Source organism: Haplochromis burtoni, unplaced genomic scaffold (genome assembly GCF_018398535.1).
Source record: "Haplochromis burtoni strain Fernald_Lab_line unplaced genomic scaffold, NCSU_Asbu1 Contig_204, whole genome shotgun sequence".
Lineage (NCBI taxonomy): Eukaryota > Metazoa > Chordata > Actinopteri > Cichliformes > Cichlidae > Haplochromis > Haplochromis burtoni.
In genome coordinates this window covers 371,244-435,762 of record NW_024582565.1, presented here as the reverse complement: position 1 = coordinate 435,762, position 64,519 = coordinate 371,244, and the positions used below count along the sequence as shown (strand labels likewise).

At 41.3% G+C, this 64,519-nt stretch overlaps 3 protein-coding genes across 9 annotated transcripts in view; 2 read left to right on the top strand and 1 right to left on the bottom strand.

The window, feature by feature from the left end:
* The first annotated feature begins 3,855 nt into the window (after positions 1–3,855).
* On the top strand, positions 3,856–37,416 carry si:dkey-246i14.3 (ephrin A4). Of its 2 annotated transcripts, XM_005936077.2 has the most exons (5): positions 3,856–4,399; positions 24,312–24,610; positions 29,891–29,959; positions 35,135–35,161; positions 35,756–37,416. In XM_005936077.2, the coding sequence occupies exons 1-5, from the start codon at positions 4,275–4,277 to the stop codon at positions 35,836–35,838; spliced, it is 603 nt and encodes a 200-aa protein (XP_005936139.1). In that variant the 5' UTR covers positions 3,856–4,274; the 3' UTR covers positions 35,839–37,416. The 2 variants fall into 2 exon arrangements, with proteins under 2 accessions (XP_005936139.1, XP_005936140.1); XM_005936078.2 differs by lacking the exon at positions 35,135–35,161.
* A 12,322-nt stretch (positions 37,417–49,738) lies between these two features.
* flad1 (flavin adenine dinucleotide synthetase 1) lies at positions 49,739–58,083 on the bottom strand. Of its 2 annotated transcripts, none has more exons than XM_042226275.1 (11): positions 57,832–58,083; positions 56,384–56,476; positions 55,844–56,012; positions 54,956–55,333; positions 54,157–54,270; positions 53,611–53,824; positions 53,106–53,253; positions 52,633–52,731; positions 52,298–52,487; positions 50,194–50,267; positions 49,739–50,107 (listed from the first exon to the last, which is right to left on the bottom strand). In XM_042226275.1, exons 2-11 carry the CDS (start codon positions 56,389–56,391, stop codon positions 49,972–49,974), a joined length of 1,530 nt encoding a protein of 509 aa, XP_042082209.1. In that variant the 5' UTR covers positions 56,392–56,476; positions 57,832–58,083; the 3' UTR covers positions 49,739–49,971. The 2 variants fall into 2 exon arrangements, with proteins under 2 accessions (XP_042082209.1, XP_005936136.1); XM_005936074.3 differs by having other exon boundaries at positions 53,611–53,878; positions 57,832–58,082.
* A 1,602-nt stretch (positions 58,084–59,685) lies between these two features.
* shc1 (SHC (Src homology 2 domain containing) transforming protein 1) overlaps positions 59,686–64,519 on the top strand; it is a 19,544-nt gene continuing 14,710 nt past the window's right edge. The window contains exons 1-2 of one of the 5 annotated variants that reach the window (XM_042226272.1): positions 59,686–59,911; positions 64,395–64,439. In XM_042226272.1, coding sequence (XP_042082206.1) covers positions 64,428–64,439 — 12 coding nt within the window. In that variant the 5' untranslated portion in view covers positions 59,686–59,911; positions 64,395–64,427. Of the gene's footprint in view, positions 59,912–63,823; positions 64,440–64,472 lie in introns of those variants that run through there. The other 4 variants (XM_014338012.2, XM_014338011.2, XM_005936073.3 and 1 more) reach the window with 4 other exon arrangements.

Genomic DNA, 64,519 nt, shown 5'->3' with positions numbered 1-64,519 from the left:
GTGTGTGTGTGTGTGTGTGTGTGTGTGTGTGTGTGTGTGTGTGTGTGTGTGTGTGTGTGTGTGTATAGGGTAGTTGATTACAGCTCTGGTGAGCTTGGTGTCAGTCTGTATACGTAGAGATAACAGGATTAAGAGGCTACTGACACTACTGTACAAAAGCAATGGAGGGAGGAGAGGGAGTGATGCTAGGAGGGGAAGGGTTGCAAGAAAACTGGTGGGGGAAGAAATAAACGAAAAGGAACTTAAAGGGACGTTCCCATCAAATTCCTTTGCCATATGCCAATTGGAGAATTAGGGCTAGAGTTCAGTAGAATTTACAGTATATCCCGCTTCCAAGGAGTCTTGTAATTTTTTAAAAATGGTCTAAAGCAATACTTTTTCAGGCTTTCTGGAGGTCGTTCAAAGTTTTGGGCGGATTGTTTTGTTAAATCACTCAACACTGACGTACGAATGATTCTAGCATAAAAAAGTCACCTAACTCAAGGGATTAACCAGGGTTGTGTCGGCACATAAGAAACAACCTAGCAAAGAACCAATTTTAAACTGCATCTTAGGGGACTTTGTTATTGGCAGCCTGTCGTAAAAAGGTGTAATTTGTTCCAATTTCTTTTAGTTGAATCTATGAAAATTGTCAAATTAACACAATCTGACAGGCATAAATAGTGGCAAAAAGGTGGCATGCCTACGGTAAAAGGAAAAGAAAAACTATGAACAGAAAAGCCATATCTGAAAGTCATGTGCTTACAAAAATAGGGGGGGAAACTGAAGTCTCAGTAATGGTCTCAGTGTAAGACGGGGTTTGTTAAGAAGCTTTTTATAAGGAAGGTAAACAGGAAGACAAGGCCAAACGACACAAGAACATGACTGAAAATCAGTGGCAACAGGTCTGATGGAGTGATTAATCCATATTTGACGGTATAGGTTAAATCATCATCCATATGTACAGAGAAGGTCACCAGAGGTGATGGTTTGGGCCTCCATGTTCAGAAGATGATGGACTTCTGAACACAGAAAAGTACCATCAGCTTTTGACCCACCATGAATTACTATAGGGAAATAGTAATTGGTTGGTACTATTGGTACTAAAAGGAAACTTTTAGTACAGTACAAGCATCTTTAAAAAAAAAACCCTGACCCACACACACACACAATGGAGCACTATCAGTCATTGATTGGCCTCCTTAGAGCCCAGACTTCAAAATTATTGAAGCAGTTTGGGATCATTTTGCCAGAGAATAGAAATTAAATCAGCCAACATCCAAAGAAGAGCTTTGAATATCCTTAAATGAGCCTGGAAAACTTTTCCTGAAGACTACTTAAAGAAATTACGAGAAAACTTCCCTAAGTTTCAGGTTGTGCTGAGGTTTTCAAGTTTTTTGGGGGGTTTTTTTGCCTTATATGCTGTATTTGCATGCATGTTTGCACAAGTTTCAATAAATCACTCCTTTTCCTGTTATCCTAGCAAAATATCCAGAAATTTGTGGCTCCACACTTTTGCACAGTGCTATATAAAATTACAGACACGGGGGGCGAACAATCACAGATTTTTCCATATTAAGCACGCGTGGTCACTCAAGGGTTAATAAGAGTTATTAAAAGTCATGAAATCCTAGTCAAACATGCTGGCTTTTTTTCATCAAAACACCAAACAAATTAATATCTGTTGAAAGAGTGGTTTGTTTAAAAATAAACAGTGAATTCATTCTGGAAACTTGATTTGGCCTCAATAAGACTTTACCATCTTTCCCTTTGTTTTTCACCTAGTGTATCTATGAATGCATGTGAGGAAAAATGCTAATCACATCTAAATAGATTCTCCTAACACAAACAGCGCTGCAAACATGCACATAAACGATTAAAAATGACACTTACCCCAAACACTGGCAGAAATCTTTCACGCAAAAGGCCTTACTGAACTGGTTTTTAACAAACTTGAAACCTTCCTGCTGTACTGTATACAACTTTGTATAAACATACTGCAATATTATGATTTCCTGCTCAATGTTCAGTCAGTTTTGGTTATTTCCAGAGTTCTTTTAATTTTGTGTTGCTGGGATGTTCTTCCAGTTTTTAGCAGGGAGAGATACTTATACTCCAATCTGATCGGCACTGATTTGAGTGTAAATTGGGTTTAGGAATCTTAAGTAAATAAGAGTGTTATTTCAGCTACAGGGTTACCCGATATATGAAGAACTAGTGTATAACAGAGAATGTTTGCTGAAGTAAACTGTGCCAAGAGACAGGAAAAAAATATATTTGGCCAGTAATGAGAAGATCAATGAAAGTGAAGATTGAGACAGATGATGGATAGAGACTGGGGTAAAAAGAAGTAAAGGATTTTGGTAAGAGTGCTGATAATGATGAATAGCAGACAGACAGAACATGAGACAAATATTAAATAGGAAAGAAGGGAGGAAGAAAAGCAAGATTTAAGGAAGACGAGGACACAAAGTTGTTGCCAGAAGTTCTTTTCCTGCCTGTTGAGTTACAAGAAGGATTAGTAGTAGCAGAATTAATCAGCTATGCAATCAACATGTCTCTTAAATTAGTGTATCATAACTCTCGATTTTAATTGGTGGTCCCATGAGGTAAATGAGACCATTTTTCTCTCCAATCTAATCCAAGTAAAAGGAGGGAGTGGGCCAATTTATAGTGTGCAAAAGAAGAGTAAGCTGCAGGGCTTCTTAAACTCTTATGTTCAGAAGACATTCCCAAATTGAAAATTAGAAAGATTTTTTCAGAGAAAGAGTGGAAGAATAAAATGAATTTTCACAAAGTATTATTAACCTCTGGCACTAGTGCAAAATTTGTGAGGAACTGTCTGGTCCTATAGATCAATCAAACAGAGAGAGAGAAAGAGAGAGACCCCCACAGAGTGAGTTACTCCTCTGTGGTCCTCCACGTTTGCTGAGGGAGCGCTGGCTCACCAGGGACAAATTAGCCGCACAGGAGCACTGAGGCATCATGGGAAATTAATGATCAGGACCTCCAGGAAGTGAGCTAATGAGTCCTAGTGCCACACACACACACAGAGACAGGCACACACATGGTAGAAGACACAGAAAGCAAGACAAGAAAAAAGGAACTAGCCAAATGTGCACACAGCTATCAATGTAACTTTGGATGAGTGATAGCACTGAACCAACAGCTGAGTTAGTGTGACCCACACAGGCTGCGCACACACACACACACACACACACACACACACACACACACACACACACACACACACATTTGGAAAATCAGATAATTAGAGAGGACCACCAGTGGCTTTCGCCCATGGAGGCGTTGTGATTACTGTCGCTACACCCTCCCCTGGGGTGTTTGACAACAACCAGAGAATTAATACTTATCACAGCATACACACACACACACAAACACCATCCAGCCAAGAGTGGTTGAACTAAATGTAGCTCTTGCAGACACCAGTTACGGAGATGCTGTGGCTCCCTGCTGTTATCCTGTGTTGGGTACTTGAATGCACCACTTCACCATACAGTGTTGGCCTACTTGGGGCTGTACAATAAGGACTGAAAAGAAATTTCAGGAGAGGACAAAGGACGCTTTCTTTTTGTATCAGTCAGCTGCTTACCTTTGAGCAGACACCCAACAACAAAAGTGGTGTTTGCTGCTGAGTAATGAGACTGAATAAGTGAAACTATTCAGTCCACTAAGAAGAACCCAGGTTTTCCTGAAAAACTGGAACAGTGACAATCTGTCTCCCCACACCAGTGGGCGCACCTCCCAAGGATTTAACTTTGCACTGCAGTACAATAACATGGCCACACCCTTGTTGAGTGATTGGCCTAAAGTTTCCCCGGCACCGCCCTCGGCCCAGCGCATCCGCCCTTCCAGCGTTCCGTAGCCTGTTGCTGCCAAACCATCTGACAGTTTAAATTTATATTCTGCCCTATTACTGTACTCCAATCCCCAAGCTTTAAAGTCAGTCTTTTTTTTTTTAAGTCATTACAGTGACTAGAGCTCACTCTTAAACCACGATGCGCAGTGTGGAGACGCGCTCAGCAACGTTTCTCTGTGGTGGTGCACACCTTCTTTGCAGCCTGTAATTGTTAACTTTTTTTTGTGAGGGACATCACTTCACGTTGTTGCATCATGGGAAGCTGCAGCAGCAGTTGACGCTAAAGTGTGAGTTTGTTCATGAGTTGCTGAAGCTCCTGAAGAAAGTTGTTCGCGGAGCTCCTTTGCGTCGGGTCTCGTCACCTGATTTTGCGCACCACTCCCAGCCGGTGCAGAACCTTTCCGCAGCGGCCAGGATGGGCACCTTGCTGTGGACACTCGGAACTCCGCCTGCTTGGAAAGCTACGATTGTCTTCTTCAATATAATATCAGCTGTTGTGGCCAAAAGGCACACCGTGTTTTGGAACTCTACAAACACAAGGTGAGGAGGGGGAGTCTGTGCGCGTAATGACGCTTCTCTTGGTACAAAACGAGAAGGCTGTTTTATTTTCATCACTAGTGACCAAATAAATGTTCACTGTTAAGGGGTCCAGATTTGGTTTAATCTACCAGTTTAGGTGAGAATAAACATAGCTAGTCTGAACTTGCACTTTCATGCCATTGCACAACATCTTTAATGATGCCTTGTGAATGACTCAGGCTTTAGTTGTTTAAAAGAATCTCAGCTATGTACCAGCTCACGTCAATGTTTACTTAAATGCAGTAGGGAGGGAAGCAGGTCAAACCTGCACCAAAAGCTATCAGGCTGTTTCCTTTAAATCAAGTAGTCTCAACTCTGTGAGTACAGTGGAACCCTCGGTCCACTTGAGAGAGACCTGAGTGATCTCACCTCCTTGCCGCAGCCAGTTATCTTTATCATATTGACCACACTCTAACCGTGGCTTTCACCTGTCTGCTGCTTCTTGGAGTTAGTGATTATGCTACTTATAGAAAGGCAGAAGTAAGGGTTTCTTCCTAAGTGTTTGTTCTGAATAGTGCCCTAGATAGCATTCTCAGGACACAGGTGTATATTAAAGTCTAAAGTGCTGCTGTGCATAAGCGAATATGTAGTCAGGTAAGGGGAAGCTGTGTGTGTGTAATGGGTTGATTGGGGCCATTAGCCAGGCAGAGTGTGGCTCACCTGCTGATCCAGGTGTTCCAGTGCTTGCTAATTGAAGGTTTGAGGTGGGAGACCTGCAGGGCCTGACGGGCTACTGCCCACCAGAACACATTCGCGACTCTCTTACACGTTTTTCTAGACTCTTGCTCTCTCAGAGGCCAGAGTCCCCAAACGCTCTTTCAGATGAACGACCTTTTTACTTAGCCGTTGGCCACAGAGACTGCTCTGTCAGTAACTGTTTTATCTTTATGATTTTACATTTGTAGATGCTCAAAATCTGACAGAAATGTGACTCCTGGGACTATTAATTTCCCCAAGAGCTCCTTTGTCTAGGGGGCAGGCTCTTGTAGTGGAGGTTATACCCGGTGTGTGCATGTGGGGGAAAACTCAGTCATGTAATTGGGATCTGACAGAAATGTGGTGGACAGAAACACTGAGGATTAGGAAGCACCTTCTTGTTCTCTAGAGATTCAGGGATGAATGGTCACAGCCTGTGGCATGGCCACACAGTCTGCTGCAACACCACGCAATCACAATGCCATCAGCATCACGGTGGAGAGTAACCCACTGTGGCAGAGAATCACTCTCATCAGCAACACCACCCAATCACAAAGCTATCAGTGGTGCCGTGATGCTGCACCAAGTCCAGAATCCCCTGGGTTTACCACAAGGATTTTCCTCTCCTCTCCTCTCCTCTCCTCTCCTCTCTCTTCATTACCTCCCTTGTTACAGCCTTCTCCTTTCATCTTTTGTCTGCACTCCCTCACTCCTCCTTCTCCTCTTTATGTCTCACAACTCCCTCCAGCCCAGTGATGGATATTGGCTGTGTGATTAGTTGAGCTTCAGTCATTTTCCCATACCATATTTTCTATTAGCTGCCAGCCAACGAGCCAGCCAAGTTGTCCTGAGGCCTGTAAATGCAGCCAGGTGAGGGGAAGAGGAGCACAGGGACACGAGAGCCGTGATTTTGTTGGATCAACGTAGCAATAAGAGAGCCAAAGACTGCGTCTGACATTCTGAGCACAGACAGTCAGAAAATAACCACGATTGGCTTCCTGCTTTTTTTTTGTCCGCAGTGCTGCAACAGATTACAGTGTAACTGTTATTAATAACTGTGTAAAACCTTTTTTTTTTTTTTTTACATTTTCAGCATAACTTTGTGTTATTTCATCCATTCCCATTCTACATTGCCTTGTTTAACATCTTTCAGCTCACTGTTGTGGCTGAGATTTAGTTTCAGTGCTTTGATTCTTGCTAAAATGGCTCTGGTAAGTCCATCATCTATGGGCTACCTGGGCGACACAAAACCAGCAGCAGGTCAAAGATGGTGACCAGAGGTATACTAAGTAAGAGAAAAGCCTCGTTTTCTTTTGGAGTTGATGAAACGGGACTTAAAGAGAGTTAATCTTGGATCATCATTCTGCATGTTGCCAGACCCATGACTTGAGATACACACTAACATTCCTCTGTAAATGTTGTAAACACTATAGCTTTATAAGCTAAAAACAGTTCATAGTTTTGTGTAGAACTGGCTTTGCTTGATTTATTGGTAAAATATTGATAATAAATTTGACCCCATGCACCAACCTTCTTTGGAAATGTAAGAAATTGTATTTTGCACATTCATGAACTAACAATAAGTGATTGAGTGTATTCATGGCAACATTATTCCTGTCACATGTGAATCTGGGAAAGCATCTAAAGACTAGCTTAAAACAAATGATTAAGCTGCTTATAACAACCGTAGCTGGTGGAAAAACGGACTCTTTTTAATATGAACGACAGGATCCCATCTCTGGCCTTCACCTTTCCCTACAACATCTAGATTTATAGTTTTAATGAAGCAAGGGCAGTGAAGTGGAGACTGTAGGGCTTCACTGCTCTGTTCTTTGCTGGCTAATATGCTTGTAACAAAGGCTCAATGAAACACTTTAACTGGCACACATTTAGCACCCCCTATATTGAAAAATGAAGCTCTGAAATGAAAGTGATAGACTGACTGCGGGGTCGGCGTTGAACATTGCAGAATCGGATACCCCTGCCTCTTTCTTTTGTGGGGCTCCAGTGGTTCGATCGCCCTCTTTTATGATTTTTTATGAACACGGTTTACGATCGCTCTCCATTTTATAACCGTGTCTCTCTCAGAGCAATAGTTCCTTATTAGAAGAGAAATTATTTTTTACTTCCTGGAGCAGTTAAAGGTTAGTATAATAATATAACCCCAGTGCTCAAAGCTTGAGTGTGTGTGTATTTGTGAGTGCTGACAGTTTACCTTAGCTCCCCCCTGAGCCACAAGCTCAGACTGGTTTATTGGTGTATTCAGCTTCTTCTTGTGTTCCACGGAGAGCTTTTAAACCTGTTGGGCCAAACACGTTGACCAGCCTATTTGCAGATACAGCTGTGTCTGCTTTTTGCGCTGCATGCATCCTCATAAATTCGCTCAGGAGCCGTCAGGAAGTTTACTCAAAGCATCAAAACTTTAGGGATTGAATTACACTTCTTGGGGGACAAGAAATGGCTTGAAAGATTGGGCTGCTCATACATCTGTAACGAGAATAAATGTCACCCATACCTGGAGCTTTAATCACCTACTCCATTTTCTGGTTCTTGGCACTCACTTGTACTATTGCTTTCCCTCCTATCTGCCCGGAGAGGATGAAAACTTGTTGCAACAGTTCCCCTGGATCACAGCTCAAGCTTCAGTCTCTGCGTGCCAGCTCCTTTGCTTTCTCCGCACCCCAATTTTTTTGTTTCTGAATTTGCGTAGAGGCAGACAAGCGTAGTTTTAATTGTAAATGACATTAACATTTAAAACCCGCGACAGAAACATCGTAACCAGTTTTCCTTACCTGCATCCTCACTTGCTCAGACTTGAACTCACTCTGAAAGTTTGGACACAAACTTAATCTTTATAAAACATCAGACCAGACCCCTCTGAGCTCTCGCGCTCCCTCTCTTTTTTTTTTTTTCTTTCTTTCTCCCCCCGTCTCTCACCCGCTCACACAAAGACCTAGGGTGAGCTCTAAGCCAGTGAAGCATGTTTAAACGGGGCATGAGGTGATGAATATTTGTATTGGTTTTCTGTATCTTTATTGAAAGCTGCCCTCATAAGTCCTCTGTGTAATCTCTGCTCTGTTTATGCATCATTTCCGTCTGTGTGCACTTGTGAATGATCCAGTTTAAATACCAAAGTAAATCACATTCTGCATACCATAGCTGCACTCACGTACACACACACACGTAACTGATCTGTGGGATTGCACAAACAGACGCATGCAATATACAGTAAAATAAAAGCAGATAAGTTGTAATTGTGTCTTGTCAAGGATGATGATTGCACTTTTAGACTGATTTCTTTCTTCTCCTTATTTTATTCCTTCATCCAGCGATCTGTCTGCATCTATTACCCCTCTGTAGATTGGACATGCAAATGAATACGTTCCTCGGATTGCTTTCTCTTCTCTCTGTGTCTGTCTATGTACTAATCTCTATCTTCCCCTGGTAAATGATTAACATGGAGAACCTGGCTGAACTATAATCAACAAACCCACAGTGAGGTAATTACCACTTTATTCCCGGTCCTGCTAACAAAGCAGTCCCCCTCTCTCTCTCTCTCTCTCTCACACACACACACACACACACACACACACACACACACCCCACACACACACACACACACACACACACACACACACACACTCTCTCTTCCTCGTTCTCTGAATATCACTTCATGTCTCTCTCTCTTTCTCATCTGTCATAGCTGCATCAGTGTCTCTCTCCCTTCTCCGTGTCAGTGCCTATTGTCTGACTTCGCCGCTGCGCTGTGGTCTGTGCAGATATAGAACCGCCTTTGCGAGTGCAATTGTGTGCGTTATCTGTCTTTGTAAATGCGCTTTGTCTGTTTGTTTGTGGTATCGAGTCTATTATCTGGAGGTAAACTGTGGTTGAGTTAACTTCTGTGTACACTCGAGCTTCTTCATCTCTGTCAGAAAACAATGCAAGGCAGTGATTTTTAGTGATTTGAATGCCTGAGAATTGACGTTGGGTGTCGTCGTTGTTGTTGGTTGAAGTTCATTTCACTGGAACAATAGCTCTGTCAGAGGTGTGTGCGTGCCTGTGTGTGTGTCTGTGCGTGCAAGCTTGTGGCTCTTACTGGCTGGTTAGCGTAAAAGGGAAGTCTTTGTTTCCTTGAAGAGATGCAGTGTGATAAGTGTAAGTTCTGGAAAAACAAAACCCAGAAATGCACGAGGATACCCAGCCCCATTAAACCACTCAAGGCTTTGATTCATTTCTGATCTTGCACATAATTCATCTGGGTTGTTTTTCTTTTTGGGGGGGGTTGGAGGCGCTTTTGTCTCTTTTCTTTTCTTTTTTTACTTTTCTCCAAACTTCCCTTCATCTCACAGCAAGTAGTGAAAATGGTTTAACAGGAAAAATCATCTGTTCCGGTCAGCAGTATGTAGCTGTGGGAACATTTACCAACCACTGTGCCTGCCAGCCTCGCATCTAAATAGGTCATTGTTTTGTTTCCACTCGTTAGTTGATTTTAGGTGTGACTAAAGTGTTCGAGGAAAAAGGCATAATATTGTCTGTGGATGCTTGGCTTTTTTTAAGGTGGGGCTTGCATATAAGAGTATTGTGCAACTTTGAAATGCCACATGGCCTAACTATCTCCAGCAAGTCTTTCCAGAAATATTTAGAGGTATCTACCATGCGACACTGCTTCCCTCACCTTTCATGTGTACATCTGTGTGAAATCAGTAATCCTCTATTTCACTGTTTAGTGATATACCTTAGAATGAAACCAGCATAATCGTTGCACGACAAAACTAATCTTTGCATTTGAAGTGAACGCTGAGATACACATGCATAGGAAGACTCGAGCACACTGTGCTGAAAATGAGGTTTGGGGCCTAGCAGTGAGGATGTCTGTATTAAAATGGATCAGATAGTCACAGTGCAGCTTGGAGCAGTCGGAGCAGACATGGTGTACAAGCATGAAAGGACGGCCGCTCTCTCCTCCTGGTCAGGATATTTAGTCAATCGATACCAATTTAACACCCAGATATTATCGCCGGCTTCTTGCATTATCGCTAGACTGCATATGGACCCATCTCTTTCCCAATTTCTCTCCCCACGCTGCCCTGTTTCTCTGTGTACACACATACATCAATATTAGGTTGCATTAAGCTGTAATAAGTTGCATTGTGTGAATGTCTCCAAGTGGGGTGGAACAGCTGTGGAATGAAATGAGGTTCAGTGATGTCTGCAGCTCAGTTGGCACGGTGCAGCCCAGCTTTGGCACAAAATGGCTGCTGTGGCGCATGTGTGTGAAGAGGGTGGTTATGGTGGTTAAGGGCTGTTGGTGAGCACTGAGCAGGAGCGCATTCATTCATTCACGACACACAATGAGATGTCATTGTTGTAAGTGTCAGGCGAGCTGTGTAGTCCTTTGACGTACAAAACGCCAATTAAATTGGCACGCAAGAATTTGTAAACTGTGGGAAACGCCGTCACTCTGAGCTTGACCAAAACAAAGCAATCTGCTCGCTGTTTGGCCCATATGTGCATTTTCGAGTATTTCATTCTCATTTTATTACGCGTGCAGGCAGAAACGCGTCCGCATGTACCTATAGCCTCTCGCTGTACTCTTTCTCTCGGCTCAGAGATCCTGCCAAGAGGCAACTTGGGAATTCCCGCTGACAGAAATTGAATTAGTATTGACCGAGGCAAAGCAAAAGGCTGTAGCTGGAATCAGGATTATTGTACCAGACAAGGTCCTCACTACCAGGAGGGCACTGAGACATGTTTGCCATCATATCTCTATATTCTTTAAAGATGCTTAAGTACATTCACTCCAGAAGTGTTTCTTGATAATTGCTTAGATGTTCACACAGAATCTCCAAGCCAGTTTCCTAGAAATTGCTCCTGCTTTTGTGTGTGAAAGCTGTGCTTTGTGCGTATTTCCGTGCAATGACTCACTTGTTTTGGTCACTAACTGAGAGTCACAGTCATCAGGTGCAGACAGGACAGCCATTTTTCTTGCAAAACTCTAACTTTTTGCCTTGTTAGCGGACAACTTTTGTGTTTTCATCATAAATCTGCGACTTCAGGAGTGCTTCTCTCATGTGTCACGTAACCAGTAGAGGAGTAGAGGTCTATGGGCTTGATGTCTTTTTAAAAGTCTTAATATTCATGTGTTTGATTTTAACGCTGCAGTGTGTCACTGGATTAAAGTAAAGAGCCCCACAAATCTGTCTCAGGTTTAAATTCTCTCTTTCACGCATCACAAAGTGTCTGCGAAGTGGTGCTTTTAAGCTACATTTATTACGATTTGGGGAAATATCATATAAATGTGCTTGATGTAATAATAATAAGGCACTCTGGCGTTCTGTCGTGGGGGGTGTATAATGGAGGATTTAAAATAATTTTCTTTTATATAAAAATGAATTCTGTTACAGAATGTGTGAGGAAAATGCTTAAAAGCACAGAATAGCATAAATTGCCATATTCTGATTACGGGGAATGTTTTGTGCAAGCTGCTAACTCGCAGCTTTTTGATAAGTATTAGCAATTATGTATTCTGGTGGTGTGTGTATAAAGGATTTTTTTTAAAGCTATAGGTGTGGCTGTGTACACTTTATCTACACACAACAAAGAAATCCTTAGATTTAAAAAGATATGTAAAGGGGTGTGAACATGTGTGTGTACTTATGGGGTGTATGTTTCATTTTTGCTCTCTTTTTATAGTTGTTACAGAAAAGTTTCGAGTAACACTTTCAGCTACACATACACAAGTATTCCTATTTCCTAAAGCCGCTTTTTATCCCGTCCTTTGAGATTTCCAGATAGATCACATGACAAATGTTGTGCTGTGTTGATATTATGACTCTTCTGTATTATTAATTTATTTATTTTTAGGAGACTTTTCCATGGTGGAACAAAAACTAATATTATTTTGGTATTGCCTCCCAGAAGTGTGGTAGCACAGCATACTGTGCAGCGCTCCCCCCAGTGATGTAAAACGCGTGCAGAAACATGTCGCTTCTGTTTCTCTTTGCGCTGCCACACACACCACAAATGAATATACACGCTGCCTTGCCTGCTTCATTTTTTTTTTTTCGTCAGCCCCGAGAGATGGTAAAAACATTAGACCTGCAGTGGAGAAAAGTGAGGGATGGAGAGTGCGTTAAGGAGACGATGGTAGTGAAAGAGTCAACAGATTTCAACTCCCAAAACAGCTCAGGGAGGCCCCCAGGGATGGAGGGATGAGGAGAGAGGGAGAGAGGGAAGAAAGGATGTCAGCAGGTATTACTATCACTGTCACAAGAAGGCGTGAGGAGCAAACCCTCTCTCCACCCCTCCCTCCACACACACACACACACACACACACACACACACACACACACACAGGGGCTTACTCACACACTCACCGTGACGCAGCCATGTATACAGGTGTCGTAGAGAGGCTCACACACGCTACCGTCACCCTGCCTGCATATACGCTCGCTCATGGATGCTCGGACTCTGGGGAGAAGCCACGTAGGGACCACGCTGCGTTTAGACCTGACGCTGCTTTCAGTTTGCGCTACAGTCTTTACCTGATTGCCACCGAGACATAATATAATAACACATGCTTATTAAAGAAATAAACACCAGCAATTCTTTGAGGACTTCACTAAGATGAAGATATGGTTTTTGTTCTGTTTTGTTTTGTTGTTTGTTTGTTTGGGGGTTTTTTTGGGGGGGGGGCATGGGGGTTGCGTTCATGCAGACAAGATTTGCTTTTGTTGTTACAATAACCTGTACCACATGATTTTTTGGGGGGGGAGGGGGGTGCACTGATGCACAGCTTGATGCTTGTCTCCTGGTACTCTGACTGCTATTTTTCTCTCTTGCTCCCTTGTTCCTTTTTTCCACCTCTTTCCTCAACATTTTGTTCCAATGAGATCTTTTATTTATGAGTTCAAGGAAATGTGGGCTTTATTTTTCAGAATTCCTTATTTGATCAACTCTGCTATGTAATTGTAGCTATATAATTGCCATCGGTTAACCCCCTACTGTGTTCACTTTTTAAATGTGCACAAGCACATATGTATCTCTTAATAATCTGCGTGTTATTAGTTTGGTATCTCGCCATGTTGTGTTACTGTGCATAGCGTGGGGGGGGGGGGAATACTGTGAAAACCAGCTCAATTTTAGTTATGCTTTATCCGCCACTTAGTTTTTTTAAGGGCTTAACTTGTGTTTTCTTTAATCCTTTAAGTAAACTTTTATTTTTTTGAATCGTTGATAGTCTAGGAGTATCGGGAATGGTGGTTGCGTTTTGTGCTGAATGGATGGAAATAGCTTTGTCCCAAATCTCCATAGTTGTGGCCTTGTAGCAGTAGAACTCATGAATCTCATTGCTCCCCTATTCAGCTGGAAATGGAGTTCTTGTACACGGTGCGCTTCTCAAAACACTGTAGCAGATGCTGCACGTTTATGATCGCAGAATTAATCTGTGCGTTCCCCTAAAATACACCCGGTGACAAATGCCTAGTCATAAAAGCTGCAAAATCACTCACTCGCTGCGTTTGTTTATTGCATTTATCGATGTGATGGATTTGCCTGCAGAATGGAAATTTGGTGAGGGCCTTGTTGTTCTTCATCAAAGGTTCATAATTAACACCTAAACAAGTGAGTTTTTGTAGTATTTTTCGCAGCGCGTGTCGCTTTGCTGTTAAGAAACAAAGAACACTCACCCACAGTCACACATACCATGCCTCCTGTGTGTTAATCTTGTAATTTTGGGTCATTCTGGTTCATTACTTAAAGTAGCGACCAGTCATCTTTAATCCCAAATTAATCAGTTAATCCCAGTCCAATGCCAGGCTGTTATTAGCACCACGTTAGCCTGGCGTCTGCACCGCTTCTCTTGACCCTCACCATTTCCTTCCTTTCTGCTCCTAAATCCTCACCACCACCACCACCCCTCCTCTTATTGTGTCTGAACCTTTCATCAGTGTTGTGGAACACAACTGGCCCCTCTAAGAAATTCAGAGGCATCCGGCTTCAAGGCAGACTTTTAAATCAAGCTAAGTGTCAAGAGTATAAATTTTTATTTCACACTCTCGAGCTCATGTACTTGAGCTAAAAATGCTGTATATGCTCAGTTTAATAAAACATATTCAACAGTCTTATCCAAACCCTAGCCGAAACCCCATGCAGACTTGGCAATAATGTAGTATTTTTGTTCTCGGCTCTTTTGATTGTATCGGGCTCTGTAAGTGTCCTACCCCTGGTGGGAATATGTGTTCATGAGTGTGAGGGGCAGGGTTGGGCAGGGTGGGTGGCTGTGCGTGACTAGAACAGGACAAAGCTGGCTGCCTTGAGGGGAAATAAAGGGGACCCTCCATACCCCCGACACACAGAGCGATATGAATCTTAACCGTTGTGACGGAAAAAGATGGAGAGGGAGAGAGAAGCGTGGATCGGCTGTGATGGTGGGAAGGGAGAGGGAAGGGGGCAGTTTAGACTCCTGGGATTCCAAAGCAGTGACCGTGAAAGTGCTTAGATAAACAGAGAGGGAGGGAGGGCAAAGTGGGTAAAACGAGGATGGAAGAAGCATTCGGAGGAAGAGGAATGGTGAAGAAGGTGTAGACACACTGACTGGTGAAGGAAATGAGACCTGCTTAAGATGGGGTGAAAGACAGAAGATGAGAGTGAAACCAAGAATAGAAGTTTCTAAATAAGTTCACCGGGAGACAGAGAGACTGAAAGGGACCAGCTCACTCTATTTACTCCTTAACTCGTATGCCTCTCCAATCCTTCTCTCTCCATCGTCTCCCTTCCTCTCCTTCCCTCTGTTTAAATTATTCAAGCCTGTTGGTTGTATTAGAGCAGGTTTCCTTGACATGTCTTAACTGTGTATGTATGTGTGTGTGTGCATGTGTGTGAGTGACAGACAGAAAGACAGCTCTAGGCCTCCAACTGGCCATTCCTAACGTAACAACCACCAAATAATCAGACACTGGGAAAGTGAGAAGGAATGCACACCTGGGATAAATGGACTAGGCTGCCTATCCAGCATTGACCTTCTCATCATGGCGAGGGAGGGGAAAAAACAGAGTACACAAATGGGAAAGAGTGTCTACAGCATCAGAACTGTGACCTACTTAGTAAATGATGGATTCTTAAAGCCAAGTCTGATTTATTGGCTGAGTGTATGTGCTTTATGAGCGCCCTTTTCACTATATTGAGTGCATCTGAGCAAATGTGTGTCTATGGGGTGTCGCTTGCATGTCCTCCTTAACCCACTTACACAGGTGGGCTGAAAGACCCGGGGCTCATGTAAGTGTAGTTAAGTATAGTTAAATAATAGATGAGAGTGTAGAGTGTATACTACAAAGACTGAATGGAAGAGAAGAAGTCAGTAACAAAAAATTACAAAATATTGGTTTAACAATGTTTGTTTATGCAACATGAGAAATGGCACCAACAGCAGACATCATCACAAAAAAAACACATTCACTCCAAATACTGCTACAAAAATGGGTCACATTTGATTGAATGCCAATTTAGAGCATTTGAGTTTCATAAAAGTGGCACAGAAACAGAACCTTTCTATAAAATTTCAAAGCAGCCTTCACCTTCAGAGTTGTCAAATCCTCGTTTTATCATTCAAAGGACAGACAGAAACTCAGAATGTATGACAGCCTATGGATGCGGACAGTGACGATCCAACTATGGAGTCATTCTGACTATTGTTTCCATTTTAAACACATGTGTATAAAGCAGACTAACAGATACTTTTTCTTCCTTTTCTTATTTTTTTTAATCTGTTAAGAAGCTTGCCAATGTGCCCTTTTACAATGCACCGTACAGTCTATTGGCATGGCAACACTGGCAACTCTGTATAACAAACCTTTTTATAGTCCATTTACTCAACTTTAGCATGACGGTTTCTGAATATAGATGGATCTGTCTGCTCTGGAACTGTGCAAATCCGAAGGGCCCAGCCAGCAATACATAAATATTAGACACATGATGTTGACACAGCAGATGAGCCCAGCTGCCACTTTGTAGCAATATGCTTTGATAGATATTATAAATAGTTTGAATCATTGGTCTTGGTGTCCACCCATCATAGTTGTCATTGTTCCCCACCTCTCGTCATATGTCATTCCTGTCAGCGTCTTGGCGGTGAGGTACTGTAGCTAGTTTATGTGTCTGAGCCTGGCACCTGTACAAATCAGCCCTGTATTTATTCTGCAGCTCCATTTAGACTGCAGAAACATGGAGAGCACTCATTACTCTGAGGTTTAGGTTGTCCGACCGAGAGATGCAGGAAAAGGACGGCTAGAACGACGGATGGATGGGTGGGGCGTTGGCTTGGAACCAGTCCCAGCTCCGGATTGGTGGTTGTCCTAGCAACGGCACGACTGACCTTATTTACCCCCCTTTGTACACCCCCTTTTCGTCCATGCACTCTGCTCTCGTCCCGTGCACATTTTTTTTTTTTTTTTTTTTTTTTTTTTTTAGCCGTGCGCGCGCACACTTTCACCATCACTCTTCTCTTCACGAGAGCTCAAACTCTTCGCCTTCTGCCTCTTTTCTCCCTTACACTAATCTTAAAAGTGTGGCCGCTACCGCTCAGGGAAGGTGAGAGAGTGGAGCCAGACTTTTAGCTGCTGCAGCGCTGGTGGGTACAGTGAGGCAACATTTCGCCATACACTGTTTCTGGCCAATTGGTGAAAATTAAAAAGAAAAAGGACCCATAGACTGCCAGACTGCACTCTTGGCCATTTATGCTGTAGACCGTAATTTCATACCTCAAAGGAAAAAAATCACTGGGAAGCTTATTTTTGGATCAGACTGGACCACACATGGCGAGTTGTGCCCGTGTATGAGAGAGGTCTGTCACAGAAGGGGATGATGGTTTCTGCAGACATCCTGCCATATCAAAATGGCTCCGATGAATTTGTTTCCATACTGATGGGTCCTCTGGGCCTGAATTGGGCAATTTTCTTCAGCTCTGCTGGCCATAGCTATGCATCCTGTTGTGCTGCTGAGTCTCATAGAACAGACACATATACACAAACTGAAGAGAACCTTTGCCGTAACAGGCAGAAAATAGACTCTGTCTTTACCTAAGGCTGAGAGTCCTTTAGGCCTGAAGCAGCAAGGCTGTGTGTTTGTGTATCTGTGTATTTTATCAGTGTCTGGGAATTGATAGCGAATGTGGTTCCATGAGGCAACCTGCTGATTCGCACAGTTTGAATGAGAAGTGAAGAGGTATGAATACCCTGTGCCTTCTGGTCATTTAATAGAGCCTGGAGGGCAGGAAAGGTGCAACCAATCACTTCATCTAGTTTACTCACATATGCACACCCACAGCCATCATAGTAAGCGCTTACATACTCATATTAAAGCACAATGCAGTGTATTTGAACATGTGGGCACACATATCCTTTTGGGGACGGAGGTTTTTTTGCCTGGGTGATGACACAGGAGTTTCCTGGGAAATGTTGAGCAGTGGTGGAAAGCCACCTAGATCCTAATGCATATTAATGCAAAAGTAATCAGAACTTGCATGTGAAGATAAAACGGACAGAGACAGGAGAGGGGAAAATGTAGCAGGAAAGTTCACACAGCACTCACATTTGGAGATTGGGAGTTTGTAGAAAAGCAAAAGGTCTGGTGGAGAGGAGAGCAACACTTCCTGCTGACCTTGAACAAAGCAGAGACACACAAATGCATACACACTTGTGTAGAGGCATACCAGACAGGAAAGGGTAGATAAGCACGGCAGCTTATTTTCCTTAAGTCTCTCTTTCCTCTCTGTGAGGAGTGGTTGATCAGTGTTTGGCCACAGTTTGATGACACTGAGAATCTAAAGAGGTGGGGTTTGCAGAGTGTTGAGGATGTGGGGTGGTAGGAGGGTTGTTTAAGGATTTCTGAGCCAGCTGGGCAGGCGGGGTCGTGGGGGGGCCCAGATGGTCAGAGGTGGGGGGTGACATCCTTGTTTGTGTGCGTTGAGGGGAGTAAGCACCAGGTTAGACACAACATTGGTGTTTGGGCTCTGGACACAGTAAGGCTTTGTGTGAGCATGGAGGGGGGCACGGCTTTGGGAACGGGGGGTGGAGGGGCCCTCATTCTGTTTTCTTTTACGTTTATGTAAAGAGTAATCGACTGGGAGAAAGGGACATGGTGAACAGCAAGGTTAGAACCAAATTCTAACAAAAAGTATTGAGTATCAAAGTACTGCTCAATCTGCTTGAGTTTCTTCAAGAAGTTTCACCTCTCAGGCTTCTTCAGTTGTTACTGACTGGGAAGGACTCCCAGGCATCCTCCAAACCAGTTAGATAGAACTGAAGAAGTTCATTTTAGATATAACCTACCATGACCCAGCTGACTGAGAATCTCCACAATTTCCTTTTGAAAATAGGATAGCCTGTAGAGTAGGAATTAACTGAAGCTTTGCAGACCTCAAGGAAAGACTCTTCAGTTATCTGGCTCATTCCCTTTTCTCTACTGTACTGTCTTTGGGCTCTCTTTGTCATGAAATCTCCCATACTTTCCATCAGTTGAGCTGCATTGCAGCTCGTCCTATAAAAGTCTTCACAAAACAGACATATTAACTTGAAAAATGTATTGGTATTAGTTGTGCTCACTTTTAGTCCTCTTTCATGTCTTCTGTAATCAAATCTGTCTCTAGTAGCAGTTAATTGTGATTCAGTGCCTGGTTGTTATCATTTGGTACCAAAACATATTGAAAAAAATCAGTTTGTAGAACGATATTTAGCAGCAATAACTTGAAGCAATAATTTTGGGCATGACTTTATCAGTCTCTCACATCATTGTGAAGGAATTTTGGTGTTTAGTTCTTCGAGGTTTTTGGGCATTTGTTCATACACAGATCTCTTAATGTCCCATCAAAGCATTTCAGTCAGGTTGAAGTCTTTAACTGGCTTTAATTAGGCCATTGCAGCACTTTTCTTTTCTTCTTCAGTCATTTTATTGTAGATTTGTTGCTGTGCTTCGGATTATCATCCCGTTACATGACCCAATTTCAGCCAAGATTTGGCTGTCAGACAGATGTGCTCACATTTGACTCTGGAACACTTCGGTATACATGATCATGAGTTCATGATTGACTCAAGAACTGCGAAGTGCCCTGGCCCTGTGCCTCAAAACAAGTTGAAATCACCCCTCCACCACCATGCTTCATAGTTGGTATGAGGTTGATGGTATGATGTGTTTGGGTTTCTGAGAGTTTTGGCTGAACATCTCTGCTTTAGTGTTGTCTCTCCAAAGCCTTCACATAAAGACCTAAGCTGTGTTGCCATGTGACATGTAGCTCTTTGCTTTTTGGGTTTTTCCTACAGTTCCTGTGGGCATTGCATGGGCTGACCTTGGGCTGATGGGACAACCACTCCTGACTAATGCTCAGTAAATCAGGATTAGCAGCACCTGGCTGCTACTTACTTTAATTCCGGTGGGGGCAAAATACAGGACTACATGCAGCAATGCAAAAATCGTTTTTACATGACTGTATGTCTTTGTGAAGCCGATAGAAATTAGAAGTAGACTGTATGTAAAAGATGCATTTTCAAATTCCCGTTTTAACCCTTTAAAGTCTAAAACAATTGCTGGGAAACGTTATAAAAATGGAGTGCTTAGTGAACGTGTTGATGGAAAAAAAACCTAAATTTTTTTTTTTTTTTTTTTTTTTTTGCAAAATAAAAATATACATAAATTTAAAAAATATCCATAAGTAGCCACACCCTAAATATTAGCTCAATTCATTGTTTTTGTTTGTTAGTTTGTTGTTTGGTTTTGTCTTTGACTGTTTTTGTTGACTTTGGTGGTTTAAGAAACACTGGAATTATTTTTCAGACTCAGAGGTTCAGTCCATCTTTTACATACAGTCTGTGGGTTGATTACATATTGGGTAGAGCTAATTGCAGAGCTGCTGTGGCTGGTGGGGCATTGGTAATATTTTTCCGTATTTCAGGTTTATGGGTGAGCATCTGACCACATGCTGTATGGCATGGCCATAAAGCAGCGGCTCGGGTTTGAGTCCGACCAATCCTTTGCCACGTGTCTTCCCCTCTCTCTTTCCCCGCTTTCCAGTCCACCTCCACTGCCACTATCCAATTAAGGCAAAAGCCCAAACAAATTTCAGTATATTTCAGCCTCTGCATCCTGCTAAGCAAGCTTGTCAGATAGCTCATTCGCTAATGAGTAAGTTTGCCTGAGAAACTTTGTATCATCGACTCCAGTGTCAAAACTGACTGCAAATTCTGTACTTAATGGAACAGTTTATGCTACAGCAGAGTACAGTTGCATTAAATTTTATGGTGCAATAAAGCCAATATGACTCCATGGGTTTCCATTCCCTTCAAGGTTATGAGTCGCAAGACAGTTTGTAGCTGGTCAAGAGTACAGTGTTTGTGTTAATGTTCGTTAACAGTAACAATAATTAAAAACTATGACAGTCATTATGGTTGTATGTGAATATTGAAGTTGCGTTATTCATTTTGAGTAATGACTCACCTTGCACCCACTCATCTTTCATCATCAAGGTGATTTCCCACCCATCGTGCAATGCACAAAGAAAAGAAAAAGGAACAACACTTTAAAAGCGTATCTTTCTTGAAAGCACCAAAGATCTGTGTTACTACAGTATCCAACATGAAGACTGAAACTGTGTCACGCTATGCCTAGCCAAGGTAGGGTGACCATGGCGTGCTGTGCCTAGTCAGCGTAGTGCCCAGAGTTAACAGTCATCCTGCTGTGATTGACCAAAGAAGGAGTGAAGCTAGACCAAGCCTTCTGGCCTCCTATTGTCACCTGAAGGAACCAATAAGCTTTTATTAAGGGCTTTGTTTATTTAACCTACTGTACTCTGACTGTATATATACATTTCCTGCATTCATTCGGCATGCACAGTACAGTGTAAGTATGTTATTAGCATTTTCATTATAGCAGAATATTTGTATCCCCGGTGTTTATGTGAAGTACTTTCGTTAAGTGCTCTAGTATATTCGAGATGCATAGCATGCAGCTGCTGTGCGTGATCAAGTATCCTTTCTGTATTCCTGAAGCTGTGTTGCAAGATTGTTGCTCCTTTAATTATTCTCTCATATTAAAGGATCAAAGGTCTCTGCCACAGTGAACTCCCTGCATTTCATTATTATCGCACACGCACACTTTTGCCTTTGTCTGCACACATTTACATGGACACATCCGCAGCATGTCAGCTATGTTCAGTCTTTCAATTCCGCATTTGATTTCCTGTGATTATAAAGGGATAAATGTTGGTCTTTTCAAGTTCTTCACTGAAGAACCCAGCATGTTATTTTTGATTCTGCTCCTCTGTGAGATTTTTCTTTATCAACCACAAGCTTGCACCAGTCCTGAGAAGGGTGTCATTGATAGCCCTGTGGCATGAGGGACAGAGCATGTTTTATTCTCCTGAAGTACTTTCATGTCCTGGTGCTTGTGAACATGTGTTTGTGTGTATTCCCGCCAACGTGTGCCAAAATGCAGTGAGTGTGTGTTCTGTGCCTTTTCCCTCTCCCTCTGGACCCAGCCAATCCTCTTTGTTGCTTCCATAGGTTTCTCCCACCGATAGGCTGCTTCAGCGCTCTGTTCTATGACACCCACAGCTCCACAGTGCTCCCATGATGCCCCTGTGCTGTCACCACTCTGCTGCATGGCGGCTGGCAGGAGGGGAGGATGCTGAGTGTAATTAGGGCGTACCCAAGCCTACTAGGACCAGAGAGGGGGGGTGGAAGAGGCAAGAAAGAGGGCTGACAGTTTGACATCAGTACAGCACACCAACTCTGTAATTGCTGGCATACATATGGTGCAACCCAAGGTTGCAAGGTTGTGTGGGGTAGCGAGTGGGGTAATATGGGATAGAGAGAAGTCAAAAATAGGAGGGAGAATGCAGGCTGAAGAAATAGATGGAGGATGGGTTCACGTCATCCAGAGCGGAGAACAACAAGGGAGGAGATGGAGTAGAAGCAGGGAGTAAGGAAAAATGCGTAGTGGGCTTTTGGGTGGGGAAAACAGGACCTAAGGAATGCAGAAGAAGCTGGAGCTGAATGACATGTATAGCAGGGGGTGCAGCATGTTGACACAGCACACGTCTATTATTACATGCACATACACGCACACACCTGCACACACACTTCCACAGCTGGCGCACCTAAGCAAACATTTCTCTGCCCCAGAGGGGCTTTAAAAATCACCACGGGTAGTATGAAGAGTAAATGTAGTGTTGTGCTTGTGTGTATGTGCTTTTTTTTGCGTTAGCGTTCTCTTAATTAGAAATTCAAGTGCTTTTCTATGGCTGTAATTAGAGCGCACAGGTAATAGAGCTGTCGCACATAACTGCGCACACAAACACACGTGCACAGAGGGGATATTGATCAGGGGAGAGTGTGTGTGCACGTGTGTGTCCTGAGCGAGGGATCCTGATCGATGGTGTCCTGTCCTGTGGATAGATTGCCAATTCTGCACGGTCGCTATTGAGCAGGAAGCAGCTTTGGTGAGATTTGCCTCCAGGGTCTCACCTGCATCCCCAAGACACACACACACACACACACACACACACACACACACACACACACACAACACACACACACACACACACACACACACACACACACACACACTTAGTCGCACATGCCTTTCTGCTTTTGTGGTCTCACACAGAAATACACACCTGCTGCACACGTGCTCAGCTTCAGAGTTAACACAACGCTCATTTCTATTCTACTTTTTGAGCTCTGGCCTCCTTCTCGCCGACACTCTTGTCATTTCTCCTCTCATTGCTCCATCCATCTTTGATACTCTTTGCAGATTTGTTGGACCGTCTCAGTCTCTTGCTTCCTGTCATTTCTATCCGTTTCATTTTGGCTTGCATCACTTCTGTCTCATCCTCCTCCTTCTCCACACTGATTTCTTCCTCTTATTTATTCTTTTGGTCTACTCTCTGTCCGCCTACTTAACTTCAGAGTACTCTGCCGTGCACCACCACCGCCATCCCCTCCCCATTCCACGCTCCTTTTCCCTCCCATGTTCCCCTTGACTGACTCCCAGCACTCCTTCCTCTCTCCTCCGCTCTGTCACCCCTCTATAAAGACTCCCACTGACGGACCTGAACCTTCTGCCCAAGCCACATTCTGCCCCTCATTCTTTGCTCCTGCACTCCATGCGAAGAGGAGACCAATTAAAGTCCGTCTCCTCTCTTCTTCCACTCCGTTGTTCTTCTCTCTGTGTGTCTGCACTCAGGCTCTCTGGGGTCACTAATTAAAACACTTTACTTTTCTCTTTACTCCACTTTTTGCACCTGTATGTCCAACTTCTTCCTTTGGCTTCTTTTTAAACATATTTTTGTTCCAGCTTTTCTTCATCCTGTCTCCAAAACTTTCTTTTCACCAACCTCCTTCTGTCTGCCTGTGGGACTCGTCTCATGTCTCTTCATCACTCACAGGCCTTTCCTCCATTTGTCACACGTTTCCCTTCGTATTTCTTGTCTCCCTCTTTGTTCTTTCATGAAGTCTTATGATATCTTTATGTTAAGTTAACCTCTCTTGCTTTGTCTTACATCTTCTTCCCTTCTGACTTTATTCTCATTCTTTCATTCACATATTAGCTTGTACATGGGAAACTCTTTATACTGCGGGCTGACAGGAAGTCAGAATCCTCGCTCTGAAAGATCGCACATTATGCAGCTGCTCTGTCCTAATGATGCTGTCTTGTCCAGAGTTGTTGTTATGCCAAACTCCAGTCAGCCTTGACTGACATGGTTGTACATGCACATGCACATCCGCTTACGTTTGTACACACATCTATCTGTCTATCTGTGCTGTGCAGTGGGAGAGTGGAAAGGAGAGGGAGTCGAGTTTATTTTACGCTGAACTCCCCTCAGTGGTCTTAATTAGCATGTGAGGAATTTTTGCTCTCTCTAGCTGACACTCAGCATCGTCACTGGTGCAGAAGTGTAGCTGTAGCTTTTGAATCCCACCAAATTCTTGTATTAAAAAGATCAAAATGTTGTTTTATTGCCTGTCACAAGTGTTGGATGTACATTTGGAAAATTGTGGAATTCCTGTCCTTTCTCTCGCTCTTTCTCTACGTGTCTGCAGTCTATCACTGCCTCCCCCCCTCCTTCAGTCATGTATCAGTCTCTAATTGCTACATGCAGTATTAATGCCGTTGTCGTTCTTCCTTCCAGGTTAACAGCAGGTGATCTGTCTGTCCAGCTGAATTTCAACGATTACCTGGACATCCACTGCCCCCACTACCCCAACGAGGAGGCCGTGGGTCACGGGCAGCCGGAGACCCTTGCCCTCTACCTGGTGGGAGAAGAGTCGTTCCAAGGCTGTGTAGAGACCAGGGGGGCCATCAAGAGGTGGGAGTGTAACACCCCTTTTGCTCCATATGGACCAGTGCGCTTCTCAGAAAAGATCCAAAGGTTCACGCCCTTCTCACTGGGGTTTGAGTTTCTGCCAGGGAGACACTACTACTACAGCTGTGAGTAGATGATGTGTATGTTTTTGTGTGTTGGGAGATGGTAAACCGATTTAGAGAGTCAAACATATCACAGCTTGAGCTCAGTGTTATATGAAATTTTCTGACATGCCTGATGTTTGATGATCAGTCATGTGACAGATTTAACAAATAGATACACCGTTAGTTATTTAGCAGCCATACAAAAAATTCCTAACTTAATTGTCTGATTTTTAGAGATATCAAAAGTCAAACATGTCTTAATATGCAACAATTTTGAAGCTTATACGCAGACAAATCGGTCTGCAAGTTGTTGTTGTTATTTGTTGCTTTGATTCTTGTCAGTTTCCAGAAATATGAATAAATGGATACAAATTTTTCCATTTTATCAGTGCCCTGAGATTTTTTGTCCAGTCAACAAACGCCATCTGATTTTTAGTTTAGCATAAGAAGAATGTTGCTTTGAATCTGAAGTATTTAATATTAAATAAATGTTAAGTATTAATATGAGTTAAGCATCTAAAATCATTAGTATTAATCATTATTTTGTTTCTATCTAACTCCTAATGGCACATTTCGGGGCATTTCAGCACTACAGTTGGCATTTCAGAAGCATCGATATGGTATTGATATTAATTCCCAGCCTTTGTCACGTGATTATTTAAATAAGATCAATAGTATACGTTTTTGCTGCGCATAATCTGTCATCATTTTTATGATCGTGTTTAAGTGAAACAATGAATATTCGCTCCAGCTCCTTACACCCTAATAAAACAGCCCCAAAAGAAAAAGAAATCTAAATATTTAATGTTTCAGTTCATCAGTCTGTGCAAAGACACCTGTGCAGGAGATGATGTGGCGGCCAGAAAGCCTTATTTAAAGGATAAAAAGGTTTCACTGTTGCTTAAGTCAGTGTGTTTTTTATGAGTGTCAGCAAACTGCAGCTTTCTGAATGCCATGTTATCCATAAATTCATGCTGAATGACATTAATATGATGTTTTCATAAACCTGTAGGCTGTTGCACAATTTAAGTGATGGTTCCTCCGTGACATCCTCCTGCAATCCTCTCCCCTCACTCATTTATTTCAAACCACTGGAGGGAAAAAAAGGGAGGGAAAGATACAGAAGATGGCTTAGTGGCTGTAAAATCAGTTGCCTTTTTTTTGCTTGCTTTTTTACAACTTCTGGTGTAAGTCCAAGAGGGGGGAGGGCATGAAACGAAAGCAGAAAATGAAAGAGTCAAGCGAATGCATAGTACGGAAGGGGGACAACAAAGAGACAAAAAAGTGTAGGTGGAAGAAATCGAGATCAATACACGGCGACAGCGAGGGAAGAAAAAAAGGCAGGCAGAGAAGCAGACGGAGGTAGAGAAGCGTGGAAGAGTGACACGGGGAGAAAAAGAGCAAAAGATGGACACAGTCTCACAGTACGGGAAGGGTGGGGGGAGAAAGGGATGGGAGGATGGATGAGTGGAACCCAAATGGGAGAGAGAAAAGTGGGGAACAACAAAAGTGATGGATGGAAATGAAGGAAAAGAAAGAATCTTTACATAAATTACTGCTGCGGTCTGAGGGACAATGGAGCATTGTGAGGGTATGAGACACGCTCACGCACACTAACACACACACACAAACGTATGTATGTACGCACATGCACACTGGGCTATTGTGGTAGTTCATGCCAGTTCACAGAAAAGCAACAATAGATCTTACCCCCTGGTTTGGGCCACATCGGGCTTTGGGCGATTGTGTGTGTTTTGTCCACATCAAAGATAAGGCGTAAAGTTGGTCCAAATGTCTGGCTCTGGGGTGTGTGCACTGAATGGGCCCGCAGCACCGGAGACTGCATAATGGCATTAGCCCGGGAGAACAGTACAATGGTATTAGAAACACTAATGGCATTAGTTGGCTGAGTCTGAGCTGGGCTCAGCTCATCTCTCCCACAGACTATGACAGTGACAACCCACTGCCTCCTGGTCTCTGCCCTACTGCTCACCCTGCTGACCAAGACCCATTGGGTCTCCATATCTAGATCCCCAAAAACAGGAAACACCTTTACATCCTCTGATAGTCAGCTCTTCCCAACAGTGGCCAGAGTAATGGTGACAAAGAGAGCTTAGAACAACAGATCTCACTGCTTTGACAACAATCACAAGAAATTTGAAAAATGCGGCAGATAAAGGAAAGCCGAGGAAACGAACAAAGGACTTGACATTTGGAGAGTCACCAGTAAATTATTACAAATAGGAAAACGCAGAAACAGTTAACAAAAGCTTTGAGTTGAAACATTATGAACTGATGGACATAATTCAGAGCCCAGTGTCATAAAATTGCAATGCATTTTTTTTCACCATTTAACAAAAAGACTGGAGCGTGTCACTTTTTCCACTATACAGGGCCCTCAAAAACCACAATGGAATCAAAACAGCGTTGCTAATAACAAGCACACTCATTCCTTTTACAGTTTTTACTGCTCTTTACTGGTGGCTCCCTTAATTCTTCGTGGCACATTTTCAACGAAGTGCTAGGAACGTTTTGGTTCATATTGACGTGATAGCGTCACACATGCTGCAGAGTTCTTGTCTCTGTGATGTGAATCTATCGTTCCACCACATCCGATGTTGCATTCAGATCTAGTGACCGTGGAGTTCATTTAAGTACACCAAACAGATTTTCATGTTCAAGAAACCAGGTTAAGATGATTTGTGCCTTATCCTGCTGTAGTCATAAAGGGATAGACATGGCCAGCAACAATGCTCAGGTAAGCTGTGGTGTTTTAAACAATGTTTGTAGTAAGGTGTCCAAAGTGTGCAAAGAAAATATCCCTCACCATTACACCACCGCTAGCTTGAACTGTTAATACAAGCAGGATGCTTTTATTTTTACACCACATTCTGACTCTAACATCTGAATGTTGCTGCAGAAAGTCCAGGCAACATTTTTCCAAGCTTCTGTTGTCCAGTTTTGGTGAACCCGAGTGAACTCACTTTCCTATTCTTAGCTGACAGGGCTGGCGCCCGCTGTGGTCTTCAGCTGTTGTAGCGCAGGTGCTTTAAGATTTTACATGGTTGTGCATTGCATAGCTTTCTTGTAACAAGTGAGTTAAGTTACTATTGACCTCTGACATCGCCTAGAGAACTGTTGCTCACTGGATGTTTTCAGTTTTTCTCTGTAAAAGTTAGAGATGGTTGTGTAGGAAAATCCAAGTAAAACATCAGTTCCTGAAATACTCACACCAATCAGTCTAGCACCAACAACAACCATCCCATGTGGAAAAGAAATAGTAAAAACTTATAAAAGACTTGCATAAGATGTGGCCTACTTCATATAGTGAATCATATCAGGCTTACATGATTTACTCATGAAAGTGGCCACTTTCTCATTACTTTCATATATTGTTTTAGTAAGTATCCAAAACTTACAAGTTTCATTTATATAATTTTTCAAGGGATCTTATATGTGTTTTCAGTCTTGTATGCTTTTCATACAAGTTTCACACAAGACAGATACAAACTTTATAAGATTTATATATATCGTTTCCATATGGGATGCTACGTTCAAAGTCACTTTAATCACCTTCCACGTTCTGGTGGTCAGTAGAAGCAGGTTGTCTCAAGCATGTCTACGTGCTTAAATGTGTTGCACTGCTGTCATGTGATCAACACAAATAATTGATTAGATATTTGCATTAACAACGAGTTGACCTTCTGTGCCTAACAAAGTGGCCAGTGGGTGTAGATGGTTGTCACTCCATTTATTCCTATGAAATTTGCTAAAGTAGAGATTCCCACCAGCTTTCTGACTTTGTGAAATTCGTTTTATCTGGAAAAAATGTACCAGTGTGTGACGAGTAGATGCTGCAATTTATTCATTCAGTTTGACCGTTTACATGTCTGAATGTAGATCTAGAGGGTCTGTTAATAAACTCTGGATCCTGCCAGCTAAAAGTAGAACTTTAGAAAACACATTTGATGAAAAAACTGAATTAACATTTTGTGTTGAATAATGATCATAGTGAATTGTTTTGAGACTGGGCTATGGAGTAATTAACAAACTAGATGATCTTTTTTAACCATTAACTTAACATTAAATTGCTCAGTTCATTTGAACCTGTGTTGTGGCAGTGTAGCTATATTTAATCTCCCGATGTGCTAACATTGGTTAGTAGAAACGTTTTAATCTATTGTCATTTCTGAGTGCCCCTTAAGTAATAATGTTTTTGGGAAAGTGCCTTTTGTCTTAGACTTACAAGTGCATGTAAGACAGATTTTTTTAACCGACTTAGCTTTAAAGCATATTTGGGTAAACAGAGCTCTGGTTCTTTGGCGTAGCAGTAGTAGCACACCAGCTTTTTCTGCTATGACAAGTTGAAGTGGCTACTCTGTGAAAAAGGCCCATTATGCTAGCACAATGGAGCATCATATTTTGTAAACCTTGTTTCATTTTCAGTATTATTTGTTTTTCTATGAACACAATAAAAAAAAAAAGCTTTGAAAAGCTGGATAACTTGACATGTTTTAGAGAGGTGAAAGATGGGCGAACGAAGAGCGTGTTACATTTCTGTTAAAACCGCAAGGTTTGAACAAATTTTGGATTACTGCGCTTTCAAATTGCCCTTCTAGTTCCTGTTTGTGATGGAGCTGCTTCAGTCGTCATAAGCATAACCCAGTTCTGCAGCTCCACTGTCACTCTGTGCTGTACCACAGACTTCTCGGAGGACTTGCTGCGTCTTATCAGTCGAAAGTGTCGGTACAAAGTGAGACAAACTGTTGGTAATCGTACACTCGACTTGTGTGTTGGGCCTTGAATTTGTTGCCGTTTTTATTCAAAGATAAAAAGCCTTTAACTGCAGTTTCCAGACACATTTGTTTTGCAAAAGCAGCGTTAGAGTGGCAGGTAATACCGCTGATGTTTGCCTGTGTTCCCATGTGAGCCATAATCTGAGTGGATCGAAAGTGTTGCGTTCTGTAATGGTTGCGCTCTCGATTGTGTCGCATTGTTTTTTATTTAGTTGTGTAGATGAGTCTGATAAGTACACACAGGGAGTGTTCTTTGGGGGGGAGATGTCATGAGTTATTGATATGGTTAAAACAGAAAACCTAAATAAATAACCTTGCTGTTCCTTAAGCTTATAATATGAATTCACCAGCAGGAGCACAGGACTTCTCAAAGCGTACATTTATGTTTTGGAAGAGTTTCATTCAGCAAGTGTTAATTACATTTTTTTTAATATTGGCTAACCGATTGTTGGATTTATTAAGTGTGAAGCTTATTTACATTTTTTCTTTTCCTTGTTCTTTCCAGCTCTACCCACAGATGAAGGCCCTCCTCTGCCATGTATGAAGTTGCGCGTCACAGTGTGCTGTGCGCCCAGTGAGTACACTCCTCTTTTCATCTGTTGTTTCTTTCATGCTCACCCCCCCCCGCCCCACTTTGTACACCAAGACACTCTTTTCTCTGCCTCTCACATCTCTGCTACATGGGCTGTATAGCATCATGTTTAGACTTCTGCTTATCCCCTGTAATGTACCTTCTGCTTTCTTCTCTTTTCTCTTTTTTAAAAATCTGTGCCGTACTAATTGAAACCTAACGCTTCTGTACGCTTCAAAATATTTATCTCTACCATATAAATGAGACAACATCTTCTAAAACACATTTTACCCCTCCCCTACTCTCCCTCGCTCTCTTTTTTTAAAACTACCTTCCTCATTCTCTCTCAATCACTCTGTCCCCATCTGAAATTCCCAGAGTTGATCTAATCCAGAGCCCGCCTGGAGTAATGTTAGTCTTCCAGTCCAGTGAGCTGCCCATTCCGGTTGGGAATGTTGCCCAGTCACAGTGGGAATCCCTGTATAGTTGTCAGTGTGTGCGTGGGAGCCTTTCTATGTGTACTACCAAGTGCGCTTTTTTTTTTTTTGTTTTGGTGGGTTTCTGCATCTATGGGCCTTTGCGTGCATTCTTCTGGAGTTCAATTTGTACAAGTGTAAGTGTGTGTGTGTGTGTGTGTGTGTGTGTATACGCCCACATGCGTGTCTCAGACGCCCGTCCCAGTTCCCATCCCAGTGTTATCTGCAGGGGGTTTGTTGCGCTAACACGCACTTGTACTAAAGAAACTGGTGTCGTGGTTGTCTAATCAATCAGCACTGACTAAATTCATCAGTTTGGGAAAAAAAGAGAAGACAATTAAAGTGGAATAAAAGGAGCTCCGGCCGTCTCCGACTGGTTCTCACCGTCCTGGTGATACGGGGAGTAATTTGCTGCGTTATTACCAGAATGAAGGCTGATGACTTTTTTTATATGCTAATTATCCTGCTGTCATTAATTAGAAATACCACAGATAGTTGTTCAGTGAGAAAATGCTAATGCAGTCTTGACCTTCTGACAGCTTTTCCCTGATCAGCCCGTCTGAGCCAAAAATAATCAAAATATTTGCAATCACCTGGATCGTGCATGCAGGCAGACATGAGTTTGACTTTACTGTAAGAATCTATTTACTTCATAGCAGAAAGACTTCCCCTTCAAAGATACACATATGTCAATGTACTGTTCCTTGTCTCATTTTTTCCCCTCTCAGCCTCTCATCCTATTTCTTAACCAAAACTAATCCCGACTAAATTTCAGGATCTCCGTCTCCTTGTCTTTGACTCCCCCCACTACTCCAACCTCCTGCTCTTTCTTTCTTCAGTCTTCTGTCATTCCTGAAGTGGCACTAATCCCCCCCTTCTCTCTGTCTCTTCAGCTCTCTCCTCCCTTCCTCATTTTTTATGATCTTTCGCTACTGGAGCAAAACTAATCTAGGCACCATCCATGGCAGTGTCTTACACGTCCTCCACCCGACTCTCCCACCCCACCTCCCCCAGACCCCGCCCCACTCCACCTCCCCTATCTTTCCCGTGTTCTCTCTATCTCTTTGTTGTATCTCCATATCTACAGTTATTCACCGACTCCCCGTCTTCCCGTTTCTGTTCTTCGCTCCATCTCTGTCGTGCACACGCTGTGCGGCGAGTGCGTTGGGATGAGCATGCATGAGGCCGGCGAGATGGGAGCAAATTAGATGGATGAGAGAGGAGATGAAGGAGAGTTGTAGGATTTCTCTTTCTCTCTTTGGCTGTCCATTAGTGGCGGTTTACCACAGCTGTTGTTGTGTTGTTCCCTGTGGTAACACCTCGCATACTCCCTAGTTCCTTCCTGCTCAGGTTCCCTTTTATCTGACAGGTAGCATGGCAGCAGGGCACACAGTGCCTTTATACTCGCTGAGTGTGTGTGTGTGTGTGTGTGTGTGTGTGGCCGCTGGTGATGGCAGCTCCTGTCCTTCAGCTACATCTCTTATCTAAACTTCAAAACACGCACCTCCCTCCCTCCTCCTCCTCTTTTTACAGAAAGAAGCCCATATAATTAAAAGTTCAATACGGGGATGCCCCTGTTATGGGTGTTTGAATTTATTATAGGAGTGCACACACACACACAAAATGACCCACTGCCTCACAACACGACTGAAGGACAGAGTGGTGACAGTGAGCGAGTCCATCAGGTACGCTGTCATTGCTCCAAGGTCAGCTACCACTCTCTGGTCCCTCGATCTCCTCTCCAGTGTGTGAATGTGTGTTTATCGCCTTAATTTAACCGAAGAACACAACAAAGTAGGCAGGGCAGACTCGTTGACACGGGAGGCTCCTAATGATGTTGTGCACACATGGCTCTCCGCGACGTTGTTTCCCTAACTTGTTTTTTGTCGTGTTGTAAAGCGTGTTTCGGCTCTTTAGGCTTCGGTTCTGAATTTTAGCACAGCGATGTGTGTGATGATGTGATGTTTAATTGAGCAAAACTGTCAGGAATCACACAAGAGAAAGGACTTTGCTGAAAGCCTGTGTTGCATCAGAAAACAGGGCTTTGAATCGGCATCAGCAGACTGCTGTCGTGTGAAATCTGTGGCGCCCTGCAGCCCTCAATTGCATCTTTCATTGGCTCGCTTTGCCTCTTACTCTACGCTCACCTTTTTTTTTTTGTTGTTGTTACGCTGCAACTTTTTCCCTAAAACTCATCCTGTTGTGTTTATCTCTCTTGTTCTTCTTGTCACTCTGTCTCGCTGCCTTTCTGTTTTTCAGCCGTCCTACTGTGAGAAACCATTACAGACCAACTCTCCTCTCTCTCTAATTGATTCCCTTTCTCTCTCTGTCTCTCTTCCCTTTTTTTCTGCCGTTCTCCTGCTGTGAGCAGTCCGTTACATTCATTTCAGTTTACAGAGCTTCACCATTTTCCCCACTTTCTTTCTCCCTTTTTTCCATCCATCTTTTTTTTTCTAATTTCTTACTCCAGTGCCCTCCTTAACCCCCTCCCCTCCCGCCCAAATACCTTTGTACCCTCTGAACTCATTATACTCAGGGACAAGACTCGAACAGCGACGTGCACAAACCGCTCGCCCAGCCGAGCTCGCTCGGATCCCGAACTTCGGACTCAAAATGGACTTTCCCCGTCTTCATCGATTTGCGCGTTTCGTTATTCGTTTGCGATTTTATTTTTGTTTTTCAGTTAAGCGATTAAAAATCAGATTTGGTTAACGTTACCTCCTGCTCGTGTAAAATGGCGGCATGAGAGGAGAGGTGGGATGGTGGAACATTGTCTGTCTCTGCAGTGGGGCGTTATGCTGACTGAAGAACACACACACACACATTTCCACCGCCATACACACACATTCACTTAACCATGGTTGTGCATGTACAGTTACACATGCGGCTTGTTTCTGACTGCAGTGCAGAGAGGGCACTCTTCTTGCAGTCACGCCACCATGGGCACCATTTTGTCGCGGGGGGCTCGCCATGACCATAATTGTGATGTTGACACAAACGAATGTCCGAACATTCGGCTTCTGCGCAAATGATGTGATTAAAGTCGGATCAAAACACACATATCAAACACACCCGGGCAAACACAAGGCATTTATGAGCAAATTTTATTTTCCACCTGCGCATTATGTGCGAGTTACACGTAACGCTAACTGTTAGTGTACCGTTGAGAAGTTTTACTCTTAAAATACAGGTTTTATGTTTTTTAAAAACTACCATGAATAAGTTTTCCCATCCAAATGTCCACCTATATAAAGATATTAATATATTTTCATTGTACAATTTCAAGTTGAGAAGCAATTTTGTGGTCCTTGAAATGCGTTTAAATATTTTTATTGTACATATTTTAAATAAACAATTTTGAGAACATTTTCATGGAGCGCAGAAAGGCCGTTTAGATAGGAACTCTCTGCTACTTTTGTCTGTTTGCTTTTGGGGGGGGGGGTTCCCGCTGTTTCTCACACACTTACACACACATACTCACACAAGCTCTGCACAAGGCCCAGACCTCTAATCCTTTGTTAACCCTTAGATGGTCACTGTTCGCACAGAAATAATGTAGTGACTTGTGTCAGCACAACAGTCACACAGGAAGAAACTGTGGGATATAGCGTTAGTTATCCTGGCATCATCGATACACATTCTGTGTGTGTGTGTGTGTGTGTGTGTGTGTGTGTGTGTGTGTGTGTGTGTGTGTGTGGTGCAGGTATTATTAATGTTGTGGGGTCTGAAATCTGCAGTCACGTTATGGGGACGCGTCTTCCTTATGGGTGCACACAAGCAGTTAAGTTACGGTTACATCTCCAGGAAATAAATGCAGTTTGTGTCTTGTGAGCGTTCAGGGTTGCAGTTCTCCGAGGTTGGTTCAAGGCCATAGATTCATTTAATAACACCTGCAATTGTGCAAGCTCATCCTCGTTCCCTGACCCTCTGTACCCTCTCACTGGTATTATATGGCGCTTCTCTATCAGGAGGGATTTTTAACCGTTTTCAGCCCCACTACCTGTATTTTTTTTGTCCTTTCTTTAAGCCCTCCCTGTTCCTGCATCATAGCATCCTCCATTCTTCCCTCCATTATTTCCTTTTAGTCCCCCTCCTGCTGAGAAAGTGACGCCCAGACACAAACAGCCTCTTATCCCGTCTCTTTCTCTCCCTCCCTTTTCTCTCTGTCTGACCTTGTTTCAATCTTTCCAACCTTCTTTTTTTTTTTTTTTTTTTTTTTGCCGTACTTTCTCACTCGAGTCTCCACTGCTCTCCCTTTCATCTTCTGTCCACTTCTTGGTTTCGCTCTGTCATTTTGAATTTTCTTTTATTTTTCCCTCCCTCTTTTTCATTTCCTGTATCCCCTCTGTATAATTTTGATCATTCTTACTCTTTCTAATTTACATAACACTATCTTTTCCTGTTGCCATGCTTCTCAAGCTCTTTTTTTATCCGACCTTTAGAAGAATTTGCATAGGGGACATATTTAGGGTTGCACAGCCAGTCAGTACTCATTTTTCATGGCGTTAGTCTTTGAGTAATGGTAAATACCTTCCCCTGGTCATTTGTCTGTTTCTTGCTCCTCTTGTTCCACAAAGCAGCAGCTTTATTGAGAAAGTTAAGCATGGAAAAAATGACTAATCAGCAACTTGTTTCTTTGCCTCAACTTTATCTAAATCTTTTCTCTCCCACCCCCACCCCCCATCCCACTTGCTTATTCCAGCATCAGAAGGTTCAAAACAAAAACAAGGTGAGATGCAACGTCTTAAACTGGAGTTACTTACAATCTTTCCGCCATATGTGCATGCTTACACGATTAACAGACAGGTCGTACCTCTGTGTCTTCTCTCATTTACTGCAATGTTCAAACACGCTTTAAACGTAAGATAAACAAGTCAAAAGAAGTGGAACAAAAGCGATTGCTGAATTAATGGACATTGATGTGTCGCTTTACCAGCCTCCACTGGCCTGGGAAGTTTCCACAAAGAGATTTTAACCAATTCGACCACAAGGGCATTAGTGATTTGTGGCGCTGATGTTAGTTGACAAGATGTAAAACACAATCAGTGCTCCAGTTTGACCTAAAAGTGTTTAATGGGGTTGGGGTCAGGGCTTTGTTTAAGCCAGTCAGTTCATCTAGTGCTACTCAGAAAACCCAGAGGCTTTGCAAAACTGTTGCTATTAATTTGAAGGCGAGTTGGTATCTGAATTAACATCGTATCCTGTCACTGTTTAGATCTCTCTTGACAAGCAAGGACAAGCCCAAATCTTAGAAAACAGATTTGAGCAAATTTGTTTATATGTCGTGTATGAGTTGAAGATTTTTCATACATCTCTGTTTCAGAAACGGTACCTCTAAGTAGTGGATCCTCACTCAGGACAGCGTCACCGCCGCTCCTCCTCGTCGTGCTCCTGTTGACTACCTGAACTGTCCGTCCTCATCGCTGACCTCCCACCAGTTCTCCGTGGGAATGTGGCGTACAAGTACGCCTCTGCACTACTTGTGAATTACACAATGCCATATTTGCTAAGCTATTGCAAAATGACACTTATTGCCTCGTGGCTGTTTACGTGTGAAAATCTGGAAAGAATCGGACATCTTCTCCAAAACGGGGCCACGGTGAGACAGGAACTGACATTATGAATCACAATGATTCATTTCTGATTATTTTGTTTTCCTACCTGTTGTGTAAGTAATACCACTTAATATCAATTCTACAGCTAAGCCTGACTGTAAGACTCATATCCCAGTCTGATTTCAGAGGAATAATGAGTCAGTCTGGACCCGTACCAAGTTTTTCTTTGTTTCTTGTTTTGTTTCTCATTTTCAACCTGGTGAAAAGTGGCCAAATAAACACATACTACTGTACTTAGCGGCTCAGGTTAGAGGTCACTAGTTAGCTGGTGACTTCTTTACTTTGTTCTGACATGCTGTACTTTGCCATGCGCAAATACCTGAATGATCCTTCATTGCCTCGTTTCTGACGTGATCGAGACACATGTGTTCTACTTTTTTAACTAATTAGATTTTGAAACAAAAGGCATTTTCGGAGGAACTGGGGAATATTCTCGAAGAGGGAGGCTGGGCTCCTGCGCCCCCTGCTGGGATTAAACTGGTTGTACTGGAGTTGAACTGGGTTTACCGTAAACCCAGAAACTGGACACTAGAATCTGGTGCTGTATGTTAATAATGGGACCTGGGACAGCGTTTGTCCTCTCTGATTTGCCACTCCACTGTTCTGCATCTGCACCCTTAATAAGCAGAACGGAGAGGTTTATGGGTAGCTGGACAGCATGAGCTCATCTCACTCCACTGAACACACTGTGGAACTGATTGGTTGATTCTCCTGTTGGTCCAGCAGTTGTGCAGATAAGGATACAAACTATTTGCTCCTTTAGTTGTTCTTTGTTTTGTTTTGTTTTTCACATGTTTTCCTTTAGCTTTTGTTGTATAGTTAATATAATCTGCCAGAAAAAAAAGATGTATTGACTATGCAACACATTTTAGTGAGAACTTACCTTTTTTATTTAACAACAAAAATTTGACTAAAAACAATGATTTTTTTTTTTTCATATGTGTGTGCATTTACTGGTATATTTTTCAGTACGCTCTGCTGTGATGTAGTTTCTCAAGCTAAGTGATTTAAATGTTGTTTATTTCTTGTTTTTGCTTTTTTGTGCTTTTAAAGAAAGTCCTTCCAAATTATAGACACTCGTTTAAAAAATCCTAACAAATTAAAATTCATTTATTTTTCAAATTAGATATTTTTAAATTAGAGAAGACGTACATGTGTATTTTTCATTGAAATTAAATTAAGGTAATATATTTATTACATTACAAAATTATCCACCCAAAATATTTGAGTGACTTGTGTTGGAAAAATCTGTAGGTTAATTGTACACGTTATCCTAGCTTTACATATATATAATATTTGAGTGTCAACTTGAGTGTCAAAATGCTGTAAATCGCACCAATCATGTCAATGTTTTGTTTTTTTTTATATATATATCATTTTATTCTTAAATGGGTGACAAATGTTTGAAGATTTTTTTTAAATATCCTGGTCAGTGATGTAGTTCTTCCCCCAACATCATGTAGTCTACTACTAGGCGGTTTATGTGTGTTCTGCTTTCACATTTTAGTGAAGAATGTAGCTTCTTCTGTGAAGAGCCAACTGCAATCTGAGCCTTTTTTATGTGGCTAAACAACAAAATAAATATGATTGCATTTAAATGGTTTGAGTACATGATTATTTATCTTTTAAACATATTGAGTTGTTTATGTAACCACCGTCTCAGTGACGACACACACACACATTTTTTTTTTTGTGGGACACACACACATTCATTCAGTGCAATACACCAGAGTATAGAGATAAGGAGACTTCTGGGACTTGAAATGACCTTGTGGTGTAAGAGGCCGTTGTAATGTGAGTAACCTAGTGGAATATCGAGCAGAGTTTTTATCTGTGGGGCCAAAGCCTGATAAGATTCAGATACCCAATAGACTTCAAGTATTAATAGACTTTGTAGCATCATAGCCCATACATTGACCTTAAGGTAGTTATTTTCGGTCAGGTCGAAGGCTGGTTTTAGCCCTAAAGGAGATGTTTCTGTTTTATGTTTTTTTTTTTTTAAACATAGAGGTGTTCATCCAAATAAGCTGTAAATGCATTTCCATTTATATAGGCTGTAATATAGAATGTGAAGATTGTGAAGCTAGGGAGGCAATTTCCTGGATAATGGGACTAATGCTTCTATTTCATGGTTTATGATCTCTTCTGATGACATGTTTGGCACTGTTGAGGCATGTTGTTGTGAAGTGGCTTTGATTTTTGACCTTCACATTCCAGAGCTCATGCTTGGATTTTTATTTATTTATTTTTTTTACCATTGAGAATGATAAAGTAAGCATACTCAAATCAGCAGAAAGAGAATTATGCTTTTAGAGTGGTGTAAAAGGACTTTATAAGCAGTAGCACCTCTCTGTGTGTTGCGTGTTAAACTGCATGGATGTTTACTCCTGCAAAAGCATGCACACACCAAAAGCTTTCGTGTAATAGTTCTAGCTTTGATTTAAAACCTGAAACACTGGAACAATCATATCAAATATTACAATTCTGATATTTTATTCCTCACTTTATGGATGTTGACTCTTGTTATGTGTTGATATGCAAATGCTGGAATTGAAGTAAACGTCCAAAACGAAGTTTATAATTGTAGACAGATGTTGCCGTATAATATAAATTTAGAAGATCGTAAAAATCCCACCAAGTTTCCGCCGAGGTTTTCCGGGATGACTGCATTCATAAACAGTTTATGCAAGGCCAAATTTACTTTTTAACTATGTCTGACAAAAAAAAAATTCTTACAAGATGAAGCAGAGCTCCGCAAATAACCCTGTAATTACAGTGTATGGAATTTCGGGACTGCAGACTCTGTTGTCACATGTTGACCCACATTTGATTGCAGCTCGGCTGAATAATAAGGCTTGCATTGTTGGTGTTGATTACATATTTTGAAATATAAGATGTTAGATATTAATAGAGACAAAGAATACTTATCTGCGTTAAAATTTCAATTAATTTTATGTGTTTTACATTTGTGTGGTTATAGTTTAGTCACTCAATTCAGGGCTTTTTCATTGTTTGTTTTAAGGGTGCAGTCTTGGTTTTTTGGTGTATAGATTATATACCTTTTTTTTTTTTCAATAGTCCCCTGAATTTGCTGTAGTAAAATTATGTCTGGGATAGAAGACGCTGTAATGTTTTCCTACTTGGAGAATGCTTTTCAGAGCCTCTCAGCATGTAATCAGCACCTCGATCGTGTATATTTCACATTTTTCAGAACCAAAGTGAAGTCAGATGAGAGAAAGCATGCCCTCCTGAATACATTAGGTTCCTAATAAAATGTGTTTCAAGATCTGAAATGTGCTGGTTAGCTTTTATTTCAGTCAAAAACTAATATCATCACCTCTGGGGAATCTGCGTTCCCTTTCTTTGGTCATTCTGTCGCTGGAAGCCTTCATCTGGCACCAAACCTTCAATGTGTTATTTCAAACGATGTTCATGTATTATGTATGTTTTCGTCAACATTTCTTGTAGGGATATTTTTTTCAGCCTTCACTATTCAGCATGATTTATGTATATAATGTATATATTTATGCAAGTTTCACAACAGTCTGTAAGTATCAAATTCTTCTGAAAGTGGAAGCTTTCACTGGACTCACCTGTAAGCAGAAGTTGTACCTACGAGTAAGATTCGAGAAATGGTGGCTTTCTAAGCCAGTCTACACGAGCGTGATATGAAAACTGAAGCTCGGATTGCACAAACACTAAGAACGATTCTTTAGTGATAATCGTGGACGCGTCCAATAATTCAACTTTTTAAAGAAAAGGAGTGTATTTGTTACTTTTTTGTACATGTTAGTTTAGCGATTTATATCAGTAATTTAACTGTTTTATGAGAAAAAGAAACCTATCAGACAAATTGTTATTTTAAAATGTGTTTTCAGACACATGGAAGGGATTTTTAATCTCATTAACTCATTTTGATGAAGTCATTAAAGTGATATTTCCCAACTTTATTAAAGTAGAGTTCTTAAAGGTTCCACTGAGATGACTTTATACGTTTTATTGATGGCTTGAGCCAGTTAAACATGTCATGGGTGCCAAAATAAAGCTCCACTGATCTTTCCAGCTCACCAATCTGTGGTAATCTTTAGTTGTCATCTTTGTGCACATCTGCCCGCTTCCAAACAGAACAGCATTTTGCATCAGGAAACGGGACTAAATCGCAGTTTGAAATCTCCTTACCTTTCAATCTCGCAGCTCATGACTTCCAGCTTTTCTAACATGAGGAAACAGAAGCTGCGTGAAGGGGGAAAGTCTTTTTCTGTCGGGTTCAGATGTCTCTAAGCAGCATTCGGTGTTATTTACTCCTGAAGGCACTGCCTCAGCTGTGTGTGCAGTATTTTAGCCCTGTAAAATAGCTCTTACTAATATTTGGATAAAGGACTACGTTAAAGTCGAGTGCAATCAGAAAAATGTCACTTGACATCTCTTGCACATATTGCGTTTCCTTTTTCAATACTTTATAATCCAATACAGTATATATTTCCGAGGGTGAAAAATTTGCCCCTTTATGCAGTGGAGAGTAAAAGACTTAAGATGCTAAATCTGTGAAGAGGGTTATAACAAGCAGAGTTTTTACTTAGAGTTCTCAAAATTCAATTCGAGGATATCCTCCCTTTTTTCTCTGACGTTTCATTTCGCTTGATTTGCCAGAGATGCATTAAGAGTATTTTCAATAGCTCTCAAAGTCTATAGTTAAACCACACTCTTCCTTATATATAGTTGGATGTAAAAGTTTGGGCTCCCCTGTTTTCCACAGATTTCTACATATTTTATTGAAGTGAAAAGACATAAAGGCGCTACAGCGAAGAGAAATGAAAACGAGCCAGAAACTGAATCCTCATCTGACTCTGGGAAAGTCAACAAGCAAGCTTACTGTACATTTTGTTAAATCCTGGCATTATACACTTGAGTCTTTGAATTACCGGCATTGTGGGAAATGTACATGACTCCTTTTGTAAAAGGACTAACAATAAACACACCAGGAAATATTTGATACAACTTTGATCCTCGTTAACTGCCCATTATGACAACACTGTGCCAGTTTAAAGCGGACTCTCTGGAGCACTGCTCATTTGAAACACTAGGTTGATTTGGGCTCTGTAATGCTTTTGATTATGTTAATGCACAACTTGAAATCAGGGATAAAATAACATGAAATAATGTTGCAAGTTTTAGCAGCCGTCTACTTGCAAAGCTTCAGAACTTCTTTTAATTGTTAGACCTTAATCGACTCACTTATAAGGCAGGTCAAGAACTGTGATTAGGAAGTGTCAGCCAACAACTTTTCAAACCTTGTGGTAATACTCAGCAACCATAGGCTGAGAAACTGACTGAGGTTCAGAAAAATTCAACTAATTGATGCCTACAAAGCAGGGGAAGGCTATAAAAAGATATCAAAGTGCTTCCAGCTTGCAATTTCCACTGTCTGAAATGTCATTAAGAAATGGCACATAAGGGGAACTCTGGAGGTCAGGACAAGATCTGGAAACCCAGAAAACTTTCTGATAAAACTGCAAGACTGCCATGCAAAGAAGCAAAGAAAAAAACATAGGGTTTAGTTGACGCATAAGTGGCGGTGACTGTGCAGCACTGATGTACAAACAGGGGTTTATTTTAAAGGAAATGTAACCTCTGATCTCATTATAAAAATTCACATCTAAGGTTTGCTAAGCACCTTTTGAGCGGCTTTGAAAACAAGTGCAATGGACAGATGAAGTTAATCTTTCAATGACGAGAAAAGGAGCAGCATTTGATTAAACCAACACTTTGGCACCAAATAGGTAAAAATGGTTTGTTTCGGGACACTGAAAACGCTGCGCAGATACAGAAAAAAGTAGATTCTAGAAGGAAATTTGTATATTAATCTTCTTCAGTCGGCCAAAAAAATGAAACTGAAATCAGGTCAGCTACAACCGGACAATGAAGCACAAACATAAAAATCAACTACTTCAAAAAGCACCACCAGAGACTTTTGAATGTCTTTTACTGTCTGGCACGATCCCTTGACTTGAAAATCATTCAAAATCTATGAGTAGATCAAACATTTGTTGTGCAAGAAAGGCTCAACAAACAGCAAAGGAAGAGTAAGCTCCTAAATCAAGAAGAGAAAGATTCTTGGTTGGCTACAAAACGCACTTGCAAGCTTTGATGTATAGTGTGGCGTGTATTGCCTTATAATAACCATAATAATGGCAGCTGCTAATTTGAATTACTGATACTAGACAAACAAAAAGTTCATTCTTTCTTATTATTTTCCAATAATTTATCATGTTACAAACTCAAAATGTCAAAAAAAACACAGACAACCAAACAATCTGAAATGAATGAGTCTATTGAAATAACACATTTGCATTTATGCACTCATTAGACTACTGAAGATGCTGCATCGCAGCACAACCAGCTGCGGAGAGCTGCGCCTCTCTAAACGCTTTTTGATTTTTTAGTTAATTTGATTTACTGCGTCATTTATGATAATAACTGTGTCTGAAGCATTAAAAGACAAGCACGGTTGTATGTCTTTATCTGTGTGGGGGCTTATTTTGTTTGTTTGTTTGTTTTTTTTTATTTTTGAATTAAGTATTTTCCAGCTTTGATTAATCTGTTTGGCATTTCAATTTCCAGTTTATGAGTAATTATTTTCGCCGTGGGTGAAAGCAAGTAGTTTATTCTAAACGAAGCGTGCTTATGTGCACTGGGTGTGCTTATGACATACTCTTTTTCATATCCATTTCACATGTCAGGTAGCCAATAAGAGAGTAATTATTTCTGCTCAATGCTCACAAAGGAGGTACTTACAGTGTGTCAAACAAATAGTGATAAATGTGGAAAGGTTCAGATGATGACAAAGAAGGAAAAATAAAATAGCTGTTTTGGTGTTTTGGTAGATTAAGCCAGATCATTTGTCAACACACAGACATGTGAAAAAATGTACAATGTAAGTGTGTATTTGGACAAATCAGCTTTCAGTTACACGTAAAACAGTGTCCGTTGCTAAACTCGACATACCTGAACAACACCACAAGGAAAAACATGTTTAATGCTGTGAAATACGTCTCACAAACCATTTAAATGTTTTCAAAAGTTGTTCTCATGCAGCTCAGGACCTCTAAACAACATGTACGGAAAAACACGTTGTAGTTATGCTTTGTTTGTCTAATAATTTCATATCAAATCATTCAAATCGTGGCGTGATGCCTGTAACAGAACTAGTTCATTTTAAAAAGATTGTTTGTTTTTTAACTGTCATTACTAAAGGTACCTTTCAGGTCATTGAACATTTCTAATGCATTAAAACGTGTCTGATATTATAGTTAGACTTTTCTGACCCCATTTATTCATTGACTTATTTGTCACATCAGGGTTTTAGCAACAAAATAGTTAAATGGACACTTGTTTTTGGTCTATATCTTTTGATTTACTTGAGCTACCCTAATAAGTCCAAAAGAGGACGTCCTGGCCTTTCCAATGAAATCACATGTGTTTGTGTGGCCTCTTTGAGCTCCAAATATGCAGGACATCACAAAAAAAGTTAAACTGAAAGATGCTTGTTTCCTCTGTTCTCGGGAGGATATGGCGTCTCTGTTGGAATAAGAAAAAACTGTATTGATCTGCTCAATTAATTTAGCTGTTTATCTTTTTTTTAACTTGTAGTTTTATCATTCAATTTAAATCATAACAAATGTCAAATCCATTCAATAATTATAAAACATTTGTTATGCAACAATCCTTGCATATTACAGCTAAATACACTACACCTTTAGCTGAGACATTTTTGTTTATTTTAGTTACCTTGTATCAATTATCCATCCTATTTCAATGTCATTTATTTATTTATTTGTTAATTTTATATATAGATTTTCATACTATTGAATCAAATATGAACCATGTATACCAAAACATGAAAAAGAGAAATCTTGGGGAAATAAATCTTACCCCTGAATGTGCATTCAAAAGAGTTTTTCACAATTTCAGATCATCTTGATACTCCCCTGGAGTGTCACAGCAGACATGCTCAGTTTACAGAAGGAACAGACAAATTTATACAAAAATCTGAAAGTCACATTAACAGCGATCACTCTCTCGCTGCACATGGGTCTGTGCCAAATGCCAGTAAATTGAGCATACTGGGAAAAGGAAACAAGGTGTCCCATTGAGACAGACAATCACAGTCAGATCCTACCATCATCACTGACAACACAAAGCTGAGGATAAAGTTCCCTACATAAGACTCAGGTTTGTACTGCTACAGCAGCAGCACTGCCATCACAAAGCAGTCTCAATTATTTTTTGTTTTGTGCATTTTGTTGACAAAAAAATGTGAAAAAAACCAATTTGTTTAGAGGTCTGAAATGTGTTCAGGGTGAACCTTCTGTTCTCTATTTCCTATCATTTTCCTTTGAGGAGGAATAGCTCTGAGTTCTTATGGGTTCATTTTTGTATTATTTTTTAATCTTTTAATTTCTTTTAATAGAAAAAGCAAGTACATCCTTGCAGGCTTGAAGGCCCCACAGTAAGTGAGCTTGCTGAAATCTTTGACCATCTTTATTTTTGCGTGCAGTGCCCTGTTCCAAAACCTTTACAACACTGTGTCATTAAAAACTCCACTTTCACAATAGTGAGAACATAACATCAGATTTCTTCTTTGTAAGACATTTCTGGGTGTGTTTTCTAATTGTGTACAAGTTTGAAACATCTACTTGTGGTTCAAACAGCCCCCAGGAACTTTCTTGATATGATGCAGAAATCCTAGTTGAGCCAATGTTTAGCCCATTAAAATGTTTATTCATTCGATTTTTCAGTTCAGTTAAACGTTTTTATTTAGTATGACGCCAAATCACAACAACAGTTGCCTCCTGACTCCTTATACTCTAAGATAAAGTCCTACAATAATACAGAGAAAGCGCTAACAATCAGAGGACCCCCTCCCCCGTGAGCAAGCACTTTGGCGACAATGGAAAAGAAAAACTCCCTTTTAACAGGAAGAAACCTCAGACAGAACCAGGCTCGGTGACCAGTTGGGGTTAAGGGAAGGAAGATAGAGCAAAGACACGCATCCACCAGTTTATCCATCCATTCATCTTCCTCCACTTATTGTCCCCCCACCACGACTCTGAGTAGGGCTGCCATAGAGCAAGAGGTGTTTTACACTCTGGACAGTTCACCAGCCTGTCGCAGGGCTATGAGTCAGATAACCATTCACACCTATGCACAATTTAGAATCACCTGTTAATCTAACGCAGGGGTCCCCAATCCCAGTCCACGAGGGCCGGTGTCCCTGCAGGTTTTAGATCTCACCCTGGGTCAACACACCTGAATCACATGATTAGTTCATTACCAGACCTCTGGAGAACTTAAAGGCGGTTATTTATCCATTTAAATCAGCTGTGATGGATCAAGGACACATCTAAAACCTGCAGGGACACGGGCCCTCGTGGACTGAGATTGGGGAACTGATCTAACGCAATCGACTGCATGTCTTTGGGCTGTAGAAGGGGTTAGGGTTACTGGAATACACAGAGATAACCCATGCAGACATGAGGAGAACATTCCAGCCACATAGAAAGACCCCAGGCCTTCTTGTTGTGAGGCAACAGCAACTGCACTAACCACCGCACCTGTTTCTGTTTATATTTTGGGGGGTTGGGGTCATAAACCTGTGGCTGATAATACCAACAGTGGCATGAGTTGGCTGCAGATCATTCTGGGGTTCTCTGAGACTGTTTCAAATTCTGTTCAGAATTTGATAAGGTGGCCAGTTCTGGACAAACTGGCAGTGATTTAATATCTACACCACTTGAGACACTAATTTTTGTTACAGGTAGAATGATTTTATTCAGATCATTTGGAGATATTTCCCAGTGCCTTGCAGGATTTTTTGACATCCATAGATATTAGAGAGCTCTTTATATCTGGAGCAAATAACACCGTCCATACCTTGGGTCAGAGACAGGTTAAATATGACAGAATCTACCTGTTACTATGATTGCACATGACATGTCATTTGTTTCTGTGTGTAGCATTTTTATCTATGAGGAAAGAGGAACAGGTGCTTGCTTGCTCAAATATGTTGAAAAAATCTGTTTCAGTTGGAGGTACTTATCTCGCCACATGACTGTAAATCAGAGTATGGTTGCCTATTATCATTCTCCTCCATTAATTTGCACATAATTTGCACACATTTCAGTTTTTGATACTAGAAGCTGAAGAAGATATCAGCTGAATGAGGTAAACACGGCTGAATTTTGTTTTGCTGCCTGATTAGGGATATGAAATGATACATTAAATTGGGCTTAGAAAACTCATAAAATGTTTTCATAGTCTTTCAAATCCAGTTCAAAAGCAGGAATCGTCTGACATCGGCTCGGACTTTCTAGTGCTAAACATCTCTCATCTTTCTACCGGCCTACATCGTGTTTAAGTTATTGCTGTTGAGTGCAAATGAGCTCCAGTCGGCTTGAGCTGAGCAGAATCTTTCTCATCAGTTTTCAGTGTGCTGGCTGAAGCTTCACAGACCCTGGTTCTTTACATTAAAGCGAGTCCGCCTTATGAAAAGCATTTCTGAATGCATCCCGTGTGTGTGTGTGTGTGGATATGAGCAGGGGGTCTTGGTTCTGTGTACTGGCCTGGAAGCTGTGACAAACTTAGGATTATGAAACTGCCTTTTATTTGAACATACCAAAACCAAGCACAAATGAGCTAAGTCAGTCACACTTCACATGGCAGCAAGCAAAGCCGCCTCCCTCCTCTTTCTTGCTCCCAGTCCCTCCCTTCCTTTCTTTCTCACTTACTTTCATCCACTTTTAATGTGTGACACTTTGATACTGAACATCCTATTTCCCGTGTTCTGGTCGGTTGGCTTTACATGCAGATGGGCTGGTAATTTGCATAGACTCAAAGGTCTCCCTTCTCTCCTGATGCTTTCTGACAACGGTCTGTCTATTCATCCTCTGTGTTAAGCATCCCTCCTAGGACATCGCCTGAATTGCTGTCTCATGGTGCTTCAAGTCTCGTTTTACACTGCAGGAGCTGCTGAGGAATTGGATTAAGAACATATTCCTTTAGAGAAAAGCATCACAGTCACCTGAGCATCAGATGGATAGTTCACTCCGATATCAAAGCTTGCCACATGTTTTGTACAAAGTCACATTAAGTGTCATTTTAAGTCATGCTGAGTCCATATCACACACACTGTTAGCTGTGTGGATCCTCTTATAAGTCAGTCCCACCTGGGGGATATGGAGAGAAACACTGGAGTGTACTGAGCGAGCAGCAAGATTAGCTTCTTATCCTCGCATCACCTTAAGCGGCTGCTCTGATCATACTTCTACCCCACCCACCCTAAAACCTGTCTTTGGAGGACCAATTAAGTTTAAATGTGCAAAGGGGAGAGGGTGGGAAGAAAGCCACTTTATATTCCTACTTGTTCCCCTTTGTCTCAAATGGCAGAAAAGTTGCTTTATCAGAACGTCAGGATTATTTTATTTGAAGTTTTCTGGCTTTCAGATAAACCCCGTTCCTGGAAGAGTATTGTGAAGTACAAAATAAGATATTTATAAATATGCAGTTAAGGACCACAAAAAGGAAGAGGAAAAAAAGTATTTCACTCCAATATGTTTTTAGGTCCCTTGTAGTCAATATGCATATCCTCTCACTGTGTAACCCAAGAGGTTTTTCTGACTCAGGCTTCTGGGCCAAAATCAAAACATCATTTTGAACTTCATAAGAAAGACTGAGCAAGAATTCAGAGTCATAATACACAAGAAAGGAATTGAGTAAGAAACTGGTTTGGCTACAGTGGTGGATTGATGCAGCCAAAACAAACATGACAGCTGAAAAAGAATGAGAATGAAATATGAACCAGTGGAGGAAAAAGTACAGCAGTGATAAACTTTGGAAAAACACAAGTTCATTTTATATTATTGCCCGTGTGGTGGAAGAACTTTGATTTTCTGCTTAACTGGAAGTCTTCAATCGAAGTCCTGTATTCAGAATTTATATAGTAAACTACTTAGCAGTTCAAGCGGCTGCCTTCCTAACGTTCAGGGACCCCTCTTAGGGTCACAAACCTAATCTGAGGGATTGTGGGGTGATTAATGAGAGTGGAAAGAGCAATGGCTCTGCCACACTTCCCTTCCAGCAGTCACCAAGTGCTTGTTCATAGAGGGTTGTGTGGTTGTTGGGGTATCTTTGCAATTTTGTAGGGTTTTACCTTACAATATAAAGAGCTATTTTTGTTCCATGCATCCTTGTGATCGCTCATTTTTTAAATTAATTCTTTTATTAGGAAGACTTTGCGCTTTGAGCCTTTACAAAGTTAACAAATTATTTTACTAAGATGTTTATGGGAAAATTACAGAAATGTGGCAAGAGGCAACAGCTTCTTTTGTAAATGAGGTCAGAAAACCAAATGCCTGGAAACCACTGGTTAGATGTGTTTGCACTGTATTTTATCTTTAACCAAAGATAAAGACAACGTTATTGTAACTTCTACAATATTTACAGGATATACACCAGATCCAGATATTGTTTCCTCCTAACACACAGCAAGAATTAATCAAAATAAAATGATTAAAAAAAAAAAGAAAAAAGAAGCCGATAGAAATATGAAATACAGATATGCAAGTAAATAAGTTACACAAGATACATTCAAAACGAATTATTATATACAATTGTTGCCATTAATGTATAAAAGTATGAGATGTACAAGGATTTATATACATTTTTACATGCATAATTAAGGATTCAACCTAAAAGTAAGGTGGATATGTGCTACAAACACACAGGAGAAGTTTAAATAAATAAAAGCACAAATTAGACCTATATAAAAGTAAACCCCTCACATTATATAAGCTGCATATACAGCTATAGTTAGAAGTGGCCTAACACAGACTGTAACTTAATTTTCTACCCCAAAAACATCATTCCAGACAATGTCCCGGTGTGTTTACCGCACCACCAAAACACACACCATTACATCGGTGCTGTGATTATAAAGCCGCTGTTCATTGCCTCTTTTATTACTGTTATTATTAATAAATCAAGCAAGCCGTGAAGCCAGGACAGATATGTTAGGAGGGGGGTGTATGAGGGACGGCCTAGAAGTGGTAATTGCTGGTGTAACAGTGTGTGCAGCCCCGCGGTGGCCTCGTAAGCGACCCGCTTTATTAGATCGGCCGGTATTGATCCACGCTGCGCGGTGTTGACTAATCTCCAGGCGGGGAGAGGGAGAGCGCAGATCGATGAGCCTGGATTCAATCATGTCTGGAAACGGAGAAGGTAATTTATTATAATCACGGGCACTAAATAGAAAACGTGAGAACAACGCGCCCGTGAGGGCTTCAAAGAGAACTACAGCGAGCGGGTGTGTGGTGGGGAGATGCTCAGCTAAACATGCTGCAGCCTGCAATTCTGGGTATTCAGTCGGAGACACGGATTAGCAAACGAGAGCCTGCTGGGTGGCCTTCATCAGGGAGTTTCTCAAATCTGGTGTTCTCTCCACGATGAGAAAAACCTTTTTACATTATTTACAAATACATTTTGATGGAGCCCGTCTTCCTGGTGGAGTGTTGTTATTGGATTTAGAGATAAGACAAAGGGAGGCATGAATAAGTTAAGTGAAGAGCTATATTGAATGCCCTGCAGATTCCCATTTGTATGTGAGAGCCCTCTTAAAGTAACATGACAATAGAAGAAAAAAAAAAAAAGGAGAGATGTTTTATTCAACAGCACAGAGAGCCATTACTTTAGACTCATGTACACAAGCAACACACATTTTCTCTGTGATCTCATTCCGCAGTCAGACATGGTATTTTTGAAAAGGTCCTTCTTATGAATTAAATGAGGGTGGATGGTTAGCAGACATCCTTAAAAAGAGAAAATAATGGCTCCATGAAGAACAGCTTAAGTAAGACGAGCACAGATTGTTTCAAGCGCGGGAGTTTCGCTCCTCTTCTTCATTCTCCAAGAGGTAGGCTGGTTTGTATCGTGTCACCCCCCTGGCATCCACCATCTTCAGTGCCTCGTTTCGACAGGTGTTGTCCATACTGCCGAGTGAAGTGTACCTACATTTCAACAGAGATATTTTAGACCTAAAGATCTGCTTTTTAAGCTGTGTACACCTGAATAAAGACAACTAACACATCCTTACCCTTTATCATAGAGAATACAGTAGGGCACGTATAATGTCCTCAAGAATGCCCAGATGTCGTGATATGTCCAGTCCTGGAGAGTGTTAGAAAACAAATGTAATTGGTTTGCAACTGACTCCCTTTGTTCAAGCTATAATAACTCATCCTCTGTGGAGTCCTTTTAGATATACTCATGAGATGAAGCACTACATAAATTATCTTGAATTGAGGTCAACTGCTAAATGTACCTGTGCTTCTATGTGCTCCATCACAGCAGCTGACACAGTACTAGCATTAACAATAAAATCAAATAAAGCAGGCGACTGCCATGTCGCTTATGCACATCCATTCTTCAGCCAGACTAAACAGAAGAACAAGACGTGAGCTTGCTACAGCTATTCAGCAAAAAGCACTGCAATGATTTCACTTTTGTGACCCTGTCGTGTTGAAATGTTAACATGCATCCCTCACTCTGCGTTGGTGTTGCATTAGAAAGCCTTTTAATGTACTGGTGCACTCACATTATGTGTGAGTTTATTTAGGAAAAATAGTCGTTTAAAGCTTTACGAATAAAGCATTATTCAGAAATTTTTATCAAGATGACAAATAACATCAAGGATAACAAGTGAAGCTTTCCCAGGTCATGAGGTTTTGCAGACACATTATTTTACACCTGCTGTTTTAGACATGTGACAATCATGGTGACAATGTGGTGTCAAATGGATAAGTGAATAATAACTACCCGACCCTACAATCTGACAATCACTGGTCATGAAAGGAAAATGACCGGTTATGAGTGGTCACTGGGAAAATGACTGCTAAGGCCTGAATCATGCAGGTTTACACATCGGTCAGTGACATCTGTCGCTAGGAAAAATGTGTATTCTCCAATGACTTGACAAAAACCTCCACGTGACTGCTTTAATCACTACCATGTTGCTGTGGTCATACAGTGACGTACTTGTCTACAAATACAGTCCAGCTGCTCTCTGAGCTGTAATGAAACTATGAAAAGTTTGACACGATCCAGAAACTGAGCTCTGGCCTTTTGAAATATGTTGGCACAACTTTCCCTTTGAAGGTGAATTTTCTCCATTTCCGATTTGTGTTGTACATTTCAACAAAACAAGTTTTACTTCCACCTTTACTTTAACTCGTGGTTGGCAAGTACTGCAGACAAACAAGAAAAATACTAGCGGCTTACCAATGGTATCCCTCCTATTAGATACACCTATGACTTCAATTTCAAAATCAAATTATCACATTCAAAAGATTTTCAGGAAACTTGACCTCTGACCTTGAACTTGAGATCAAGGAGTCAAACTCTTCTGAAATTTTTAGTAGCTGCATCTATGGTATCAATTTCAAAATCCCACGTCACCTCCTTCTCAAGTAACACAAACTTGCATATTCATTGTGACAATAACCCATCAGCCTTTTACAGCTAAAGGGGTAAAAAGCTACATGGAACCGTGGCAACCTGCAAGTAATTAAATTCAATTGTTGAGAGTTTTTTGATGGAATTGGTAACAAGCAACTTCCAGGAACTACTCCCAACCAATTGGGAAATACACATTTTTTACTAGATGGTTGTATTTCATGTAAATATGGAAGAAAAGTCTTAATCCATCTGTGCATGATGTTGTTTTCTGTTCAAGTATTTTGGGGTATTTTTAGCTTTATTTTGAAAGTACTTTGACTTCATTTGAGTCTAGAGAGAGATGAATTCAGTAAAGAGAGAGAAACAGCACTGCAACAGAAAAAGCGCTAAAAATGAAAACCATGAGGTATGATCTTATAGCCATTAGTACTTACTCGGGTCGCCTCGGTGATAGTATCTGGTATCAGGTACTTTTTTAGTACCTACTTGGTCCCAGTCTGACAAAAAGCCACAGACTGAGCAGCAAGTATACCATCGTTTTGATGTCCACCTTTGTTGTAGCGTTTGTGTCACGTACAAATGACATTACGGGATGTTTGGCCAAGTTGCTCTAACAACCCCACGCACATTTAGTGGTACTCGATTGTAAAGGAAAACAGATCGAGGCGAGTCATACCGCCTCACGCCACGTAGAGCCAGCATACAGTCCTAATATAACGGCATGCATACTGTGTGACACTCACTAGTAAGGGGTTGACTCTCATGTAGTCAGGCCAGCCAGGATCAGTAGGACACATGTCTGTGAGTGTATGTGAATAGGGGTCGCTCCTCCTGGTCCCCATCAGGACGGCTTTTAGCTCTGGCCTTCGTTCCTTCACCTCGCTCAGTGCCTGGCGAATACTGCCCTCCACAGTGAACAGCTCCAGGCTATATCTTTGGGACATACAACGGCAAGTAATGAGATACAGTGGTGCCACACAGACAGGGTTAGGCCACATTTTTCAAAACAAGACCTGGACTGGATATATTAAAATACATGACATCAACTGGATAGATAGCTAGATGGTGGATAGCTCACCTTTTTGTTGTGTCCTGTAGAAATCTCTCCATTTCTGGGAATGGAGAGACAATACGAATATACAGGACTTTCACCTTTTCTTTAGTATCTGGATATCGGCTGAGAGTGACAGGAAGAGAAAAAAGGGACATTTTTTAAAAAGATAAGCAATGCTGGCACAGAAAAAGATCAGATAAGTATTTGTCATATCTCACAATCTGTCCAGCACAGGTCATGAAAAGTCCAAAAAAGTAGTCAGTCTTCTCCAAGATTTTCTCTAAGTGCTGCCCTCAAACTAGTTTTCTTTTTCCATTTACTTCCTGCTGAGATCTCACACCCCACTGTGCGCTAATGCTATCATTATGTTTTTAATTTGAATCTTCATTTTCATCTTTCATCTCTCAGGTCATTTGTTTTTTTTCCCCCCCTCACAGATTAAAAAAATCCACAAAAATGTTTTAATTGTCTCATCTCGTCTTCTCCCCTCCTGTTACCGTTTCAGTGCAGCATAGTAGAGATGGAGCAGCGCTGTGCAGTCTTTGCCCCCGTTAAAGCCAACACAGATTTGCTCTGTTGAATACTGATGGAGTGCTGCCTCTATTGTTTTCAGTGCAGACATGACTTTCTCACCCAGCTCTGTACCTGTAGGACGGAATCGACAGTAAGAGGATGGTTCATAATTAATGCAGTCAAGCTGTGAGGCATCTTAGAAATGAGCCCACATTTCTACGTCTAATCCAAAGAAAAGAAAAAAAAGCTGCAAGTAGTTTGTCATAGCTTAGTTATTGAAGCTTTATTGTAATCTATTCACCATTCTGTCTCACAGAGTTATATTCTTCTTTTTTATTATCCACTCTGACTTTACGACTTAAATTACTTTAATATTTTAACTTTCTTTATTGGTCCCAATGCCTGTGTAAAATGCACAAGTCAGTATTCACTTTATATCAAGATGACACATATTTAAGAATCATCTTCCATTACTCTCCGCACACTCACCACTGTTGGCCAGTCCGTACACCTCAGCGGGGGCTATGGACACCGGGTCTGTGACTAAGGGCACCACGCTCCCCTTGGGCAGCTTGTCTAGCAGCTGTATTCGGGCTTTGTCCACCTCCTGCTGGCTGTCTGCGTCCAGGACCAGCCTAACTCTGTGATAGTTGCTCAACCAGTCAGGGTAGGAGCCAAGAGCCACCATTCGGCCCCAGTCAGCCTGCAGTTTGGTCAGCACAGGTGCAATGTCTGTTTCATCTGCATCGACAAACACCTAAAAACAAAAAAAGCTAATGTCTGGTAAACTTAATTGTACTTTTTAAACACTGCATTCAAATCAACTTTATTTTACTCAACTAAAAGTAAACTAAAAGGTAAAATACATTAAAAGTATCAAGGAAATATCAGAAATATAGAGGAAGTACTAAACTCTATTATAAACAAAAAGTAAAAAATAGATAAATATATAAAAATTAATTAGAAAAAAAACAAAAGTATACAAATTCTGACTTGGACTGGATTTTGAAGTAACAGGTTTGGTTATGGAGTTACCTCGCGAGTGTGAAAGGTGGTCCCTGAACCAGCAAAGAGATGCTCCAGCCCATTGAAGGCCTTCTCCATTAAAGATGGGATCCCGGGAAAGATGTACACATTACGTACACTGACCTGGGAGAAAAAGGTAGACACATCAAAATGTAAGAAAAGATGTGGGGCGGTACTCGAGCCATCATTGTTGAAACTATTGAAATATGATGCAGGAATTAAATCACATCTCTGCAACCCAGAGACAGCTAACAATTGAGGTCAGATTTACAGTTTTGTAAATGTCAGATATTTATTTTTGCTAAGGTAAATGGCTGGTGTCTGGGGTTCCATTTATAGCTAACAAGCATGAGAATGGTATCCAACTCCTTCTCCACCTTTTGCCGAGACAGGGCACTTTTTTTAAGGGCTGTTCTTCATTGTTTCATTTTAAATTCTCAATAGTAAATTCTCAATAATAATATACTGTACATTAATGTTTCTCAACTTGAAACACATTAATAAATCACCAAAGATATTAACCTTAAAGAGAAAAATGTCCAAATTTAATGACCTGTGAGTAAGAGGTGTGAATGCTTCTCATGCCTGGTGTCTGTGTGTGCTCAGAGTATTTATTGTTTTGACCACTGCAGGAAGCTATTTTCACTCCTTCAGCAACTAGTTAGTTTGCAATCTGTCTTCTAAAGAAAACACCGTCACTTTTGTTTACCTTAAAGAAAGGTTATGGGTTGAACAGCACCATGTAGCTTGGATATATTTGAAGTAACTTTGTGTTCTATAAAAATTCCTCTGTACCGAGTTCACTCACCAGAGGGTAGCGGTGCTTTAGCCCAGTCTGAGGGTCAGTTCCATAGTTAAGTTTTGCTGAGCGAGGCACCATTGCCAGCTTCATAGCGGCACTGTTTTTCTCCCCAACCCCGAAGAATTCTTCAACCAGCTTGCTAAGGTCTGGATTGGCATATAACTCCTCGTGGAATGCTATGGCAACACTCTCAAAGGTGACGTCATCGTGAGTGGGACCTATACCCCCCGATGTGATGAGGTGCGTATACTGAGATGAAAGGAGGGCCACCTCTTTGGCAATGACTGCCTGCACATCCGGTATGACTGTTATGCGCTGCACAGACACTCCAAGCTTCCTAAGCGCTTTAGTTAGAAAGGCACTGTTGGTATCCACTGTGTGACCCTGAAAGAGACACCCACATGCACATCAGATTCAAGAACCTTAAAAAAAAAGAAAGAAACACAAAAAAAATAAAGAAAAAGGAAACTCCAAGGTCTTGCTTGATGAAATTCAAGGACTGAAGGCTGATTTTCAGGCAGAGAGATGTGACACTGGACAAAAATCAAATACTTCATGTTTAAATCATGATCATGTCAAGTCAAAAAAAAAATAGTAAGCTTGTGATTTCAGAAACAGCCACAGCTGCCACATAACATAACCATCACAGTTTTCTCCCCCTGAGGTCATGAAATGCACATCAGAGACTGGATAGAGGTCCAAACACATAGGGATGCAGATTACAGTATATGATAAACACTGCACAATGCAAGCTCCTACTTCTATTACAAAAAACCCCAGTTTATATTGATTTCCTCAATTGCACAAACTCCCAGTGATTTTCATTTGGGTGCTGTCACACACGTATAGCTTAAAAGCCACACAAGGCACAAACTTTATCAACACCAAAAGCACCTTAAGAATCTCATCTCCAATGATGAGAATAGCTGCAGTAGGAGCATCCCCGTTGGCTGCAGAAGACGAACTGTTGCTCTGGAGGTTTGTTGACATGGTTGCCTTGCTGAGATGAGCTGCCAGTCTCCTCACACGCACCACTGCTCTACTCAGCTTCGGAAAAGAAAAGCTGGGAACAATGGAAACAAATTAATTGAGTACTTCTTACTATAAATTTATACTAGGTTTATCAACACTCAGCAAAGTCAAAAACCTATCGAGTCAATAAGACCTCTTTAGCACAGTATGTGAGCATATGCAATATGGAATGCAGTGTGCAGTATGCTCAACTGTTAATATGCAGATGGGCCACAAATTAAAGGAAAAGCCAGCATGTCTTACAAATGGTGATTTCTGTAATACCATAACAGAGGAAACAAATGCACCCCATATTAAGGTCAAATATTAAAGATCTGTCTGTAATTTGTCAGATATTTGTGCATTTTAATATAGCATCTGTATTACTTTGCTGCATTTACAGTGACAAGAAATGTTTCTTACATCAGCATGAATCCACACAGAACATCAGAAAAGGCTTCGCTGTTGTTCAGACCCTCTTCTCTGTCATAGTGTGTCCCTTAGCTGAAGGTATCTCTGGAAGAGGAAGGGTGTACTGTTAACATGTGAATAATTTGTGCATTTCTTCTGCATTTCCTTAACACTGCCTCTCTCTCTCTCTTTTTTTTTTTTTAAATCGGCTATTTATTTATATAGGTCTTTTGATAAGGCTTTAAATTGGAGTTAAGTGGTTGAACTTGAAATAAGAAAAGAGTTGTATTTAAAACACTTGAATGATTAAAAGTCACTGGTTGCTAATGAAATTGTTTTATTTCTATTTAAATGTGTGTATTAACTGTTTTTCAGTTGTATATAACTAAATTGCAGTAGTCCTGTGTGCATCATTAACAATAAGATAGTGACAGTTTGTTTTAATAGTTTTAATAATTTGTGTCTTTTAAGGTAGATAATCATTTGATGCAGATGAAAAACACGTTTTCCATCCAGTGTTTGAAACGCTAGCAAACTGCTGACAAAATAGAACTCTGTGATAACAAAGCAAAAACATCTATATTACACAAATGTGTTAAAAAGAGAAATAATGGTACTTAAATCCACTGTTAAGGGATTAACAGATCCAAAGCAGGCATTTAATGATACTTCTAGGTGTCTTGTATGTTAAGCTTCACATTGTGCATGTGGTTTGGAGAGCAGCCTGGGAGTCACAGTTGCAGAAGGATAAAGCAAACAGTGACTTCTGGTATTTGCCAAGAATTGATTAGGGGTAAACTGTTGTAGATGACTAGCTGGCCTATGATCTGTCCAACACATGTCTTATGGACGATATCAAGTCAAAGTGACAAAGTATAAGGTAAAAAGTGTTTTGGGCGTTTTTTGTTTGTTTGTTTGTTTGTTTGTTTGTTTGTTTCTTAATAGTTTTTCAAGAGAGATCTGGAAAAGAGTGCAGAGATTGGAATAATTCATTTTAGCCCCTCCGTAAATCCCGTTGACTACAGTCTATTAACCAACACAAGAAACCATATTAGACATTAAAAACGTAGAAACATTAGTATTCGCTTTTTGACACAACTGCCTTGCACCTGCTTACATAGTTTGCATTGCGTAACATTTGTAAGTTATCTAACGGGAGGAAAATAAAGTGAACTCAGACATATTCATTTATGGCCATACCAAAAAATAACTGAAACACAAGGCAAATATCGCAAGTGTGTGAGCGTGTGTAACACCTGAATGTAAATTCTTAGCTAACTCTAAGTCTCCTCGCTAGGTTACTTATGCCAAAATAAAGAAGTACAATTTAAGTAGATGTGCACTTTCAATTTTGTCTCTACTGTCGATATCTCTCGACGAATATGTTTAGTGTGAGGAAAAAGTCCGGGTGTTACATTTATTATTTGATAACCAATCTCATTAAAAACGAGGGAACTTACCCCTCAGTTGTATATGTCCGTGCTAAGCTCCCTATCACCGGTTGGTACAGCTGCAGCTCGAGCTGTCGCTCAAGGTATGACGTGACCTTAAAACCACACTACGATAGCCAATCATATTTCAGGAGGCGGATCTTAACGACCAGCACGTAATGTACACTAAAGTCATTTAAAGATGTGGCGGAATTAGTACAGTCAATGAGGAGTAATAAATGTCGCTTATCTACTTTAAAAACAAGTGTCAGCCAAACGATTAGTAACATAACTTTACTGCTGCACCACCACCCGGAAGAGGACGGAGAATCACTCCTTCCTTTGCCCGATTCAAAATAGATTACTGTCACTCGTGCGCCCCTGCTGACTGGAGGAGTGAACTCCACGAAACCTAAATGCTGTTATTAAACTCATAATTACCTTTTTCGCCTGTGGGTGGAGCATGTTGGCATATATTTAACAGTTTTGTCTGCTTGTGGATGAAATATTAAACCGAAGTGAGAGACGAATTGATTCTCGCGCACAGCATTTTACTGCCTTCAAACACATCGACGGTTTAAGATATACTCTGTCTGTCTGAATTCATTAAAAATTAATCAATTTAACCACTGATCATTCAACGTAACTCCTTGTACCTTTATGTCCGCTTAACCAGAGCGCGTACAACGCTTGATTTATGTATTGTTTTTCTATCAGATCATATGACCTACAAAATAATAAAGTATTCTATTGTTTTATTATTGTTTCAGTTATTATTATCTGTCTACTTTGCTGCTGTAATAATGCCCATTTCCCATATGTAGGAGTAATAACAGCTGTTTTATCTTATCTTACTCAGCAGACTGGGATTGCAGAACAAGTCCTTATCAACGTGAAAAATAAAAATGCTTTGTGTGATACAATTATGTGATGGGCTATCATATAATTATATAAAACTAGAAATGATTACGTGAATGGGCAATTCTGAGATGTAAGCACAACATTCTTAGATCCAAGCATAACTGTATTCGTTTTGCTTCCTGGAGGGAATGCATTTGAGTCAAATAAGGGCAAACTTGCTTCACGGGTACATTTTTACATGCTTCAGTGGGAAAAAAAAGAAAAAAAGCGCACGTGTCAGTGCAGCAACGCATGAACCGATCCACTGAATCAGCATGTTCTGAAACTGTAGAATTCCGCCACTCCTTTGCCTTCGTACGTGATAATATGTGTATTATGCATACAATCTGTGGTAAAGATCTAGTTCGTGGGCTTTAGCGTCTTGCACAATATGTTTACTTATTGGTGGTATAAGGCTGCGGCCTGAAGAAAGTTATCTCATCACCAAACTGCTTTAAAAAAAGAAAAGCAAAGAAACGAGAATCATATTCAAATGTATGGACATGTATGGACAACACAAAAACGTGTTTAAAACATATGTGGACGACAGTGCGTATGTAGTTATGTCAATTTCTTTGCGGTAATAACACCTCGAAGCGGGGACCAGCAGCTTATGCCCTGAGCTGATGCTGATGGTTTGTTTTGGTAGCGGATGCGGGTAATCGCGGTCTCTTTCTAAATGCTGGAAAAAGCAAAACTTCAGGCGTAAAACAGCTGTTCTTGCGCTGTATTTATCTACGGTAAAGTACATGTTCAGCTGCAGACTTATGGCTGGCGGTCAGGGTTTCCACTTTTGCGCAACCTACACTGAGTGGTCCAGGTGCAAAATGGTACGCGCGCGCGTACGCACGCACACACTCGCACGGGAGTGGGGGAACTGAAGAGAAAGAAAGAGAGAGAGAGAGAGAGAGAGAGAGAGAGAGAGAGAGAGAGAGAGGAGCCGGATGACGCTGCGTTGTTCGCGGAAGTGACTTCTGTCGTGATCGTGGAGGGGGAGGTAGGGGGAGGAGGCAGGGACGGAAAGGGAGAGGAAAGAAGAAGTTTAGAGTCTTCTTTTATGAAGTTAAGCATCAAATATACAAGGATCCCGGCGGACAATACTTTCGACCCTTTGCCCTGTTATATGAAATTAAGCTGAAATTTGTGCAACAGCAGCAACAGAGCTTGGTGGGCAGGAGGGGCATTCAAGGGAAAGGGAGGAACAGAGCTGGTAAGTTGCTCGTTAAAGTTGCCCACACTTTTTTGGGGGGGCATGGTGCGGTCTCTGCGTGCTGTGCGTCAGCTATAGCACGTATGAAAAGTGTGAGGAAACTGATTATGTGCTAAATTTGTGGGGACACATAGTTCTGCCGGACAATTCAATGTTTCGTTGTTATGTTACGCCACGGTGCAGTCGAGCCTGTTGGGTTACTGTAAGAAATATGTAAATGGTTAGACTGGGGCGTGCACGAGTTAACTAAATGTTTAACTTTGTGCTTTCAAACTTTGTGTGTGTGTTGCCAGGTTTTATTATTAAAACCTGAAACCTAAGTGAGCTGTTGTTGGAGCCTCTGATAAAATGTTTATAAGAGAAAGTGATCAGAAGTCATCATTGTGTCCTCTGGACGAGCAAAAACAACAGAAAGCAGGTCACTCACATGCCATTTCTTTTTAAGAGGCGCCAATAAACTCAAACTAGACCTGAGCAAAATAAGACAGTTATTTGAGGACATTTTTTGGTATAAAGGGGCAACTTTTTGCTGCTGTCGTCTTCTCCAACCTTCTTACTTTCCCTCTTTTGTATAAAAGCGGGGAAAAAAGGTGTAGGACTCTTGCACCCAGAACAAGTTTTTTCCCATCACATTGGAGATTATTATGAAAGATACTTTTCACTACTCCTTCACTATTTAATAAACTTGTGTTTATTTTTGCTTTAGGGACTAAAGCCTGTCCTAGCTTTGCTGAAATCTGCCTGATTTGCTTCAGGCTATAAAGTGTCAGTGAGATAAGCCTTAGGAGCTATCAGTACACACACGAACCCACTCGCAAATCTGTACAAAGTCAGACATTAAAAAAAGCTTACTTAATGTTACCCCTTTTGTGCGCATCCATGGAGAACGGTCACCAAAACGCACCTCAGATGTGTAAAACAGGGTCAGTGTGACAGAGTTAAAGTTTGCGGTAAACAAGTGAAGGGCAGACAGACTATTATAGAAGCAGACTCAAGGCTATGTGCTGTGATTGAGGTAGCTGAAAGCAGTGGGCTCAGTGCTGTTATCAGGGTCAACCATACCGCTCAGACCAGCAGCCGCTGACACGATATTATATGACTCAAGTTATCTCCACCGATGAAATGGAGGCCGAGGGAAGGTCCAGTCAACATCTGATCCCAAGAAGCGGTAGATTCAGACACATGTCAGGAGCCTGACAAATAGGCCGTGTGCGTCTTAGACCTACGTAAACAAACACAGCACAGGCAGGAGGACAGTCTGGGACACAAACTGTCAGCCAAAGTCGAGCACCTCGGCCACTCCATCACACTCCAACGTAAACCAAAATCCACTTGATTAAAATTGGATCTGTCCAATTCCCTTCAAACCCCTCGGTCACCGGTAAAAGCCTTCGCCTTGATTGACGGGAGGTGTGACACTTGATTGTTACAGCGGTTTCAGCTTGACAGCTGTGCACGGAGTCCGTGCGTCTCAGACGCACAGCCAATTCAAAAATAAAGAATTCGATTTTTGTCAGCAGTGCAAATATTACCGCAGATATTAGACTTGGATTTCGGCCTGTGGTGCATCACTATTGACAAAACACAGTGCTGAGGTGCTAAGCTCTTATAAACACTTCGAGACTGTCGACACTACATACGCTTTTTGTGTGGGTGTCTTGACCTGTGAGGATGTGTTTTTCTCAGGTTTCTTCTGTCTGGCTCATGTACTCTATCTGTCTGTCTCTCCGACCATGTGGGGAGGGGGGTTGTTTGTTCGCGTTTTTTTTCTACTTCCTGGTGTGTATGAGCGCATTCTGGAAACCAACTGTAGGAGTTTGTTTTTGAGGCCATAGCATGTGGTTGTCCGTCACTGCCTTCATACAATAGAGCCGAGTCTCAGCTGCGTTTCCTCCTGCGGTGCTCAGTCTAGCGCGGCGTGCTCAGCGCACTGCGTGAGCCACAGTTTGATTAACATCTCGTCCCGTGCGATGCTAAAAAACAGAAGTTAGTGCAGCTTCGGCGGAATTTCATTAGCAGCGTGATGGCTGCTGATGGTTTTTCTGAATTCTGTATGAGACTCTGGTTGTTGCATTTTTATATGCAGCGCTTTACAGCAGAGTGACTCTGTGGTGCCACGTATCTAACTTGAAAGTCTGTTTGTGTCTTTATTGTGGTTTGTCTCTCTTTACTCAGAAAGCTGAGATTGCATTTTCAAACGGTGTCTCTTCTTGCAGATCAGGATTCCTTCAGGCTCGCTTCACCGGAGGTCTTCAGTATATTTTAAAGTGCATAATGATAAGCCTGAATGTTCATGCCCACAAAGCAGGCTAAATATGTATATATTTAACAGTTATTTTCTCAGTTTTAAGTAAAGTTCTTGTACTCCAAGAAACTCCAGAATTTTGTACTATCTGGGGAAGACTCTCTGCTGGGTACAGCTTAACATAATTATCATATTTGATCAATCATCACAAAATCTGAATAAAAAATAGCATTTTCTTCATTTCGGTGAGTAGTAATTGCATTTTAAAAGGGATTCTGCATCTTTTATTTGATCTTATTGTGGAATACAGCTTTAAAACGTTTAGAAATGTGCACCAGTTGTCTTTTGCAAGGTTAACGTTTCCCAGTAATCACACATTTCTGTCCGAATTAAACTGTAACATTTTCAGGCAAATCACAGGTGGCTGAGCAGAAAATGTGATGTTTTTAGATGGAATGATCCCACATCTTACTTCAGCTTAGTGTTAATAGTATTGAAGTAACTCTTTAGGGTCACTTTAGGGTCAAGTTAAAATCTCCTAGCTGTTATTGTTTTGTAGCGTTGATTATTCTGTGTATCCGCTCCTCAGCATGCACTTTTCAGAAGCCACTGGTTAACATTATTCAGATACACTTGGACATGAAGCAATGTTTAAAGACACAGCACTAAAATAAATCGACTTGGAAACTTGTTAAAATAACAGTAAAAGCAGCGACTCAGCAACATGTACTTAAATTAGATGACACAGTCTTAATGGGTGAAGTGGTGTGGTTGTCCAGTAGAAAAAAGTTTGAATCAAATTGCGTTTGCACTTCGCTTTCAGTTGTTCACCCCAGTTTGCTGTGTGATCAGAACTTTTGCTAATTGAGCAAAAGCAAACTGCACAAAGTTTGCACAGCTATGACTTAAATCCGGAAACAGATGTTTGTGTAAAAAAAAAAAACCCTGACCCAAGTATTTCATGCAAACTTGAACCCTTGAAGAATTTCGATACTTGCTGCTACGGAGGACTAAAGGTTACGCCAGACAATGTTCAAAGGTTCAGCTGGAACCTCGGTGTAGAAACACCGCAGTTTCTGACAAGTAAGCCGTTAAACCGAGAAGGAAGTTGTAAGTGGAAGTCGTAAGTGGAGCAAAGCAGTAAGTGGTGGCAGGAAAAGAATGATGGAAGGAGATAGAGATGTGGGAGTGTGGTTACAGGAGGGGTGGTGGTGGTGGTGGTGGAAGCACAACCCAAAATAGCCAGCTCACATGTTTGCTGTGTGCGTAGTGAGCTACTAAGCCGCGAGAAAGTACTCCTGCTGAAGCCGTGGCTAATCTAATGTTCACCCTCATCCTAATTTTTGAAAATTTGATTGCCTTTTTCCAGTGTGCCTGCTTATTTGTGTTTACGTTTGAGACTTTCCCGTGTGAGTTACGCTTCCTCCCTCTCTCCCTTCTATTGTTCATTCTTTACTCGACTCTTGTCTGACTTGCCTTGATAATGGGAATTGATGTTAGTCAGCATCTCTGGCAAGAATCCAAGAGAAAATGTCAGCATCGATGCCTCTTTACTCATCTTTGCTAATTTTTTTTTTTGACTAGTTCAAATAAGGATAAGTGAGGTGGGTCAAATCACATTACACACACACACACACACACACACACACACACACACACACACACACACACATATACAGTGTATGAGCAGACTGCAGATGTGGCCCTGCAGCGTGTGCATTAGATCCAGAGCTCTTTCTTAGTCTGTCTCCGACTGTTTCATCTAATAAACACTGACTAGCTGCAGTTTCCACAGACTTCTGCAGGCGCAGAACACCAAAACTCACACTTGCTAACTCGCGCTGGGCAAGCTGAAACACAAACAACCTACACATGCAGTCCTATGAGTTGATTCTTTTCATTCCACAGGGTATGTTTCAACACGCACAACGGATTTCTGCCTTTCTCCTTTCACTCTTCCTCTCTCCTTCCTTCGCTTTCCGTTACTTTATCCCTCTCAGTATCGCCCGGCCTCTGCCCTGTGTCAGTGTTGTGTGTCTGTGTGCTCGATATGAAGAAGGTCCCATGACTCTCTCCACAGCTGATGCTGGGAGCAAAGCATGCTGGAAGTCAAGTGGCTGCAAGGGCGCTGGTTGGAGCACGCTGTAATTTGCTCTTTGATTTGTGTGCGTGTGTGCTTGTCTGCGACTGTGTATGCTTTTGTGTACTGTGTGTTGATGTGCACCTTGGTGTTTTTAGGGCTACAGACTCACACGCTGCCTGTGCTGGCCGATGGAATATATGGTAAGGCATTAAAATGATACAAGCAGCTGATCAAAAAAACACATCGTGCCACAGTGGCAAAGGAGTTGCTGCTTCTAAAT

Bases quoted from the DNA above. Each gene is read 5' to 3' on its own strand.
- si:dkey-246i14.3 (XM_005936077.2), top strand. From the start codon at position 4,275: ATGGGCACCTTGCTGTGGACACTCGGAACTCCGCCTGCTTGGAAAGCT. The intron at 29,960-35,134 runs GTGAGTACACTC...TGCTTATTCCAG, and splicing joins CACAGTGTGCTGTGCGCCCA to CATCAGAAGGTTCAAAACAA. The intron at 35,162-35,755 runs GTGAGATGCAAC...TCTCTGTTTCAG, and splicing joins AGGTTCAAAACAAAAACAAG to AAACGGTACCTCTAAGTAGT.
- flad1 (XM_005936074.3), bottom strand. The intron at 53,879-54,156 runs GTAACTCCATAA...TTTTGTTTTTAG, and splicing joins CCACCTTTCACACTCGCGAG to GTGTTTGTCGATGCAGATGA. The intron at 53,254-53,610 runs GTGAGTGTGCGG...TCCGTCCTACAG, and splicing joins GTACGGACTGGCCAACAGTG to GTACAGAGCTGGGTGAGAAA.